Raw genomic sequence first — 72,089 nt, 5'->3', positions numbered from 1 at the left:
AAGATTAAGAATGGTAAGGGTAGCTACGAAAGAACTAGACAAGATCCTAAAATGCAAAGACATACAACTGAGCACAAAAGTTAGAATCATCTTGGAAAGGTGGAGGGAAGCAGAAAGAGATGGATTCTATTCAGTAGCTCCCAGGTATGAGTTCGCAGGAACTAAACAGTGCAGTGGAGGGTAGGGAGTTTTGGAGGTGTCTCATGCACAGGGCTGTCAAGGATCAAGACCTGAGGACAGTTAACAACACACACACACACACACACACACGAGAAAAGGAAGATGTCAAGATACATAGACATATATGAGGAGAAAGAGGAAGGTGCGTGCTTGTGTGTGTGTAAAATAGAGGACCAGTGTGGCAATTGAGTGTTCAACTATGACTCTGGAGACCAGGGTTCGAATGCCATCTCAGCCATGAAGTCACTCTGAAGCTCAGAGAATGGCAAGCAATGACATACCTCTTCTGAAGAAACCTGCCAAGAAAACCCCATGATAGGCCTTAGGCTAGCCATAAGTCAGAAACGACTTGAAGGCACACAACAACACGAGGAGGAAGAGAAAGATGTCTTGAGAGAGATATATATATATATATATATGAGAGAGAAGAAAGAGGAAGATGATAAACTCATACACAAGTTAATCCAGTTAATTATACAAATAGGCAAAATGAGTCTATTATTATCTATACAATAAATCTATCCCAATATTTTATTACTAATCCTCCTATTGGCATCTTCCTCCTTATCCTCACAATGCCCTGTGGAGAGGGAACCTTTTGTGTCTTCTGTTTTGTTTTGAGGATAGAGTCTATGTGGATGGTAATGGCAAACCCTTTCTGTACAAACTTGCCAAGAAAATGAACTTGAAGGTACACAACAAAAACCCAGTACTGTATAGTATATTTGTTGTGGTTGTTTCTGACTTAGGGCAGCCCGAAGGTGATGAATCTCTCATATGGTTTTCTTGGCAAGTTTCTTCAGAGGGGTTGCCATTGCCATTTGCTGGGGCTGAAGCACAGGGTGCCTTTCCCAAGGCTGCCCAGTCGGGGTTCAAACCTCGGTGGCTCGGTGTCCTAGCACAACATCCAAAGCCATGGCACCATGCTGGCCCCAAATATGACAAAACCAACCCCAACCCTTGACGAAACCTGCCAAGAAAAGCCCTGGCCGCCTTAGAGAGAGGGAGGGAGGGAGGGAGGGACGGGGGGCATAAACAACCACAACCTCCGCAAAGTCTCTCTCTACCCCCCGAGCTCCCTCCCTTGCTGCTACTCACTGTTGCAGCCGGCCCTCATCCTCTTCCTTCCCTGGAGCCAGTCTGGGTCAGTCTCTCTGGACAAGGAAGAAGAAGGAGAAACTTCTCGGACTCAGGCTTCCCGGTTCCGCCTGAGGAGGAGGCCCTCCCTCCCTCCTCCACCTGCCCTGGGCCTTGTCGTCCCGCCCTCCGGCTTCGCCTCACAGCAGCCCCAGGCCGCCCTTCCTGCTGCGGGGGACTGCAGCTGAGTCCCAGCCCTCCTCCCCAGCGGCCTTGCTGCCTGAGGACCATGGGTCTTGCCCTTCAGCTGCACCCCCCGGGCCCCTACCTTGGCCACAGGCGCCCTGCTTTACCAAAACAGGCCCTCCGTCTTAGCCTTGAGGAATGGCAAAACGCCCTCCATTTTGGGTTTACACACACTGCAGCCACAGACCCCCAAAGATGGACGTGTATGCAGGGTGACCAGAGGTCCTCTTTTCCCAGGACGTGTCCTCTGTTTCAGCCTTCTGACAAGAAGGAATTGCAAAACGTCCTTCATTTTGAGCAGGACTAATAAAGTGTGTGTGTGTGTGTAACTTATTCTGCAGTCACAGACCCAACAGGATTTACATGTGTATGCAGGGTGACAAGACGTCCTCCTTTTCTAGGACATGCCCTCCTTTTAGCCATCTATCCGGGAGGAATGTCAAAATGTCCTCCATTTTGAGCAGGACTAATAAATCGTGTGTGTGTGTGTGTGTGTGTGTATATATATATATATATATATATATATATAAAATTTAGTCACAGACCCAACAAGATTTACATTTATATGCAGAGTGACCAGAGGCCCTCCTTTTCCAGGACGTGTCCTCCATTTTAGCCTTCTGTCCAGGAAGACTGTCAAAACGTCTTGCATTTTGAGCAAAAGTAAAGAGCATGAATTGACATTTCTGTGAGTGCTTTTAGCTTTTATAGAGTCATGTCCTCCCTTTTTCTGGACTGTCCTCCAATTTGTGCCTTGCCCTCCTTTGGGCCATTTGGTCACCCTGGTACGGTGTAGAACAGATCAGTCTGAGTAGCCAGGGTGACCGGGCGTCCTCCTTTTCCAGGACCTGTCGTCCACTTCAACCTTCTGTCCAGGAGGAATCCTAAAACGTCCTCCATTTTGAGCATGACTCAACAGCATGAATCTTGGTGTTGTTGGCACTTCCTCAGGCTGAACAGGAGGTGTCTCCCTTTTTGACTTTAAATGCAGAACATTTTGTTTTCAGAATCATCTTAGAGCCTTAAGATTGGCTGCTGGGAGATGGTTTTGGTTGATGTTCCCATCTTTTTATGTGATGATGATGATGATGATGATGCTACTTACAGGGTGACCAGGCACTGCAAGAAAAATGGAGGACATGATAAAATGAAAGGTGAAAACACATCGATATAAATGCATGCTTCTTAGTCATGTTCAGAATGGAGGGAATGTTTAAATCCCTCCTGGACAGAAGGTTAAAATGTCTTGCACCTGTCCTAGAAAAGGAGGACATTGGTCCCCTGCCATACACCCTGTATAGCAGTTTGATTAAGTGTCATGTTTCCATCCTATGGAATTTTGGGATATGTAGTTCAGCAAAGTACATAAGACCTTTTAGCTTGAGGCTCTAGTCCACTCCTGCCACCACTTGTGTGTGTGTGAATGTGCCTTCAGTTTGCCTTTTGACTTATGGCGACCTCATTAATTTCATAGGGTTTTATTAGGCAAGGAATATTCAGAGGTGGTTTACCAATCCCTTCTTCAGAAATACCAGCACCTGGTATTTGTTGGTGGCCTCTCATCTAAGTATTCGCATTCGCATCATCGACTCCATCTTTATTTGAATGCTTTCGCATGTGACCAGCCAAACTTGTAGAGATGCACATTGATGCAGTTACATAGTGTGAACAACAAATCCAGAATACGTGAGATGGTTTGCATCATCACACTAAAAAAACAACAACGTCTGAATGACCCCTTAGAGTTCATAACCAGTGTTGATCCACAGAGCACTACTTTGAGTAACACAGATCTAGATAACTCTCCTTAAAAGTGTTTGTTGCACAAGCAAGGACATTTGTGGTGCCTCCACCGTCCTTTGAATTGTTGATAGGAAGTTTGCTTTATACTGACAGCTTGAGGATTGAGAACAAAATTATTTATTAGAGTCTTTGAGTAGCAATAGCATGTACGAAGTTGTTTACAAAGTGTAAGCTAATTGCCCCCAACAAGCCAGGTACTCATTTTAGCGACCTACGGAAAGATACCAAGCTGAGTCAACCCAGAGCCCCTGGCTGGTATTGAACTCACAACCTTGTGGTTTGTGAGTGAGTGGCTACAGTGCAGGCATTTAACCACTGCACCACCACAGCTCCATATTGTGGAGTACCAATTGCCAGACTACAGTACACAGATCAGAGAGGGGTCCACATTACCTTGTCCAGGTAGAGCACCAGTTACGTGGGAGCCACTGTGAGTCTGTTGTTGTTGTTAGCTGCCCTGAAGTCGGCCGACTCATGACAACCCTGTGGATGAGACACCTCAAAGACTCCCTATCTCCTCCACTGCTCTGCTCAGTCCCTGCAAACCATGCCTGTGACCTCCCTGATTGAGTCCATCCATCCATCTTGCTTGCGAGCTTTCCTTCCTTCTTCTACCCTCTACCTTTCCTAGCATTAATGTTTTCCCTAGTGATCCATGCTTTCTCATTATGTGGCCAAAGTACGACAGCCTCAATTTGATCACCATGGCTTCCAAGGAGAGTTCGGGTTTGATCTGTTCTAGGACCCATTTGTTTGGTTTTTTTGCCAGTCCATGTTATCCTAAGCACTCTTCTCCAGCATCACATCTTGAATATGTTGATTTTTGTTCTGTTTGCTTCCTTCACTGTCCAACTCTCACATCCATACATGGTAATGGGGAATACTATTGTTTGGACGATTCTGACTTTAGTGCTCTGTTGTAATTCACATAGCTGATGAATTGCCCAGATAGATATAATTGAGAACATGGGGTACAGTGCTCTGGTAGTGCTTGCATGGAAGCAGCAGTTGCAAGTCATGTAAGCAGCTATACCTCCTTGCATATATTAGGAAACAGTGTGTGGTTTTCCCCACCATCACTCGGTATTGAGTTCTTTAATATTATACAAAGGGACTTTTTTGGTCCCTTTTTAACTAACTGAAAGAATGAAGCTGGTAGTATGAGCTTTCATAGACTTGAGTCTCAGGAGAAAACAAAGCAGTGGCAGAACCTTGCAGGGTGAACATTTGCCCTTCCTTCTCTTCCACATCCACATCTTCCTCTCCTCAGGAGGAGGCCGAGCAGCAGAGGAGTCTTGAAGTCGTTCCACAGGCTGCCTGAGATCTTTTGACGGGCTGGATGCGGCCCCCGGATCATATGTTGTGCAGGCTTGTTCTAAATACTGCAGTGGAGGTTATTCCTCACTCTGTAGACCTCATCACAGATTTCTGGCAAGGTCCTTTCAGACCCCATTCCCAGAGAGACCAAATCTAGAGCTGATATGTAAAAGCCTTGTATGTTATTCTTGTAGCCATGTAGAGTTTTACTCTACAAAGTTTGGCAGTATGTCTTTTTATGTTATTATAAAAGTCAAGGAAAAACAGAGAAAAAACTTATTATTATCACAGTATACATGCTAGTTTGCATTCATATTCAAAGCATCCATTGCCATATATACTTGTGTATAAGTCGACCTCATGTATTAGTTGAGGGCAGGTTTGGGGGCCAAAACCATGGATTTGATATCACCCATGGATAAATTGAGGGTAAAACTTAGGGGGAATATAACAAAGGATGTAAAGACAAAACAAAGGAAGACTATGCCAAAGAAGTGATTTCTCTAACTTTATCACCTCTCTCTCTCTCTCTCTCTCTCTCTCTCTTTCTCTCTCTCCATCCTCCCTTCCCCACCAGGTTTTTTGGGTATTGCAGTCTCAGTATCTGAGCAGTATTACCGCATTGACTTGTATATAAGTCAACTCAGGATTTTGGAGTGCATTTTGGGCATTTTTTTAAAACTTATAGACTACTTTATGCTTATGCCAAAATAACTATTTTAGATCTTAGTTTTAAATTAAATCCATAACTGAATTCATGTAATCTGTTTCCAAAACAAAAGCAAAAGAGTAGCTCTTATCTTTGATTATTTTAACCAAGGCAAATAATGTAACAGTTACATCAGTATTATTGGTTTCCAATAATATATACAGTTGAATCTCTATATTTGCAGCTTTGACATTTGCGGATTTGATTATTCATGGATTTGATTAATACAGTCGGCCCTTTCCTTATGCGGGGGATCCGTTCCGGATCGCTCCACATAAGGCGAATTCCGCCTATGCTCAAGCCCCATTGGAAACAATGGGGCTCGTGCACGGTGGTGCGGCGGCACGGTGGCGCACAGGTGCCACGGGCGCGCGCGCCCATTCAATTGAATGGGATTCACCACCCCTTCTGCCCCTGCGCTCCCCGTGGCTTGAGCGCGTAAGCTCAAGTCCGCGTAAAGCATGCCCGTGTATGACGCGGGCGCGCTGTACGTTCTCTCTAGGAATTTCTAGGTCCTCCTGCCTGACTCTTTGGTTAACTTCTGCCAAAAGTCATGCTGGAAGACCAATGCTTCTCTAGGTATTTGTAGGTTCTCCAGCACAATTCTATGGTCAACTTTCAACAGATGTTGACTATAGAGTTGTACAGGAGAACCTAGAGATTCCTAGAGAAGTGATCTCTCAGGTAAAAAAATGTGTTTTTTATTTGTGGTTTTTCCACTTTCATGGGGGACCTTTGACCCTAACCCCAGTGAATGTGGGGGGTCCACTGTAAAACTTGGCCAGTATTTCTTTAAGCATTCATTTGTACTGCTATCCTACACATAGTATTTTCTACATTTATGTCACATGCCATATATTTCCTTTCAATTCCTCTGTTGGTAATTTTTGAGCTACAAACCTGGTTGAACCCACAATCAGAATTTGTAATTTTTTGACTAATACACATGTCCTTTCCTCATTCCCTATATGTCTTTGAGAATTCTGAACATACCATGTTTTGGGGGGGAAACTTGAAATACAGGTAAAGCTGTGTTAAAAAGAATGTTCTCCTCTGGAAGATTGTCCATTACTGCCACCTTGTGTATATTACAATGAATTCCATTTTTTGGCCTTTTAGAATAAATCCCTAGAAATGTATTTTAAACATTGCCAAGTATCACAGATTTCAAGTGAAGCTGGGATTTCATCAAGTGTTTTAACCTATTTCATTCTGTATCTGAAACTGTATTTTAAACTGATAATCTATTCAGAAATAAATGCAGCTATAAATATTAAAAAATATAATAATATGATAAATTATTATACATAAATGCAGAAATAAATGGAAAATGCTGTCCAACAGACTGAAAACACTCAAGATACATCCCCATCCACAAAAAAAGGAGCCACAAAGGGCTGCAGGAACTTTAGGCACATAGCATTTATCAACCACACAAGCAAAGTTAATGCTTCAAATTCTGCAGCGTGGACTCCGATCACATATGGAGATGCATGAAAATGTACATGTTAAACGGCTTATCTATCTTCCAAGAGATGGCTAGATGATGGTGGTTGCTACAGCTCCAGATGTCAAGCAAGAGTTTCTATTATTTTATTTATTTATATCCCATCCTCCTCCTGATATCAGGACACGGGATGGCTAACAAAAAATTTAAAAGTACAAGTTAAAAACAGTAGAAAAGCATTAAAAATGTAGGTACAAAGTTTTTAAAAATAATTGAACAATTTTAAAAAGTTAAAAATATTACACATGAAAATATAAAATATATTGAAAACTCTATACAAACTTCATTCTCAAACCTGTCAGTTTGAGAAAGGCCTCATCATTCACTCTTGACATGCTAACCTGGTATGTGTGTGAAACAAGTGTGAACAGATGTAACCAGGGGTGGGAAAGTTCTGCTAAAGTGGAATTTTTCTTGCAACCTAATATGAACAGCAATATGTAGTGATACATTCCTCAGCCAATGTAAGAAGCACATTTTAAAGTAAATCTTGCTCAGAGAGGTCAGAACCCTTTGCTTACTTTTGCTTTTCTATAACAATGTTAGGCATTTTCTGAAGAAAGAAGGGGACAGAGATTTGCTGATGAGCAACAGTCATTCTCCCACACCTGGGTAGTATAACTGGGCAGTATAATGGTTGAACTGTTCTTGCAAATTGTTCTTGTTGATTGTTTCTAAAAAATATGTACCGTGTAGCTAAAAGTTCAGTCTTTTATCGTCGGACATATTTATTTATGAGATGGAGTGATTCTGGTTGCAGTTTGTCGATAAACATTTTTGTTACTTGCATTCTGCTCTTATTCCTTTTCAGTGGGTGCATGGATGAGAAATGGGGCTTTTTGAAATTTATGTAATTTTTTCCTTCTTTTAGGCTCAAAACATGGATAAGGTGTATGTGTTGTAGTGGAGAATTAAATAAAATCATTGTCAAGGTTTCCACCTGCATTCCAGTTAGGTTTTTTACTGTAGTAATGTTATGAAAATTTAAACACCAAAATATGACAGATACTTAAAATAAAATATATTTAATAATAATAATAATAATAATAATAATAAATTTTATTTTTACCCCGCCTTTCCAAAATATGATCAAGGCTGCTTTATTAAAGTATGATAAACACTTTCTTTTCAATGTTAGTGCAATTAATACATATTTTAAAACTTTTAAGAGTAATCACAGCAGAGACATTTTTCACAAACTTTGTTAGCTCTGCTCACACTCATGCCTTTGTCATTAAGCATAGCTCCCAAGGCTAGTCTGTTTAGCACCTCGAGCGAAAAATTGTACAAGCGCTTCTTCCTGTCCCTTCAAGTAAAAAGATGATATAAAAAGCAGTGCAATCTGCACCTCCAAAGTTCACAGAATCATAGAGTTGGAAGAGACTACATCCTGTCCAACTCCCCTGCCATACAGGAACTCACAACCAAAGGACCCGATGGCCACCCAGCCTCTGTTTAAAGACCCCCAAAGAAAGAAATTCCACCACTCTCCAAGGGAGTGTGTTCCACTGTTGAACAGCTCTTACTGTTAGGAAGTTCTTCCTAATGTTTAGGTAGAATCTCTTTTCCTGTATCTTGCATCCATTGTTCTGGGTCTTATTCTCTACAGCAGCAACAAACAAACCTGCTCCATCCTCAATATGACAGTTCTCTGCCTATTGCTGGGCCCAGCCCTATAAATTTGTCTCGTTTCTCATTCTGGCCTGTGACACTTCAATTTTTGCCATGCTCATTCAACTAAAGAGTTTCTACTCCAAGTTAGGGCACTGCCCATTGTCCCTTGTTGCTGCCAGTGTATAATACAACCTTCTTAACTATTTACAAGGGCTCACTTCTTTGTCTTCAAATCAGTTTTCAAACCTTGATCTTTCTGCAGGTTCTTTGCTTGCTATCGGCCATCATCTCCAGCTGCAATCAAGCTTTAAATACATGTGTTTTTATTGAGTGTGAAATGGTTTCTCTCTCCCCATTTACTCATTATTTTAGACTGCTGACTTTTATGAGTCAGCTTTGTGGAATAGGTTGAGTGCTGGACTAGGACTCTGAGAGACCAGGTTCAAACCTGCTCAGCTATGGAAGCCTACTTAATGACCTTGGGCAAATCATACTCTTTCTTAGAGAAAGGCAGTGGCAAACCTCCTCTGAATAAATCTTGCCAAGAAAACCCTACAACAGGGTTGACATAAGTTGGAGTTGATCTAAAGACACATAATGAAGGTTTGGGTGATGGGGTCTATAGATGATAGACAGATAACAACAGCAGCAGCAACAACAGCAAAGCTCTTTTGGAGCAGGCATCTGCCTATGTAATTGTATAAGCTGCTATGTATAGTCATAGGTAGGGAACTTGTGACTCTCATACTTGTCTACTGCTACCAACCCTAACAATTGGCTATTCTGGTTGGGACCGACAAGATTTGCAGTCCAGTAACATCTGGAGGATTACAAGTTCCCTATCAGTGGTATGAATAATATAAAAAGGATTAAGGACACGTATATGCACACACAGATTGAAAATGTTAGATTTATTTATTAATTTCAGTAAGTGGGAGGAAAATAATTTTTTACATAGTGCACATATGAAAAGAGAGGTTAAAAGTACAAGAAGTGTATCAACAGTTTAAAAATCTAGTAATGACTGACAGGTTTCCTAGTATTTAACATCATATAAAACATAGTAACCCAAAATTTTGGCCTCATTATATTGTATTAATTATCAGTTATAAAATTACATAAGTTTTCTGTGCACTTACAGGTAGTGAATGTAAGTCAGTTCCTGCCTGCAGGCTCACAGTCTAGTATACAGTGAAAAACGAAACCAGCACGGCAGGATGAAGAGGAGGAGAGGAAAGCAATCAAATTCAAGTATCAATAATTGAGGTTACACAATTTCAGTAGGCTCATCTGATCTAGAGATAGGAACCCCTCTTTTACATACATGCACACACATGATGTCAATAGTTTTCTGGCCAATGGCAAAGACCAGAGTCTGCTTCCTTTCAGCTCTGCAGTTCCAGATCAGATGTTAGTTATGTGCCAAGATGAAGATCTTTATGAACTTAAACCACTGTGCCAGCTTCTCAACAAATACTCATGTCCATTTCACACAATACTCTTGTTACATGGAAACCACTCTGAAACTGGTTTGGTGCCTGAGCTGCCACCAGACATTGCTGGCTACAGTTTTGCAGAGGCAAAACAAGCTGTATATGTCATATGGGCAGCTTAGCACATGCGGTCTCATTCACCACATGGCATCATCATCACTGGGAGGCAGTAACCACACAGAGTGCCATATCAATGAGTCTTCAAGGAAATTTGACCTTTTGAGCAGCAAAGCTTATTTTCTAATTCTCAAATTCCATTGCTGTGTGTGTGTGTGTGTGTGTGACATACTGTTGGCTAACTTCTCCCAATATTTTATGGGTAATGAGTTCCTTGGTGTTGAGGAGGAAATATCAGCATGGGCTTTTAACCTATATTTTATGTATGGTCTTTTCCTCCACTATAGTAAAGGAAGGTAATTCTTCCAAAGCCCATGGTTCAATCCTTCATGAATAACATGGTGCAATTCACACCACTGATAGTCTTACAGAAATTGACACATTGGTTCCAATCACAGAAATTTACAGAGTGATCAGATCACCCTTTACCCTGACTTAATCTCTTTGGGTTGTTCCAGTTCAATATAGTCCACGTGATTCTTTGCATTACCTTTTATTAAGGAAAGGTTGCATGGAATAAGCAGACTGTGGCAGGTTACAGACCACCGCCGCCGCTTGCTCCGTGCGAGAGCCGCAGCAGCCACACCGCGCGGCTCCCGCACGGACCGAAAAAGGAGCTCCTTTAAGCGGCGCCTCTATGACGTCGCGAGGCGCCAGGGGCGGACTCGTGACGTCATAGACGCCGCGACACGTGCGGACGCACAGCGTCCCATACGTAAATATGGCAGCCGCCGTGTGGAATGGCCGCCGCCATATTGTATGTACAGAATACGTACTAGGGTTAGGGGGGTGCGGAAGCACCGCCCCTTCCTAACCCTAGTACGTATTCACTACGTACTAAATGGCGGTGTGTAACCCGCCTGTGGCACTATAGAGGCCAAAATTATCATTCTTCCATATGAGACACATGATGGACTCATACCTGTTGAACACTTCCTTATGTAATGGTGCAAAATTTTCCTGTCCAGTTGAAACTCTCATATCAGGCAGTAGTTTACATTAAGAAGTCCTATTCTGAGATTATGCTGCTGTGTTTAGAGTCTTATATACTATATGGAAGATCCCATTCATTCACCCCCTTCCTATGCAATTTATTTGGTAACAAATAACACACAATAACATTATTTCAGGTCACAAGTGAAGGACGGTTTGTACATAGGCTTCTATGGAACAGACAGGGATAAAATATAGGAGGTTGGGAACAGTTACAGATTGCTTAAAAGATTGTTCTTCTTTGCTGTTTATTCTAATTGATTCCATCCCTTTTACCTTTATAAACATAACATTTACAATTCTAAACTTTAAAGGATGCTTTCGAAGTTCTAAAAATTAAAAATGGGTTACTAGTATTGTCAGTGTAGATTGTAACTGGACAAGCCCTTGACTATGGTGTCAGCACCAAGTATGTAAGCAATAAATAAGCAATACAAATATCACTTTACAATCCACACAGATAACAATATAGTTTTATAGGAAATGCCACCTTCAGATATACTTCAGCTGAGATGGATGAACTGCAGTTGTTCAAATTAGCATTTTATAGGGGTAAACATTACAAAGGACTAAGAATATTTTGGCAGATAGTGGTTTAGTGTCCATAAACCCGAGAAACCCTCCCAAAAAAGAATACATTTCCCTCATTATATTACTTGTCTAGTGTAGAAAAATGCTAGTACAGAATGGTTTTGCACTGAGGTTCAGTTCACTGCACACTATACAGTATGAAACACATACTTACATGTATTGCATTTTATGTGTTATCTATATCAACCCATTTTAGGGATGTTCCAAAAAAGTCAACAAGATTTCTGTTAAAAGGAGAAACCTTCTCAGCAGTCTTACAAGATCTAGCTGATGCGAGGCAGTGAAACTGTGAGTGTAAAAACCAGACATTAGACCATTTTCTGCATGAAAATGAACATGCACATACATACAAAACTAGAATATTTGGGAAAGGAATTTAGTTCTCCTGATATGCTATTATGACTATGCTGTACATAAAATGATGATGAGAGTTTGATATTTTTGCTAATCCAAAATGGCATGGCACAGTAGAACTATAGGTGCTTCATATGGGATGGCTGAGCATGAATTTTGTCTCTAAAAACAGATTTACTTTGGTCTGAATATCACTGGTATTATTTTTACATAAAGTGCAAGCAACAAAACCAAATTTCACTATAAATTAACAGTAAATAATATTAGGAGACTGAAGATGAAGTATAGTGTCCATAATTCAGAGAGGCAGTTAGAAATGCATAATGTAACGTTGCACACTCATAACTCATTCATATTCATAATTCTTATACAAACATTGCTTTATGGCAGTGATTCCCAAACTCTGCTCTGCCAGGTGTTTTGGAATACATCTCCCTGAAATCTCAGCCATCTTGACCAATGGTCTGTCTTTCTAACAGCCAAAGTTCAAAACACCTGGAAGGCCGTCGTTTGGGAATCACTGCTTTAGGGAATACATAGGGACTATGAAAGTCTCCCAATCTGCACTTATTGGGTAGCAGTTGCTGCTAGCAACAGTTCTGTGTTCCTGTTGATCAAGAAGCAGCTTGCTGATGTTTTCATCTCACTTCCCACAAGCAATCTTCTGATGCAAGAAGGAATGGGGACAGGGACCCTGGTTCTGCCTGTTGCAACGGAGATCGCTCATGGGAAGTAGTGGGAATGTCTGTCAGCTGCTTCCTAATTAAGAGGGAAACAGACAGCTAAGTAGCTGACAGAGAATTCCAGCCAGCATTTGTTGAACAAAAGCAGCATCTAACCAACTGGTCAACCATTTAACTGAAATATTTCATACAAGAGCCACTTCTAATTTAGCTACAAAGTTCTTCAAAGCACTTTTAGTATTTAAAATGTTTGAATAGACAAAAGTCTAAGACTGAACGGTGCTGCATCTTTCTCAGTGCATTTTCTTAATGATTTGCAGGTTAAGAATGGAATCCTGCCAGTGTTTTTATTGCCGCTCCTGTTGTTTGAACAAAAAAGCAATAAACAACCTATCTGCTACTGTACTTTTCAATTGAGAAGGATGGAAGAAAATTGTACTACAAGGAAATATCAGATAGCTTTGTCTTCATCAGTCGTATTTTGTAGCAAGGGATTCTACCAAAGCAGAAACAACAACATAAAAACCCCAGCACTGCAATTTCTGATATACTAGATTATTATTATTATATTTTATGTATTTGTATTTACAGTGTCCTAACTCCAATATTTGATATAAAGCAGTGAATTAATTGACAGTGGTGAAAAATACTATGGAAGGAAAAGGTTTAGGTAAATTTAAATTTCATTTCAACTAACAATCAAACAATCTTTCAACACAATTTTGTTGTCAGTATTAGCAAAGTTTGTATACACATTTCAGTGCTATCAGTTCTTTTTAGGGTTATAGCTTATTGCTTACCCTATGATATAAAGATTCTGTGTTATAAAATATATATGTTTAAGAATTCCAAGAGCAATGGCTTACTGAAGAAATATGTTAACTAAGCTAATCCAGAGGTATGAAAGAAAGAAAAAAATATAGTTCACCTACTTTGCAGGACATACCATAAGTGCAAAGCTTTGAGGAATCCATCCAAATATTATGCATGCATTCAGAAAACAGAATGCCAATATGGGTGGTAAAATCAAATGTCATTAAGTGGAGAGGGGAGCTCAAAAGGACAGCTGAAAGGAGTTAAGCACTGCTGCTATATTTCTGTGAAAAGTGATCTTTCTCTTTGTCAAGATCATTCTATCTGCATCATACTTGTGAATGGCACCTTTGTTAATCCAGAGGTAGTGTTGTTTTATATTAAGGCTACACAATACATTTTTGGTTTCAATGTTTTCCTCTAAGTCTTTTCTTATGAGAGTCAAAAAGAAGGATCCATTGAAAGTAACAGATAATCATTTCCATCAGAAAGAAAAGAAATCCCTACTATTTGAGCCTGTTTTGCATCCCCCTTCTACAGAAAGGACTACTGTCTCTTTCCACCAGCCATTGATGTAGATGTGGTTCATAAGCCAGATTTTTTTTTTGTAGTGACTAATACAAATAAAAATTAATAAAGCTTTTGCTTCATAATTCCAATTTGACATTCAAACGACTTTGCAAAGCCATGACTTTTTAATGTTTTTGTTATTGGAAGGAGGGCAGCAATTGAATGAACTTTTAGCATTTTTAAAAAAATAGATGTTATACTAATTGGCTCGGTTGTATGAATATTAACTAGAAATAGCAGGGTAGCACTTGCAGTGGTTATATATGTACATGGTTCAAAACTGGTCTTAAAAAATAAAGCTTAAAATTGTATTGCAGTGGAACTGAAAGCCATTTGGTGGTGGAATGTGGTGCTAATATGGATAAGGAGCAATGCCTGGACTTCCAGCTTTTGTTGAAAAGAATTCCCCCTGAATTCTGCTACATAGAGTACAGTGATTCTGTATGTTTTGATTGAATTCTTCATTTCCATCGATGTCTTACTAACGATGATTCATCATTTACAAGGTCATTGTCAGTATAATGATGACGACACCGAGCTGGTAGGAGCAGTAAGATAACTAGCACAAGAAGAACAAGTCCACAGAAACTCATAAGTGTGTAGGACACAATCCATAGCAATGGTTCATGGAGGGATATTGTGGAGACGCAGGTGCTTGCTACATCTGCAGTTGTGAAAGGGCCTTTGATCTCAGACACTGGAGAACCATCCATTTCTTTTTTAAAAATCAGCACAAAGAAAACAAAAAGGAAAAAAAATGTAATGTTTAAAATCCTAGCAGACTTCAATGAGTATATTAATGAACACACTTAAATTTTATTTTTTCCTTACTTGCTTAAATTCAAACGTGGAACAACATGCAAGTTTAGAAGAGGCATGTTTAAAAACAGAGCCAAACTATATCTTTATCAGGGTTTCCCTTCCAGTTTATTTCTTATTTGGTCATGCTACTCTCACATGAAAGGCATATTATACTGAATGGAGGAAAATGAACTTCGTTTTAACTAAAAGCAAAGAGAACATTCTATTCTCCTAGCAAAATGAATGATTTCAAGACTGTTGGATCCCTTGTTCCTCAAAACAAAAACAAAAAATAAGTCCACCCATCTATTCATTTCCTCCCTACCCAACCTCTCCCTTGCCTAGTAGGTTACAAGAAATGGAAAGATATTATAGACAGTTGAAGTCTATCAAATAATTTAATGCCGTAATAAAACTACATTTAAGTTACTCGCATGTTCATTATGGCTTTTCGTTTCAGAAAGCTTCTGCTTATTTCAGAAGGGTAATCTCATGGATTCAAATTTGGTTTTTTGAAGTGGTTTCTGAAATTTAACAACAAAATGATTTCTTATGCCCTCTCAAAATTATTCCTTTCTAGAATAATCATGAAATTTGCATATAAGGCTATGCTTGTAGCTCTAGCTCTGACAAAGTGATCAAAGCTGGAATCCAAGGAACTACCTTTGATCTTTTTTCCTTCTAAACAATAAATCCACATCTTTTATGGAGCTTTGTTTGTTTTAAAACATCTTTTAATTTTTTTTATGTGTGTGTGTGTGTGTGTGTGTGTACACACACATATACAGTGTGCCTGCGCCATAAGTGGGTGCAGTATACATGGCTTCCATCTTACGTGGAAGCCGCACAATTAAGGAAATGGCGCATGCAGTGCTCTGAGCTACAAGCCCGGCCTCATTGTTTATACACAGCCTAAAGTAGTTTTATACAATATTTTTAATAATTTTGTGCATGAAACAAAGTTTGTCTACACTGAACCAGCCACCCATGAAAAAAGTTTTGGTTTTTGGAATATTTTGGTTTTTGGAATTCCAGATAAGGGAGACTCAACATGATCCAGTGGGTTCTAGCCCTGCTTAGTTCTGAAGCTCCCTCATAAATTTTACCAAGCTGTCAACTTTTTGCCTGGCTTACTCAGCAAGATTGCTGTGAAGAGCAAAAAGTGCTAAAAATATTAATTTTCAGATTTGCAAATGCTATTAGATATATATTTAAATCAAGATGCTACCCCCCCCCCAAAAAAAAAAACCCGACCACACCAAGTCTCTTACCAGCACAGGTACTTAAGGCAAAGCCTACTCTCTTCTGAGCTCTGTCAAAGATGACATAGAATCCTTCCATCACTGTAGCACCAATGACCAAGGCATTGTTAGAAGAGGAGATGCCAAACCGATAACAGGCTAAATTCTCACCATATTCTAGAACAGGCTGAATATAAAGCTGTTTATTTGTAGAAAAAGATAACTATTAAACAGCAGCAATATACAGAAGTTACAAATGCACTAATAAGAGTTGCAATGGACTAATTCTACTGACCATAAAAATGCTACAAATATGAGTAATTTCCAGTGAAAGGGCTCAGTTCCCATTTATCTTTCACACAGAAGTGTATATACCTCTTAGGGACCTTCACCACATGCCCAATTGTCTGGATCCTTCTCTCTTTCATCTCTCGGTTCAAAATGAGAACTAATAATTCCTAAGTTTTGGTAGTCTGTTTTTATTATGGGTACCTTGTATTATACAAATATATCAGCTGCAGCTTCACAACAGGAAGGAAAAAACTGCAATTTTGTGTAAGAGGTACTTTGAGTTTCTCCAATTATAAATTGAACCATTAACTTGAGTATCAGCATATATGACTTTCCCTAAAAAGTTGCAGTAAGATTCTTCAGTAAATAATGTTACACTGCAGATTGAACAACACTATCAGAGAAAGAACAGACCCCTATTTTACTTGGCTGCTTATTAAAAAGAGTAAGCCTGACATTATAACTGGAGGCCATTTCGAAATTCGCTTGATTAAACTGCTTCGAAGTAGAGGCAAGGAAACAAAATTGCAGACATATTTCAAGACCCTCAGATTTACACAAATAATTCTGGGACTCTTTGGAATCAAAATCACAGCCTCCAAATTGTCAGATGATAAAGATCATTAATAGCTTTATAAAACTTCACTTTGTTATTGCTCTTCAGGGAGAAACACCCCCCTCCATTCCTGGTAGAAACTGATTTGCAGCCAGACTAAATTAGTAGCCAGACTAAAAGCAGCTTTTCTCATAAATGTGTCCAGTTTGGTTGTACTCCACACATTATGACAGCCCCTATGCAGTCACATCAGGAATAGGTGGGTTTACTGGCAAGAATTCTGACAAGAGTGCAGAAGTAACCCTCATGGGATATGCTGTTACCCAGAGAAATGACATTATTGCATTTCTCTATTTCTGATTTAACATTTTTATCATATAACACCAATGCTTATGTAATCATTGTAACAGGAACTGTAATTTGTAGCCTATGATAGTTTTGAATTTACTTTAAAGCCACAACATGTACACATATGCGATGCTACCAAGTATATTAAGCTCCATTCAATGCTTTATGTATGACAAAGATGAAACCTCAGGAAGGCAGCATGAGAAAATGTTCTGAAAACAGATAAATAGTCTAAATTAGGAAAGAACATGTAAACAGCCTACATTTTAAATCTTTTTTGGGACTGATTACTGCATGAGTAAGGGGTATGTATGTATAGTGGATATTGGGCCTTGATGGAGGTAATGGCCTTGGAGGGGGAAAAAAAGGATACCAATCACAGTAAAAGAGGACTAGCAATGAAGCCCTTGGCACGAATTCTAGCCCAGAAGCTTATCTCCAAGGGCCCCATCTCCAAAACATTACTGTTAAAAGTGAACTGTAAAAACAGTTTAAAATTCATTAAAATATAATGCTGCTTTTTAATATGTTTTCACTGTATTTTACTTCTTTTAATTTGTAAGCCACCTTGTGCTCTGGTTTTGGGGAAAAGGAGGGGTATAAATTTAGATGATGACGGTGATCATTCCTCGCCCTTGTTGGCAAAGCCTGCTCTAAGCTCCAAATATTCCCACTTCAAAAGAGCCTCCTCTGCTTTCTACATACCTCTTCCTGTATAGGTCTACATGCTTATCATTAAGGGGCTGAGGGTAAGTACATGTCTGTACTTCCATTTAAGAGGATTACCATGTGAAAGAAAATCTCTTTCCAGAGGTTGGAAAAGTTATTTTTTAAACTACATCTCCCAGGATACAGCTAGCATGATCATGCACAGTTGGCCTTTTCAATGTAGACAGGGATGTAGCCAGGATTTTGGGAAGGGGGGGGGGGCTTGGGTACTGTGGCGCATGCACACCATGAGTGTGCACACCATTCATTGTATATATAACATAAATTAATGGAAGGGTGTGTCTGGACCCCACAGCCCCCTTGGCTACATCACTGATGTAGACCCAGAACTGACTGCATTTGCAATTAGAGGGTGGAGCCTACTGTCATAAACTATCATAATCAATTAATAGTAATTATATCTTGGGATAGGATTTATGCTGAACAGCTCTCTACAGCCTTGTAAGCAAGCACTGAACTATTCACACTTCCTTAAAATCCAGCTTGAATCTCTAGTTACATCCTGTTTTTTAAAGACAATAGCAATAGCATGCACATTTCTATACCACTTATCAGTGAATTCAGCACTCTTTAAGAAGCTTACAATTTGTAAGCTAATTGCTTGCAACAAGCTGGGCATTCATTTTACCAACCTATGAAAGGATGGAAGGCTAAGTCAGCCTGGAATCTTCTGGGATCCAACTCACAACCTTGCGGCTGCAGTACTGGCACCACCACGCAGGAAGACTCTGAGGACTACAATAAAGTACTCCTGAAGTTCTTCCAAAAAGTGCTTGTTTTACCATATGACCCAATGCAGCTATTACCTCTCTGTATGTTCAATACAATACAAAAGAAGAGAGCTAGCTCACACCTGTGGAAGGATTGTGATCCTAAATGATCTGCTGACATTTTCATCTCTTAGATAAATAGAGATCTCAGGAAAAAAGGTCCACGGTTTTTCAGTTTTAACCCAGCAGGCAAGCTGTGTACCACTCCAAAAGCCAGGTGGGAATTCCTGGATCTATAAGGGAGGAAAAAAGAAAATATCCCAAACAAGATATATTTACTATTCAGCAGTTCTAATACTTCCCTCCCTGAATTAATTTCCTCCTCTTCCTGGTTTGTTTTGGCTTATGAAGGTGGATCCAATTAGCACAAGAGTGTGCTAATTCCGAAAAACATCTTACTAATTATTTGTGAGACAAAATATACTTCTACATTAAGCCACCAACAAATACCAAGTACTGTAGGCTATATTTCAGAGGAAGGAACTGGCAAAACCACCTCTCAATATTCTTTGCCTAAGAAAACCGGATTAAATTCATGAGGTCACCATTAGTCGACAGGTGACCTGAAGGCACATATACACACATACAAGTAAGACTGACCTGATCATACATAATCCAACCATACATCATTAAAAAAAAGAAATCCCTAACCCATGCTCTCCCTGGGCCAGGCCAAGCTTTCCCTCTGACATCTACACTTTGAGGAACACAGTAATCCAGCACAAATGCAGACAAAAAAAAGATGTTTCCTTATCCTGAGCTCTCTGTAGCACGTATACCCTTTATGAAACAGCCATTGCTTTTAAAAACTTTTTATTGGGAAAGTTTATCCTAAAAAGAAAACAGTAAGTAAGTAAGAAAGTAAGTAAGAAAACAGTGAGCAAGAAAAGGTTATCTCCATGGTTCTATTGTTTGGTATGCATATTTGTTCTGAGTGCATCATGTTTACACACTGAAAAATTTCACTGCTAAAAATATACCATCCCATGGCCCTTCTCCTACAAAGGATGACTGTCCAAACTGCTCCTCCCACAATTATCCCTTGCTGAAGGCACTGGTATCTGCTCTGTACTGCATGTATGTACCAAAGAATGTCCTGAACAATTTTCAAAGGGAGGGTGCTGCCTTTTCCTCTGTATCTCTTGCCAAACACACCCACACCCAATGAATACCCTGCAAGCTGTTATTCAAAATGTCTTTGGGCTATAACTCCTAGAAGTCCTCTGGGAGTTGCAGACCAAAATATAACTTTCCCAAGCTCCAAATCAATGGAAAAATAGCCCTTGCTGTGTGTAGAATTTCAGGCTGTACAGTATCTATGTAGTCCCTTACTGTTCATATGTATGGATTCTATAGATGAGATACTTCCATGACTTACCACCATCACTCAAGACATTTTACTTCTAGAAACCACAGAGGGGGAGGGAGAAAAAGCTGTAGAATAACAATGACAACTTGTACCCTAAACAAACAAACATAAAAGAAAACTAGAAAAACCAGGGTCTCCCTTGGCATGTTGGATCAGAAGGAAAACATGTATTCATAAAAGAAAAGAGGGAGTGTGTGTGTGTGTGTGAGAGAGAGAGGGGGGTGGATGGATGGAGAAGCAGGACATTACCTCTAGAAAATCACTCAATGCATATGACTAACTTTACGAAAGCTTCTTTCTTCTTATTTTGCTCAGTCTCAAAGGTGCTACAAGATCCCTTTGCATACTGTTATTTCAGACTAACATGGGTATGTCTCTGAATTCTACCTTAAAGAAAATCATATTGGAGAATTCACAAAGAACGAATAATCAGAACTCAACACCTCACAGTCTTCTAGTTCTCAGGCTCTTGGGGTTTTCTTGGCATGATTTGTTCAGAGGAGGTTTGCCATTGCTTTCTCTTAAGGCTGAGAGCATGTGACTTGCCCAAAGTCACCCAGTGAGTTTCATGGTTGGGCTGGGAATTGAATCTTGAGCCCTTATCAGATGAGTGTGGAACTGGGGGTCTTCTGCACTGGGCGATTCGAAATTCGCGTTTATTTCGCAAAGTACTGTCATACCTGGGGTCCTTCCGCATTGGCAGGATTCAAATTGGCCAATCTGCATTCGCGCGAGTGCATTCAGTGCAGAATGTTTGTCACACCGTGCTCACATGAGGATTGGCCGATTCGTATCGGCCGCCTCGCACATGCTCAGTGGTGCCCTGCATGGGTTGCGACCTTAAACGCTTCTGGGTGAAAGGGGAGGTCCGTCATGAACAGCCCGGTAAACAGCTGGAGAGCCAGCTCATGCACATTAACAATTGCGATACACGTGCCATTACTGTTTCCTCTCTACATTCCTGCTTGGTTTAATGTTACCATGACCTTCCCTTGCAACAAATTAGCAATGCCCGGTTTCTACGTGTGTGTGTGTGTGTGTGTGTGTGTGTGTGGTGTGTGAGTATTATTCTGGGGGGGGGGAGGAGCAGTTCCCCGCGGCTGTCAAAGAGGCTGGATGGCCATCTAAGTAAATGGGGATGCCTTGATTAAGAGTTCCTCCTCCTCCTCCGGCTTGGGATCCAGCCTGGGCTGCATCCCAGGCAGGGACAGGCGCGGGGCCGTAGATCGCGGCGATCGCCGCCGTTCCAACGGCCTCCTCCTCCTCCTCCTGGCTTGAGAGGCAGCCTAGGCTGGCCCAAGCCGGGAGGAGGAGGAGCGGGCTGCTGAACGCGATTCCCGTTGCCCCCCGCGCCTCTTCCCTGCCTGGGATGCAGCCAGGGATGCCTCTCAGCCGGGAGGAGGAGGAGGAGGCAGCTGGAACCACGATTCCAGCAGCCCCGCGCCTCTTCCCTGCCTGGGATGCAGCCAGGGATGCCTCTCAAGCCGGAGGAGGAGGAGGAGGCCGCTGGAAACCACGATTCCAGCAGCCCCCGGCCTCTTCCCTGCCTGGGAGTGCAGCCAGGATGCCTCCCAAGCCGGGAGGAGGAGGAGGAGGGCGCTGGAACCGCCCCCCCCGCTTCCCTGGAACCGGCAAGAGGAAAGACCACCGGAAGTAAAAATTGGAATCTGGGGGTCTTGTGAGGAATTCAGGACTGGGTAGTCACACCAGACCCATTCGCACTGAGATCAAACAGAGCCCCATCCAGGATATCGCCAATCCCCTTATCAGCGCACTGGCCAACACGCTCAAAAAGAGGAGCCAGTACGCATTCAGTCGGCAGCTCGTGCATTCACGTGAGTGTGGATTGGGCCATTCGAATGCTGGTATGATGGTATTGTGCGAAAATAACGCGAATTCGAATCGCCCAGTGCAGGAAGACCCCCAGTTCCACACTCATCTGATAAGGGCTTCGTCTCCAGACTTGCAGTCCAACATTCAACACAGCAAGTCCCCAGGCTTCTTCCATTTAGAAGCCCAAATGACTAGGAGTGTCCCACAGCTGGCCAGATCATTCCCACCCATTTCAACAACTTCCAAGGTGAAAGAAGTCTGGCTGCAGCCATGTTCATCATGAAGTCACCTTGTTTTGGCAAACTGATTTTTAAAAAAAGGTCTGATGGGTTCACCACTTATGGTATCTGTAGTTCAGCTTTTTTTGCTTCATGTTTTTTCTGTGGACCAAAAAGGAGACAAGGAAGTATGATTTCCTGTTCCTCCTATACTTGTTCTTGGAAACCTGCCATGTAATTCCTTCATAACATATTGCAGACACATATGTTGGCTTAACTTGGTTTTTCTGCATTCTTCCTAGTTTGTGGCCTACTGGAATCTTGTGATTGTGTGTGCTCTGGCGTAATCTGGTTTTATGTCAAACACTTTATAATCACAATGTTTGGCTTCTGCCATTTTGATACTAACACACACACACTTAATTTCATCAGTATGATTTACACTCTACACCCTGAGCCACACATGATAATCAGTTAGAGCAAATTAGACTACACTATAAAAAGACACTGTACGTATTTACTGAGAAGGAACAACAACCAGTACTCCAAAGCAAAAGGCACTTATTTTGTGAATGGCTGCCAACAAAGCAATTAAGTTTTAGACCAAAGTCTTCCATGGTTAAGACAGAGCAACTGGCTTATGGTTTTAAACATTTGGGAGCAAAAGAGAACAATACCACTGTAGTGGCAATTAAGCTTTTATTTACACTTTTCTCAGCTATGAAGCCTCCACCCAGAATGGAAAAGGGATGGAACATTTAGTTGTATGAAATGAACAGATTTTATCCTAAACATCTATTAAGAATGGTTTCTTTAAGGAACAAGCTTCCAAAAAAGGCAGTTTTTGTGAAATTTAGCTTACCAAGGAGGTTTGTATAATTGCTTCCACAACAGCACTGAAGACTTTTTCTGGAAGGCGCAGGAGAGTGGTGCCACTGTCGACAATTGCTTTATCTGAATTATACTAAACAGGGAAATACGAACAGAAATATCAAATACTGCAGCATCCAATCGCACAGGCAAGTCATTCCACCCACTCATACCGTCTTGCGTTGGAGGTGAAATGGGGATACAGGGGCGGAGCAGACTGCATATAGTGATAGATGCTTCCTACTCTTATCCCAGTTGTAGGGCTACTGATGTTTCTAAAGCACCTTAAATTCAAAGGGTATTTGGGATTTTGCATCCAGCATAGCAGTTCAAACTCAAGCTTGAATGCAACTAGCTTTCTGGCATTAATGATTATGTCTGGTTCAACAACAGTAAGGCAGCATATTAAAGAATTCTGACTTCTCAGGTATAAAGCAGCATTCTGGTGCCCACTGCTCAGTTAGTCCTGTTGCAAGGAGGAGGAGCTGAACAAACCACAGGTATTGAATTTGTAGTTTGTTTATTGCTATGACTCACCCCAGCACTCTGGCTTGTCTTTTCCCAAACAAGACAGTTATAAATCATGGTTCATTCTTGGATTATGACCGGCAAAGGGGGGTGGGGGGTGGAAATGAGCCAGAACAGAGCTTGGAAAATTTATTTTTAAACTGCAGCTCCCATCCAGCAATCATGTCAGCTGGGAATTATAGTCCAAAAATGTAACCATAGTTTTAAAAGTTCTCTTTCCAAGTTCTGAACCAGAGCAATCAGCAAAAATGTTCTAAAACTGGTATGAATATGTTCTTCTGATACCCTGGTCAGTATTCTGGCAGCTGCATTCTAAGCAAATTGAAAAGTGCTCAAAAACTACACAGGAAACCTCAGATAAAGCTCAAATTAGGATGTTACAAAGGTATGAATTACAAGGCCCCTTGAAACTATTAATATGACACCCATTCAGTTAATCAGCAGGAACAGGAACACATCAACTACCTCCTTGTACACAGTGCCAGCCTCTACACAGGAAGGAATCTTGCAGATGATTATATTATTCACATACTCTTGTTCATGGGATAGTTTCCAGCCACATGGAAGCTTTATGCACAGAAGGTTCACATCTGAACATGACAACACTTGTACGACCCCAGAGGCAGCACTAAATACTTCCTACCACCTTTCAAATGTAAAGGCATGTTGTTTGACAAATTGGTATTCGTAAGCCGATTTGGGTACAGTCTGATGTGAAAAGTGGCATATAAATAAAATAAAAAGCAAACTATTTGACACTCCATCAAATACAGGGCTAGTCAGCGCAACTCTGCCTACCCTGAACACAGTGGGCAAAGGCGTGATGTATTCTTCAATACAGGCCTACACTGTCCTAATTGTTACTAACCAAGAAAGGGTATATAACTGGTAAAAAGAAATCATTCAAGAGCAGTGCAAGAACTAAGCTGCCTCAAGCTGTGAACCCAACTCTACAGGAAGATTACAATGCCACTGAATATAGTCTGTAAACATAGGAAATCTAATATACAATATTTTAATCTCACTTGAGTTAAGGTTTGGTACTATAGAGTAAGATGGAGCCTGGTAGTAGGAAAACTTGAAATCATTGAATCAGGAGCCTGCCATAACTGACAATGACTGACAAAATTACTATGATGAAAATAGCCTGTGTTTTATCTACTATTAATGTTGCATTTCCTCTCAATTGTTGAGTGGTATTTGCTTTTCAGCAATTAGTTTTCATGCTTGTGCAGGTCAGATTTCCACCATGTGATGCCCATTATTGCTAAATATGATTGGAGTTTAGAGACACTGGACTTTTTAACACCAGGCTATTTTCCCACTAAAATCATGTTCCTTTCAAAAGCACTATGAACTGAGACTACTCTCTTCTTGACTGCAGCTTTGTCATCTTTCTGGCATTACAGCCTTCGTTCACTCTAATACCTTATCACATGTAGCATTTTGTACTGCTCACCCAGTACTGGCCAGTGTGTGGCTAGTTTGCCCCCCCCCCCCCAAGAATTATAAAGGAAATCATATCTTTAAAAAGGACTTTTTTGAAGGGGTGTGGGAGTCTTCCCGATTCAGGATAGACTAATTTTTGGAAAATGAAAGTGATTAATCTACAAGGAATTAATCACATCTATTCAAGTCAGGAAGTCCTTCATCCCTGATGACTGGCAAGCAATGGGTAAGAAAGACCTAAACCTCACCTACTGATCACTCAAAATCAGGATTAAGCAGAATTGATTTATTGCACTGCAAATGCTAGCACCACAGAAGCAAGAATGGAGGTTATTCACAAAGATTTTCCAAAATGAGAAAAAACACTGAAAAACCATGTCTACACCTGCCTTGAATCCCATTGTGGGAGAAAGGCGGGCTATAAATCCTGAAATAATAATAAAACTGTCTCCCAGCAAGGTAACAACAAAAAGTACAGAGTACAGACATTCAGAACACAGTGAATAGGATTAATGAATGTCAGTAGTCTCTGTTCACCATAGTGGTATTTATATCCTTTGTTCTAAATGTCTGTACTATGAAGTGAATATATTTAATTTCAGTAGCTGTTTGATGTATGTTTAGAGTGGTACAATGCTTCCATTTGCCACTGATTTCCTGATGAACATTTTACACCGTATTTCTGGAATGTTTGCTTCTGGATCACCATACCTCTTTACAGTCCAAATTAAGATTCTGACCTCCAACTTCCAATTTGAGTATTTCAACTTGATAATACCATTCTCTTTGAATAGGTGTGTACCAGATTTCTCCCTTGTATAAACTTGGTTCAATTCCACCGAGGATCTGAAAAGAAACGTACATCATGATCCCTTTCTATACCACATAATCAAAATTCAGAAGTTAAATTCTGCATCATTCATGCACCCTGCTCAGGGCATTAAGTGGTAATTAAATACAGTACTGTTTAACTCTGCAGAGTGCACCCTTGCTATCTGCCTGCAGATAGTAAAAAATGAGGGACCTTAAGTCCCATTGTTCTCAATGGGCGTGCGCTCATGCCTGTGCTGCCGTGTGTCATGCCAATTCAGAAAGCTGGGGCTTGCCCTACGCAGAAACTTAAACTATGGATGGGAAGCCTGAGCTTGGTGCAGGCACACTATATGTTTATAGAATCAATTGCATTCATGTATAAATTGATTCAATCAGTTTTTATTTTTTAACAGTCACTCAATCAGGTATGAACAGTCTTCTGATAGGACCCATTTTAACTCAAGAAGGTGGCATTCCTTGAGCAAGAAAAATGGACCACAGGAAAAGAAAATGGAAGCACATAATTTCAACCTTGAATAGTGTATGCAACAGATGTGGGCAAAGTGCAGTCCATGGGCTACATGTGATCCCCAGGGTGATTTTTTGATACCCAGGCTCCAAAATGACCTCTAGAGTATGTGGAGGGCATTTCAGCCACATTTGGGGCACACTTGGGGCAAATTATGCTAGGTCAGACATTTTTTGAAACAGGAAATGACTTTTACTCACTTGGTGTTAAAAAATGACCTCTTTGGGCCCAAAATGATCCAGAACGGCTCCAAAGCATGGTTAAATTCTTCAGATGTCTACACATTTCCTAGATAGTGTTTGGGAGGGGGATATTTTTTTTAAGGACTCAGTATGGTGGTGGGAGGTGGCCCTCCAAAATCTCCTGGGGGCTAACGTGAGCCCCTAGCCTTCCATAGTTGCCTATCTCTAGTGTACAATATCAATTATGCTCAACATGTTTACACATGTTTAATTTTTTAAAGTCACCTGTTTTAAATTATGGCTGAACACTGCTGTCTTGGAAAGCCAAGTATAGAATTATCTATGTCAGGAAATGTCAAGGAAATCAGAGTATTGCTCAAGTCTAAAATGTTACTAAACAACAGATGGTTTCTTTGCTTCTAACCAGTGAGTAGGAGAAACTGGCATCTCCATTCATTTATTAAAGCTATTAAAATATGATTGCAGTTATGTGATCAGGTAAACATTCAGACTGTTAATCAACTCTACAAGTGAACCAATGGTCCCTGGAAAGATGTCAGGGGCCACAGGGTCCCTCCCCCCTTTTTTGGTTTTGTTGTTTGTTATCTCCCTGTCTCTATGAGCACAGAGAAAAGTTCCCTTGGAAGTCTCCTCTTAGTGGCAGTGACAATGGAAATTATCATACAGGGAGGGGCAGGGGCCAGGAGCAAAGCAGATCACTCTCCCATCCTTATTGCAATCGCACAAAAGCATTGTGCTTATCCTGTCACTGTCCCATCACTGATGTGGAATTGTATTAATGCAAATTCTGGTTAATACAAAATGACAGGACAATTCCACTTCAGTGATGGGACAATGACAGGATAAGTGTGACATCATGTGAAAGTCTTTCATGCTATCATGGTCAACTGAGGTTCAATGACGGGACAATTACAGGATAAGTGCAATGTTGTCCGAAAATCTTTTCACAAATGCATGATAAGGATGGGAAAAGGACAGGACAAGGACCTTCTTTTCCCTATGTGATACTCTCCAAAGTCTGCAGCTGTTTCTCCTCTAACAGCAGAGTTAATAGAAAGGAGCATTCCAAGGGGATTCTGTGTGGCTTCACCCACAGACATTTTTTATGGTGTCCAAAACACTTCCTTAAAATCACAAGTGTGTCCACAGGTCCAAAATGGCTGGAGCCACTAGTTGGATATAGAAACACAGTGCAGAGTTATGGCAAATATACAGTACAACCCCTGTATTCATGAGGGACAGGTTCCCAGACTTTCTGCAGATAGTAGTGAACACTACAGTACAGTATTTTTTCATATGAGAAAATAATAAGGGAGTGTGACAGGCCTGATTAGTCTGAGCATAGCATACAAGTGACTTTCCCCTAAAATTATCTGTCCCACTGACTTAAACATCCAAACAATATCAAATCATCAATATACTAGACATTTTTGGTTCATTACTTGAACATTAATTTTCCTTTGGAAAATCAGTGCCAAAAATCACTCAAAGAAGAAGGGAAATGGGGTACTGATTCCTGCAATTGTTTGTTGAAACTATCAATATGCTGTTCATGAAAATCATGACTAGTTAATATGTAAGAAGTTCTAAATCTTCTCCATCCAATATTAATGGCTTTGAGTAAGATGTTATTGCAGTGAATTCCTAAGCATGCATAGATCCCACAGAACACGCATAAAGAACTCAATGGGATTCACATCAGCATATAATACTATCCTTAAAAACAATTTCTACATGAAATTTTGAATGTGAAATGACTACAAAAATATGATAAAGTATGCACAAAAGAAGATAGATGAACAAAAATGTCTTAATTCATCATTTGTTAAAAGCATGGATATCTCAGAAACACATAATATATGCATTTCAATTATGCTTCAATCTCTTTCCACTTATATGGAAGTTATATTGAAACTGACAGCACTGCAATCTTAGGCTTTCAGGAGTATCTAGTGTTGCATTGGCAAGTTTGTTAAAATCAGATACTGGAAGACTGTAATTCAGTTACTGAAATTAAATAGCAACTATTCCAGATCTTGAATGCTTTGACTTTTCATACCATATTAGTTTTAGCAATAAAATAAATAAAATAAAATCTTTGAATTCTTATCTCCAATAGACTAGCTATTTCATTCTCTATTGGAATAATCACTAAAAGAAACTTTGGCGGGATACAGACCACCCAAAAAGGGCGGTCTGCTGGCACCTTGCTTTGCTCCACGAGGAAGACACAGTGGAAAAACTGTGCGGCTCCCTCGCAGAGCAAAAAGAACCCGCAAAAAGAGGGTTCTTTTCCTGGCGCACTTGTGACACTCGAGTGCGCCAATGGCGTGCAGACACTAGGCATCCATCGCGTCAAAATGATGGCGCCCATGTGTACAGGGCGGCGCCATTTTGATGCCCTTGTCACGTGCTAGGGGTGAGGCACGTATGGGCGGTGCGCCCTCACCCAAACCCTAGCACGTGACGAGAGCGCACTTTAGGCAGGCCTGGATCGGGCCTTTAATATGTACAAGTATGAAAAGTTCATACATTTCTCTGATTTAACAGAGAAAAATAAGGAAACTATGGAAAATTTTGTAAGCAACTGTAGTCTCTCACCCACTAATTTATACAGTAATGCATTAGCCTAATACAATAAAAAGAAATCTTACAAATTTAAATTCATCAAATGGTATTAAGAAAAAAAAGCTTTTACTATTTTGTTTTTTCAGGCTGACAGATACCCACAAGGCTACCTCCATTAGTACCAGTTCCAGAAATAGGCAGACCAGCTCCACACATCTGCAAGGAAAAAACGTCAGGGATATTTGCTTGATTCACAAGGGAATCAAAAAACGTCTCCACTGAACTTGAAGGCTGCAATAAAGAAGAAGAACAACAAAAACCAAGTTGTAAACACACTGGTATATGACAATTTTAATTGCTTACTTGTTTCAATAGTGAAGCCATGCAGATCATTTTTCTATATGACAAAAGACATTAACACACCTAAATGAGGAATTTAAGTGTAAATGAATTATTGAGTTATTATAACAAGGTACAGCTAAGAAGGGTCAGCTCCTCCTCCCAACCCACAGACGGCACAAGTTGGTCTTGGTGGAGTTTCCCTTGTGCCAAGTCCTTTCCATTTTTGCCAGTGGAGCCACGCTAGGCAAAACGCCACAATCCTGAGAGGTAAGTGGTGGATGGGAGACCGCCAATGAATACTTGGGTGCTATAGGCTGTATTTCAGAGGAAGGAACTGGAAAAACCATCTCTGAATACTCCTTGGCTAAAAACAACCCTATGAAATTTATGGGGTTGGCATAACTGAACAGGTGTTTTGAAAGTGTATACAAACAATTTAAATCCAGGGGTGAGCAAAGTGCAGCTGGGGGCTTCATACAGCCTTCCACCAAAGCCATTTTGTGTCTCCTATGACCCCCAAGCGCCCTACAAAAAGGCTAGAAAAGGGGAACTGATGCTTCATGAAGCTGAGATTCATTACTGTATATAGGTCAAACCCAAATTTAACACCCAATTAGCCTAGTCGTTTCTTTGCACTAATAGCAATACCAAAAATATGTTTGTTTGTTTTAAAAATCTATTTGGATTTCCAGCCACTTCTGATTTCATTTTTGCAGTTCTGCTTGTGGTCTGGGTGGGAATTTGAAAGTCTGGGGGAGCAATAATTGGTTCCTGGACCCATTGAAATTGCCTATTCCCACTTGAATCAAATTGTTATCAAAGTCTGTTCTACACATAGGTGATACTAACAAATCTGGGTTTTGTAGAAAATGATATCACTAACAGATCTCTATGGTTTGGACACAGTTTGGTGTCCATGTTATCTTCTAGTGACACCATAATAATAATAATAATAATAATAATAACAACAACAACAACAACAATATGTATTTATATCCCGCCTCTTCCGATTGAGAATCCAGGCGGGTAACAACAAAGAAAACCCAATATGCAACAATAAAAACAACATTGTTATGAGAACTATGATAAATGATAACGGGTTTGGAATACACATAATATTACCTTTTCTTTAAAAATATACTACAGTGGATCCTTGTTATACGCTGGGGTTTGGTTCCAAGATCCCCCGTGTATAACAAAATCCGTGTATGCTCAAGTCCCATTAAATGTAATGACATAGCAAAATGGTGTCCCTAATAAAAAATGGAACATCAAGGTAAATGTATACTTTTTTGGAACATTTTCAAACCGTGTATGCTTGAATCCATGTATAAAAAATCCGTGTATAAGAAGGACCGACTGTATAATGTTATGTAAGCACAGACTAACCCTATCCCTCCTCCCCAATTCTCAATTACACAGAAAGCTCAAGTACATATAACTGTTGCACAAAGAAAAGCAAAGGCTGAACACAAGAAAACAGACTATAGTTTGCCCGCTACATTCATAGATTTTTACTTTTACAGATATGATTATTCACGGATTTGATCAATATTTTTCTCTAAGTCCTCCAACTCTTGCTGGATGTTGACCATAGATTCATGCTGGAGGATCTAGAGCTTTCTAGAAAAAAAAAACCTTCTCTAGCATTTACAGGTCTTCCAGTGTGATTCTATGGTCAATGTCTGGCAAATGTCGATTACAGAGTTGTGTAATTGAGAACTGAGAGATTCCTATAGAGGTGTTCTCACAAGTTAAAAAATAGCATTTTTTTCACTTTCACAGGGATCCTGTACCCTTAATCCCAGCAAATGTGTAAGGCCCACCATAGTTTTAGATCTGCAGTATGTTCCCCCCCCCCCCAAGAAGAATTCTTAGGACATTTTAGTGCACAGAGTGACTCTCTGAAATAAGGTTCCAGGATCTTCACCTGCCTTCCATCATCCTGCTTTAATTTTTCAACATATATATAGATGTTATCAGATAAGAAATCAAATTACCTTGGCCAAGGCATCATAAGCAAGACCAAGGATCCCTTGCCATTTAATGCCTTTTAAAAAGAAATTCTCAGACTGAGAGATGGTTGCAATGTTGATAGTGTAAGTGCCATTGATTCCTTTTGGCATAGTAATAATGTCAGTTCCAAGAGTTCCAGTCCAGCTCCCTTGGGTGTATTTAACAGAGACCTCAACGCCCAGGGGAATATACGTGCTGGATCTAACAGACAGGGGGGAAAGGCAGTAAGTATTTATAAACAAGGTTACATGTACTCCATGATAACAATCTAATTTTACACACAGTTAAGAAAACCTGAATTCTGTGACCTGCATATAAAGAAACATTTCCCTCTTTGCTTCATGAATAAAATACCACAATTTATCAACCAGCCTGATTTTTCCTAGCATGGTCTAGTGGTTTGAGTGTTGAACTATAATTCTGGAGGCCTGCTTGAGCATGTAAATCCACTGGGGAAACTTGGCTAAGTCACACACTCTCAGCCTCAGAGGATGGCAACAGGAAACCCCCTCTGAAAAAACTTACTAAGGAAACCCCATAATAGGGTCTCTTGGGGTCACCATAAGTTGGAAAAAATGACTTGGAAGCACACAACAGCACACACACATCTGCCACACAGCAGTTTTTCATTTAAATGTAGCATGTACTTTGCCATAGTTCACAGATAAAAGGACTCATGTGTTTAGGTTTTCAATCATGGCCTCTTGGCAAAAACTGAACAAATGCTTATTCAGAAGGGACCGTGTGCTCTCTCCTAAAATCTCTCTCCATGGGAAAAATGTAATGTATGATGCACTTTTCCTACATACAGTTCAGAGTCAGATATAGTTTCACAATTGAGTTTGTACAACCACTACATAGTTTGTAATTTCTATTAGAATGTAAAATGGTTGATGGCAGGGTAACAATGACAGTTTCCTGTCTACTTCTCATGAATTTTCTTGATGCCCTAACTGCTTCAGATTTAAGTGTGATGAAAGAAACTACAGTACTTAATTTCCAGTCTGGCGAAGTAAGAGCCAGCTACTAGTCCTGTCAGCTTTGCTTTCAACTCACAACAAAATTTCTTGGGGTACTACTTCACCTGACTCTTCATCTGTAAATTAATTTCCCTTAATTAATAAAAAAAATCATGGTACTGCTACTGTTTTACATTGCAAATGTAAATGTACTTTATTAATGACATTTTGTTTTAATGTAATTCAATATTTTCAATTTCAATTATACCACCAGTGTCTCCTCTGAGCTTTGAAAATCACTGACAAAATGACTGGAAATGGTCAACATTCAACCTTCTGTAAAGTGCTGAAATAGACAGGTAGTTGTAGTGGATAAACTGGCAAATTTTTGCCCTTATGGCAGGCTGCACTACAACATTTTCAGCTGAAAATAAAAACTGAAATTAACTTCCAGTTACAATATCTGGAGTCTCTGGTTAGTTTTCAGATATGGGGGAAGAGGGAATGAGGGAAATGCAACTTAATCTGATGCTCCTGGCTCTCAAGGAATGATGATTGATAATTTGGGGGTGAAAATGTCTAACTATTTTTAAAAAATAGAGGTCCAGGGCTATTTTGGGGCACTGAGGAAAGTTAGGGAACCCATAAAATTCCTGTGGCTCATAAGCCACACAATCTCTAGCCGCACACTAAAATGTTCATTCATGATTTTATTATCTGCCTATATCTTTGTTGTCATTTCTGACTTATGGTAATCCTAACACAAATTTATCATAGGTTTTTATTGGTAAAATTTGTTCAGAGGGTTTGCTTTTGCCTTCCTCTGAGGTTGAGAGAGTGTGACTTGCCCAAGGTCACCCAGTGGGTTTCCCTGGATGAGTGGGAATTCAAACTTTGGTCCCCCAGTATCTTGGTCCAACGCTCAAACCATGCTGGCTCTTATCAGTGTCTACACTTGCTCATTACATACAAGGACCTACCTAATGTTATGTTTTGACTACAGAGCTATTGTAACATAATAATACTTGTAATATTGTCCATTTTTTAAAATATAACACAGGTCTTGTAATCATGCTACATGAACACAGTTTGCTCAATGGATATCTGACTGCCTTTAAGCAGTATTGTTATTGTACTGAAAACTACTGGGACTGAATTTTAAGACAAAATTCTACAATATGATTTATATGCAGTGATGTGTTATGCTACTCCAGCAATATTTAGATGCAGGAACAACATGTTCTGGGCCAAGGAAGAGAATCTGGCAATCTTATTTGTATGGATTATGACTATCAGAATCTCAGCTGGCATGACTAGGGGCCAGTGTGCCCCCGGAATGGTGGTCAGGCATTCTGAAGTTGTAGTTCAACAAGGTAACTTTTCCAAGCTTGCCCAAAGCTCTAATACCTTCCCATGCACCTGTTATCAGAAGACAGATCACTTTGGAGCAAGAGATATTAATGGCACAACTCAGTAGCCCTGTTCAGACATTATTCATGGAAGTTGGGGAGCATGCAGTGCTGACTCCTCTCTGTTGACACTTTTCCTCACATGAAAAGCAATGCATCTGAAGAGAACAAAGTCCTGTTCGTGCCAAGTAAGATGCTTGATTTTAACATGCCTCTATGCAAAGAGGACAGGCAGGGCCATGTTCACCCACCCACATTCCTGTATTCAAGGACAAATGTCTGAACAAGGCTACTCATGTGGATCTGAAACAGCTACACCATTGGTATATAGAATGTCACAAGTATATAGCTTTCAAACTAGGGAGAATCAACCCTCCACAAAGGGCTGGAGCAGATGGGCAAGAAAAAGTGGTCTGATACTGTATTTTCCTGAAGCAGGTTGAAACTACACTGTCCACTCCAAATGCAAGCCAAATACCAATGGGAAGACTGCGTGGCACTGCATAAAGCTGCATAGTGGGTTATTTTTGTCACCTCCCCACCATGCATGCACACCACTGCATGAACATACCACTTGCAACCTCTAAGTACATCCCATGTCCCACCCAGATGCCATCCCATTGCATGGCTGCACCTTTGATCAGTCACATAGTTGCACATGCAATACCCTGCCACTACAAAGCACTGGAGCATCTATGTGCCAAGTAATACATCTGCATGGGGCTCCTCATACATGCCCCCTTACTGAATATGGGCAGGAACCACACAGTCTTACTTTTCACTGTCAAAATAGGTTGTCAGCTCTTCATTTGGTGCACCTGCAACTGCAAAGTTGCTGCTTCCAGTGTCAACCAGAATATTTAGCTGTAAGGGGAAAAATGAAATTTATCAAATAATGTATAGGGAAAATGACATTATTTTAGGTACATACCTGAGCAAATGTATCCATTTTTCAATAGTTTTGTTTCCCTAACATAAATGTTCTGAAAGTAAAGCATTTGAGTTTTTTTTCCAAAAAAAATTTGGTATGAATTTCCTCATAGTTATAAACAGAAGACAAAGACTCATCAAACCCTTTCTCTTTTTTTCCTTACTGTTTTGCCATTTGCAAAAAAGAATCTGATGTTGAAAAATATGCAAGCATAGTTATTCAGAAGAAATCTCCATTTAGTTCAATTTCGCTTATTCTCAAGTCAGCATGTAGACTAGAGTATTTATTTCAAAGGTCCAAAACACACTGCAGAAATAATCCAGTTTGACACTGCTTTAACTGCTCTGGCTCAATGCTAGGGAATTCTGGGAAATATTTTGTGAGATGTTTAAACTTTTCTGTCAGAGCGCTCTGGTACCACAATAAACTACAATTCCCAGGATTCTCTAGCACTGAGCCAGAGCAGCTAAAGTGGTGTCAGATTGGTTTAAAAATACACTGCAAAAATAATCCAAAGTCTATTTCCTTAGGGATGGGATGGATCCCCACCCCTTCTCTTCTTATACCTTCTTTTTTCCTTTTTGGCCACAACAAACCACCAAGCCCAGAATTTCATGCATGGAGCCCTGGCTGCCGGTAAAAGCAGAGTCTCAACATATCACAACAAACTACAATTCCCAGGATTCCCTGGTTGAACAAGGGAATTGCCTCCACGCTTCCAGATCACAGGCCTAGAGAATGAGTCTACAGGATATCAGTGTTGCCAGTTTAAGACCACTTCTTCAGCTGCATTTGGATTTAATAATGATAATAATAATAATGATAATAATAATAATGGTGATGATGATAGAGAGATCTTGTAGCACCTTTGAGTCTCATTGAAAGAAAAGTTGGCAGCATGAGCTTTCCTAGACTTAAGCGTACTTACTCAGATGCATGGGTACCGTAGTTCATTGTGGCACCAGAGCTCTTTCTCACAAAACTACAATTCCCAGGGTTCCCTAGCACTCAGCCAGGGCAGTTAAAGCAGTCTCAAACTGGATTATTTCTGCAGTATGAATTGGACCTTGAGCATTTTTAATAACGAAGGTCCAAAACACTGCAGAAATAATCCAGTTTGTGACCGCTTTAAATCTCCTGGCTCAGTGCTAGGGAATTGTAGTTCATTGTGGCACCAGAGCTCTTTCTCACAAAACTACACTTCCCAGGGTTCCCTAGCACTGAGCCAGGGCAGCTAAAGCAGTCTCAAACTGGATTATTTCTGCAGTGTGTCTTGGACTCAACTCAGGCTGCATCTTCACTCCAGACTCCAGAGACAATTCCCAGGATTCCATAGCACTGAGCCAGGGCACCTAAAGTGGTCTTGAACTGGTTTATTTCTGCAGTGTGTCTTGGACCTAACTCAGGCTGCATCTTCACTCCAGAGACAATCCAGTTTCATACTGTTTTTACTGCCATGGCCCCTATGAAATCCTGGGAATTGTAGTTTGTTGTCACACCAGAGTTTGCTGAGAGAGAAGGTTAAATGTCTCCGAAAACTAGAATTCCCAGGATTCCATAGCACTGAGCCAGGGCAATTAAAAGGGTTTCAAACTGGATTTATTTCTGCAGTGCGGTTGCAGCCTAACGCATTTCTATTTGGCACAAAGCTTCCTGAACCCCCTTCATGTCAAAATAAATATCTTTAAAGGACTGAAAGATTCTTTGTTTGGTTCAATGGTGATTTTGAGAGCTGAAATAAGTTACGATTATTTTTATTCAATTATATTTACGTTTATTTGCAAAATATCTGCCATTTTAACATTATGGGAATTTTCTGGGAATTGTGACTGAATATTCCGTGTGATCTGGGGGGATTCAACGGGTTTTGGACAAACATTTCTGGGAATTATCTTCGAGGCTTGTTGGCAACACTGAAAATATCTGACAAAATTTAGATACACATTTATGAGAATCCTAACAAGGCACTGGTGTTCTATGAACTCTAGTCGTTTTTCTTTCTTTCAAGTATTCATTCTACTTCAAGTACTCAGCATGTGCTTTATAGACTATAGCAAAGCCTTTGACTGCATAGATCATGAAAAGCCTTGTTCCCACTATGGTTTAAACCGGATTGTGATTTCATATGATCCAGTTTAAACCACTGTGGTTCCCACTACATTCGAATCGCTGTCACGATTTGGAAAGGGAGCCGTGGATTTTACCCATTTAACCCGCATCAAAAAGATGTTGGGTTAAAGGGGTGTTTTTTGGGCTGAATTGATTTATTTGGAAATAAATTGATTCAGCCCAAGTGGGAACCAGGCAGATTTGAATCCCCCCCCCCCGGTGCAAGTGGGAACCAGAGAGGTGGATTTGAATCCACCTAGCTGTGACAGGAGAGGGCAGCAGCAAAGGCCCCAGGTATCTCCCCTGTCACCAGCCTCCCTGCCTCCCTTGCCTCTTCTTACCTGGGCCACCAGCTTTTCCTCGGCCTTCTGCTTCCCTACAGCCGGGGAAACCGGTAAGGAGGTTGCAGGAAGGTCTCCGGGCTTCCCTGGCTTCCCTGTGACCTTCCTATGACCTCCTTACCGACTTCCCTGGCCGCGGGGAAGCTGGAAACAGAGGAAGAAGGTCGCAGAGCGTGGAAACCTGGGAAAGAGGTTGCTGAATGGAAAAAGCCCACAGGGAAGTTTAAGGAGGCCGCGGAAGGCTGAGGAGAAGGCCGGTGGACCAGGTAAGGAGAGGCAAGGGAGGCAGGCAGGCCGGTGACAGGGGAGATGGCCGGGCATCTCCTCTTATTCCAGTGCAAAGGTAGTGGGAACCACGCTTATTGCTGAACTGATTTCTGGATTCAGTCACAGAAACTGGTTCAGCAATAAGCGGGAATGACCCCAAAAACTATGAAATGCCCTTAAAGACATGGGAGTGCCAACACATTTGATAGTCCTGATGAGGAATCTATACTCAGGACAAGTGAGTATTTTTCCAGAATCTCTGGGAAAAAAACATTATTGCCCACCAGCAATAAGGTGGAAGGAAGTAGAAAGAGAGGAAGGCTGCATGCTAGATGGATGGACTCTAATAAAGAGATCACGAATATGAGTTGTAGATGCTGGGCAGAGCAGTGGGGGACAAGGATTTTTGGACATGTCTCATCAGCGGGGTAGCCATGGGTTGAGATTAACGCAAAGACAGTTAACAACAAAAAAGCCTCATTCTATAAACTAGGAAGCAGATTAAAATTGCCCACCAGCCACGTGCAGCTTCAGGGGTGTGGCTAAGACCCTCAAGTCCCCATAATGTGGGAGGGAATAGACAGCAAATCACACCAAAGTAGGTAAAAATCACCCTCAAATCATTCCAGAACAAACAGAAATGACACCCCCAAACATTCATTTGTCATTCCTCAACCACTCCAGAAGTTACAGTTTGTATTTCTAACAGTCTAATCCCTTTGTGACCCCCTCGCCCAAGTCTAAAGAAGTCTTTTGGTCAATTTTCAGGTGCTATAGCCCACAGCGGGCACTAGAGAGTAACAATGCCCTGCCTCACCCATAATTGCACACACCCACTTTAAACTATTCGACTACAGCAAAGCCTTTGACGCATATATCATGAAATGCTATGGAATGCCCTTAAAGACATGGGAGCGCCAACATATCTGATAGTCCTGATGAGGAATCTGTATTCAGGACAAGTACAAAATACTAATGAAATTTTATCTTATTTCGATTTAGCAGGCATCCTGAACATCCTCAAAATTTGTGCATGCAAGTGTCTGAAAGACACACTACATACTACCATCCCTTGTTGAAATTTCAGTTGTACAAACATTGCTAGCCAGGAAGCAAATGATCCGGGGCTGGCATCTTGTTGGTGAATTTCAGTGCTGTTAAGCAAAATTTATGCCATCATAGATCATTTTTTTGGATTCTGCAAAGGTCAGAATTCACTATCAACTGCACAATGATTCAAATTGCTTTTCAATCCCTCTTTTCTCACCTGCTGTCCCCCTCACATCAGCCATTTTCTGGATGGTGGAGCTAGCAGACTAGGTTAAACCAATTAAAAACATTTCTATTCAGTATAATTCTTCTCACTCATTATTAAACAATAAAAGCCCCTCACTCACACTTGATTAATTATTACATTTATAGATAAATGACTCCTAAAGGTACTTCAGATGATTTTAATTAATAATGATATTGTATATCAATATTGAAGTAAAAGGAACTTCATTGACTATGACAGTGTATTTAGTTCCTGATGGCAAAGCATTTAGAGATCAGTCATCAAATTTCAGCATCAAACCAGTGGCATTTCATTAAAAATAAGAAAACGAACATGCTTGGCAACCCCTCGTACCACCAGATAATTTGGGACTAATAATTCACTGCCAGCATCCAAACTCCTAACAAAAGGCACAGAGAGAAAACTCATTCATTTATGTGGATATGGGCCTTTTCAAGACCAAATAAAATTTACAGTAATCCTCATTTCTTATTTCTAAACAGATCTGCAAACAAAGTCTGGCATTTGTAACTTAGCACTCCCACACATTTGTTGTGTGGGACTGCTATGTGGTATCTCTGCAATACACCACTGCAGAACTTCTAATTGCAGCAGTGTTTCAATTAAAAGGAAAGAAACTACGAAGGATTTCATTGAGCTACAACACTACAGAAAACAAAGATATGCCTTTTAAAGGGAAGTTGACTGCCCATCTTAATGGTCGCAATATATTTACCATGTCAAATTCTCCAAAGCAAAAAGGTTCTCCATAAAACACAATGTATAATATCAAAGCTGCCACGCACATTACCATGACCCAAATTCACATAACTAATTGCTATTCAGACTAACATTCCATATCTATATGAATCTGGATCACTAGGCATAGGCAGCTGAGGCAAACACTGATCCATTGTAGTCCACACAATTGCACTAGTTAAATACATGGAGAGGACTCAAAAACTACTAGCTCATTTTTTTTAAAAAAAAGATGTAAATGTTTTCTTCATACTAGAATACTCCTCATAAAGGAAATCATGAAGTACAACAGTCACTTCTGCTACAGCTTTGTGTGTGCCTATTCCATTTATTTTTGTTAAAACAAAAGCAACACATAAAAAGTTGGCCTACACCACACCAGACCATTAGTCCACCTTGTTGTTGTGTACTTTCACGTTGTTTCTGACTTATGGGACCCTAAGGCAAACCTATCATGGGATTTTCTTGGCCACATTTGCTCGGAGGCTTGCCCTCCCCTGAGGCTGAGAGCATATGACTTGCCCAGGTCATCCAGCGAGTTTCATGGCTGAGCTGGGAATCAAACCCTGGTCTCCTGAGACATAGTCCAGTGTTCAAACCATGTTAGCTCTCTTTGGTCCATCTAGCTTAGTATCGTTCATAGCAGCTTTCAACCAACTGTTTCTACCAGTTTCATAAACATCCTGAAAATAAGAGTTTCAATTTTTCATAGTTGATTTATAGAACATGTCTTTTAACAAACTTATTTTTAACAATAAAAAACAGGTCTAGAACTCACGAGCTGAAATCACCTTTAGATAAAACCCAGAAAAGCAGAAGTCACCACAGCAGTTAAGAATAGTTGAAGAATAAATGTTCCCCTTGTTTAACACATATGTATTGTTTTTTCATTTCAAAACACTTATGGATTAATGTTTCACTTAACACAATATACAACTTCCCATATGCCCATGCTAATCATTAGAAGACCTGCCAATTTGTCCTGAACTATTTTATGAATCCACCAGACTTCTGAAAACAAACAACAGAAATAGCATCATCATCATTTTACATTGTCTTTTCTCTATCAAAATGTTAAGCAACTTCTGTGAAAACATTGAGACAAAGGCTCTTCTCAGTGATTACCAGGTGTGCTCAGAGAGGGAAGAAAAACTATTTAAACCTTTGAAGCATCGGTCTACCTCACCCACAAACCTATGACCAGGTATCCAAAAAAAAAAAAAAAAGAAGAAGAAGAAGAAGAAGTTTAAAAACAGTATATGTATCTCTGCAAGCAATAGTGGCTTTGTCCCTCTGTCTCTGTTGATTGTCATTGGCAAAATGTAAATCCTCAATTTGGAAGTTTAATTTAATCAATAGTAGATGTGTGACTAAGCAGCAACCAAGTAAAATTTGACTAGTGTCATGCCCTGCTTCCAGAACATGGACATGGACTCTGACTTGGAGACTGAAGCCATGGGCCTGCTGGGATCTGCTGATGAACCAGAGCAGGAGGTACTAGAGCCACATTTCTCAGAGACAGACCAGAGTGTTGTTCCAGCTTTGGCAGAGAGTCCCACCCATTCAGATATAAAAGACTCCTAACTACCTTTGCTGAGCGGAGACAAAAAAGTGAGGAAATGAGGAGGACTCAAGAGGATTTATAAAAAGCAGTAATTAATTAAGCAATAGCTGCACTGAACTGCTGATCTATAAATTCACAGCCCTGCCCTCCAAGAGTTGTCAAAGATTATCTGATCTACCTGGCTCCATGTTGTCTTCCTGAACTCTGTGCTTGACCTGGACTGTGGTTGTTGGCTCTGGATGTCATTTACCTGACTTGGACATTGTCCGGGACTTAAGGCTTGTATTTACTGAAGTAAAATAAGTGCTGAACTATAAGCTGCGACTTGGGTTGATCATTAGTAGTGTAGCAGTCTGCCTTTGGCTGGTTGCCCAGACTGTGTTTGGGACAACTATAGTGAAGGTGTAACAAAAGGCTGAATGGCTGTTAATATACTTACCCTTCATGCATTTTCAGAGTTTACTTTTAAAGCAAAGATGGGCAACAGGGAAGGGGACAGGGACATCCCCCCAGCATGCCCTCCCTCCACTATACTGCGCCATCACTTCTAGTGCAACGAGGAGTGCCATCCCTTTGCTTCTAGTTCCAGGATTTAGATGAAATATGGCTTTTTTTCTGGCTATCCCTGAATATGTTTAGAGAATTAGAGTTCAATTTTATGTGAAACTAAATATAAGGAACTATGAGAATCTTGTTTTAGGGCTGAGAGCCTCTTTTAAAAATAATAATCTTCTGATATTTCTGGATAAAAAGAAAAAAACATGTGAAGAAAGCATTTGTTGATAGAATTTATATTCCATCATTCCTAGAAAAAGCAATCCAGAAATGTAAAATAAAATAAAATCTGGTCCAATTCTCATGTTAACTGTGGATCAATCTACATCATACATTAAGTACTTTCTTTTAAAACTCTCCAGTAGGCAAGCACAGTGCCAACCCAAGCACTGGAGTGCCATCTTTTTGCTTCTAGTTCCAGGATTTACATGACATGTGGCTTTTGGGGGTTCTTTTTCAAGGTTTGGGTGGTTGTGAAGGGGGCAAAGGGAGCCACACTTTTTGTGGCAGCTTGGGTTATTTTTATTTATTTATTTATTTATTGCTGAACCCTTTGACTCCATTTAAAATTTGGACATGCAACCCATGGGCCACACTTCCCTACTCATGTTAAAATCATCTCAACCACTGCCTATCACTCCCTCTTGTGGAAGTGATAAAAGAACTGGGTGACTGTGGCCCTCCAGTCTGCAACTCCCACCATCACTTCCACCATCCAGCCATAAATTAAGCATTGTATAACATAGGGGAATGTCAGCCAGTCTGACACACCATGGGTGTCCTGAATGCTTATTTTCTAGTGGTTGGCACAGAAGCTCTTAACTTTTCTGTAGTTAATGATCAACCACCAGAAGTCATTCTAATTCAATGATTTTTGAAAAAAGGAAGGGGGAAAAAGCTGGTTAATAGGTGAGAAAATTAGAAGCCAATTTAAATACTGCCTCATTTAACACAGCAATCTCTAATTACATCATCAACCCATCTGGAAAAAACTGCTTGCAACCATAACAAATGACAGATAAAGCACTCTGACTGCTATAATGTGGAACCTTCCCTCAGTTACTACATTTTATTACTGACATCAAGTTTGTAAGTGTACATATTGGCTTTTGGGGAAACAAAGAATTAGAGAAATACTACAAAATCCACAAAATAGAGATCCTTTTATTGGCCAGCCAAAACTCACAAAATACAGCATACAAGCTTTTGAAGCTTCACTGGCTTCTTCATCAAGTAATGAGGTTAAGAATAATACAAGAGAAGAAAAGTGACAACGTTAGAGTCATAGACCTACACATTGTCTCAGATGTTATGTCTGCTGTCAGTTAAGGTGGTCTGGAGGCATCTCAGTGCAGACAGAAGCCAGTTCTCTCCTTGGCCATGTGTGGACTAAGGGCAAAGGGTAATAAAAGGCAGATAATAAAATTTGAACTCCATTAGCAACAGAAAGATAACTTCCCTTGAGATTCAGGCTGTCCTTGTCCTTTGCAAAACTAACAGGTAGAAAACACTGAATTTCTCAAGAAGTATCTGTACTTTTACATCTGGAAAAACTGTTATAAGTAACATCTGAGGCAAAATGTAACCTGGAGAAAGAAGTAATGCAGACGTTGTTCTGTCACTCTCCCATTAAAACTTCTGAAGTGCAATGTTGGGAGATGCAGGACAGCTATTCTTTTTCTTTTGACTTATTGTTGAGGCTAAATACAATCAGTGTGTTGCTCCTTATCTGTCAGTTCTGAGAACTTTTCTGTCCACTTTCTTTACTCAAAACAGAAAGTAGTAACTTAACTTGGGCTTTTACAGCTAGCTACATGAGAATGAGTGGTACAGCCAGAATATCTAATAAACTACCATAGTTGATGTTTCATTTTACACAATTTACAATGTGTACCTATGTTTCCTTAATAACAAGCCTCATCAATTTAAATTTGATGGACCTCTACCTCTAGAGTTCTTTCACTGTAATGCAGAATATCTATCCTAGAGAGAAAAATACATTTGTGCCCCTGATCTGAGAAAACAGAGTAAAGAAACCTACATACAAAGGAAATCAGGTAATGTTTTGAGTGGAAAAGATTGGGCACATTACAATTTTATCTCTGATTTTCTTATCCCCTCTGTCTAATGCACCCAGGGATATTTCCAAATACAAAAAATTGTTCAGTTAACCTTGACAAAGACATCATGGGCACTTTTAGCCATTAGATATTCCTCTCAGACCCGCAGTACACTGATAGGTGTGGGGGGAACATAACAACCTGATTGTTTTTCTACTTAAGAGTACCAGTCGAGACCCTGTCTGCAGAGCAAGGCTTGCTCAGGCCCTGGTAAGATTTCTTATCCTGTACAATTTCTACACATATTTACCTACAAGAAATATTTACTTTCATTTAACAGATATATGTAACACACTCATCTGATTTTAAGAGGATGGCTTTAATGACAGATTATTTCCTCATTGTAATAATAATAATAATAATAATAATAAATTTTATATGTCGCCTCTCCCACAGGATTGAGGCAGCTTACAACATCAATTAAACACAATATAATATACAGCATACAGTTAAAATACTTCCCATTAATTCCCTCCCCACCTCAACCATACTGCTGTACCATAAAATAACAATGAAACAATCACTAGAATTAAACAAATTAAACAAATTAAAAATAAGTAAACAGTCAGGCCAGTCAGAGGGATGGGCAGTTAGGGTGTTCTCTGTGATGGGCTGTGTCCATGGGCGATGAGGTGAATTATTCAGGCATTTACAGCATGTTTACCCAAATGCAACCACCACTGATTACAATAAGATTTATTTCCATGAAAGTATGCTTTGGATTGGAGCTGCAGAGTCTGTAAGACGAATGAGTGAGTTCTGACTTAAACCCAGAGCTGAAGAACCGAAGAACCAAGGGATTGTGCTTTAAACATAGCTAAAGGACCAAACAAGATGGTTCCGCGCAGAGCATTGATGTGACGAAAGTATTTGGCAACCGAGGCGAGGAAAGTCTGAAAACTTGGAAGCTGAAGCGGGGTGCCGTCCAGGTGTGACGAACCATGACCGGGAAGGACCTTAACTCCTGAGTCGCCATGATGAGGAACTGACAGGACAATGGAGAACTTTGAACAGAACGAGTTGCTTTGAACACGGACTGATCTGAACAACCTGTCTGTCCTCCCAAAAGAAGAAGTTGAGTAATGGGCTGCAATATTGCAAGACTTCAGCAGCCAAATGCCAGAGAGAAGAAAAAGTATAAAGACCCTGGACTTTCATCTCCATTTTGTTGGCATCTACCGCGGCAACGGTGTCATCCCCAGCCTTCGAGAACAACTGATCAATGTTCGGCGGAAGGAAAGTGTGTGTGAGTATTGTATGAATGTGTGAGTGAAAGAGCTCTTGATAATCAATGTTTGTGTTACTTGTGTGATTCAATAAATGTTACATGCATGGTTTTTAAAACCAAATTTGGTGTCTCAATGTCTTTCTCAGCCTTGCTGTGAATAGGTCCACGGAGGGAGAGGTTCTCATCACACGCTCTCAGGATAAACAGGTTGCCCTTACAATCTTGGGCATAACAAGTCGACATCCAAAAGATGTGGACAATCTGAAAGGGAATCTTCATAACTGAGCAGCTGATCACAGCAGTGATGTGCATGGGGTCCCTGTAGTTCCTTCATGTCCCTTGCTCTAAATGCCTCCTCCAAAGCTGCAATCAGCAGAAAAGACATTGGTTTTGGTGATGGAGTTTTCAGAAGCATGGGAGGGATTTAGAGCTGGGGAATGGCAGAGGAGAGGGTTGAGGCCCGAATCCTATTGTTAGTTCCAATTAGAGTAGATCCATTGAATTACTGGGATTTGTAAGCTATATTTAGAAAAAGGAAATGATAAATCACTTCTTAGTTTTCCTTGCTTAAGAAAACCCTAAATACTCTAAAAGCACCAGATCTCATCTGATCTTGGAAGCTAAGCAGGGTCAGTCAGGATTGGGGGTTGTTTGGAACCCCAGATATTTTTGATTAGCATAACCCCTTACACCTGCCCATGCTGGCTACAGTTTCTGAGAGCTGAAGTTCAAGATTTCTGGAGAACCAAAGGCTTTCTATCCTCAATTTAGGAGGAAATTGAGACAGTGGGAAAAGGAGTCTGCAGTGCTGCTGTTTGACTAGCTGTGGTAGCCAAGCCAAAACCTGCTGATATCAGTATCTCACCCCGGCCCCCCGTATATGAATCCCGAACATCAAAATGCATCTGATGACAAAAATCTCTTCTAATATTCCCTGACTTCAAGCTTGGCGATTTTGCCTTGTGTAAAAAAGTTCAACCAACCTCCCCAGCTCTGAAGTTGGAAAGAGTGGTGAGGCTTATCAGTGTGGCCCTGCACCATGTCACCATGGTGTGACTCATTAAGGAGTAACATTGTTTGCTAGCTGTGGGTATGGGTCTTATTTGCAATTTAAGTGTGTGCTGGAATATATATTTTTATCATCCCCTTTTGGTCTTAAGATTTCTAGGGAAGAAAATGTTTTAACTTTAGCAACAATGGGGCTGTACAAAAACAGCCTCAAAGGGGTGGCCTCTAGCCACACCTTCTTCAGCCAGATCAGAGTCATGGCAACCACACAATGCTGCCCCAATCTGGCCTTTCTAGAGTGCGAAAAGGAGCCACAAATAGCAGCTTCTTTTTGAGCCGGGAAAGGGCACGATAGCCACACTTCTTTGGCACTGTGTTGTGCATATGTAGTGCCAGAGGAGCACTGTATAGCCATGTGGAGCAGCGCCTGGCATCACGGTGCCCGGGGGGCAGAGTCAGGGTGTGCATCATGTGGATGTGATGCCCTGACTCCACTTTAATGCTTTAATGGCTGGTCTGAAAAGCCCTTATGGTAACTGTGTTGCTTGCAATACATGGTGCTTAAATTACGTCTTTCAGAATATTTTTATGAAGACATTTAGTCAAAAAAAATCAGCACATTCTGTAATAAGTTATTTATGGTATTATTTGCTTGTGGGCTGAGAGTGCAGGAATTGTCACTGCTTATGGAAACAAGGAAGTACCATCTCCACAGCATTGAAGGAACTCGATACAGTGGGCCCTTGGTATCTGCTGGGTTTTGGTTCAAGGAGCCCCCTGTGGATACTAAAATCTGTGTATGTTCAAGTCCCATTAAATACATGATGTCCCTTATATAAAATGGCAAAATCAATGTTTGCTTTTTGGAATGTAAATTTTTTTTAATATTTTGAAGCTGTGGATGCTTGAATCTGTGGATAAAAAAATCTTGTCAGTTTCAATGCCACATAGAGGGCTGGTATGGCCCCTGTAAGAATGACCTCCCCCAAGTTTATCCACTCTGATCTCAAGTGCCACTAACAAATTTTTAATTATATAAATAGTCCCCAGACATTTTGAACATCTGTTCTGATGACTGTTCAAAGGGAACCATGCTGCTCAGCTAAAACCAGTTTCAAGAGTAACACATTTCTGTTCCTACTTTCCCAACCCTCTCCATATCATGAGAAGCAGAAACTGAAAACACCTATTTGGTAAGAAACATGTGTCATATTGTTCTTTATGCACTCAAATTTCACTGTGACTAAAAGCTGCAAATACTAGTTTTGTATGTCAGACTAGAAGTTCAAGTTAGAAATACGTTCGTGCTTTCTACATTTCTCAAACTTTCCAAACCACCTGTAAAAGTGTTTTTGAAAATGATGTTATATAATATACAAATGTTGTTAAAATGTTTTATACAAAGCAAGTATTTCAAAATAATATGAAAGTTTTCTTTCATTTACCTTTCAGATGTGGGAGAAAATGACCTAATTTTAGGTAGTGATTCTCTGCATATGTAACTGGAAGCAACATCCTCAGAACTCAGCAGTACTTTCTTTTGAGTAAACATGTATAGAATCAGTCCCAGTGTACTTTACCTTTACTTATTTTATATGCCACTTTCAATCCACATGGGACCTAAAATGGCTTACAAAATGCTAAAACAAGGCACTTTAAGCTAAAAAACTGATAATAGAAAAGTTAGAACACAATTAAACAAGCGATAACTTTAAAAGATCATTATGTTTTTAATAGTGTGAAATTATAGTATTAAAGGTATGTGGACTGAACATCAGGCTGTAACTGCAAACCTACTGGTATAATACATGGCTATGGAGTTGGAAGAAATTTTGGATGGAGTCAGAGTTGGTAGAAATGTACTGACTCTAACTTCAAAATATAACATTATTTCAAGTGCTTGGTTTGTTGTCTATTTATACACATAGGAATTTAGGAAAGTTTTCTTATTCAGAAATTTTAAATATGTTATGTTCTATCAATCTAAGTAGCCTGAGATTGATGATGAAATCCCTTGTGCTACCATTTTACTATGAGCCAGTATGATGTAATAATAATAATAATAATAATAATAATAATAATAATAAGGTTTATTTGTATACCGCCCTTCTAAAACAAATTAATCAAGGCGGTTTACAACAATTTGCATAACAATAACATAACACTGCATATTCAAATACATCATAATATCAATAGCAATACATCTCAATACAAAGGCAACAATACAGTTATCAATATAATATCAATGCATATCACAAAACAGCCAATATTACATAACAACAATAGCAATATCCAAACAGCATTAACCCTCCAACCCCCAGAGTTACCACAAATACAAAAACCCCCAAAAAACTGCCCAGATGGTATCAGGGCACAAACCACAGTTCTTTCAGCCGCGCTTACAGCAGTGGCAGTGGGGGCAAGTCCTCCGGCTGCCTCCCCGGTGGCATGGGGGGCGTGGCGGCGTCCTCCTTCGGGTGCCGGCGAGCCGGCTTAAGTAGGCTGCTCTCACTGGCCTCCTCCCCTCCGCAGGTGCGCCGCCAGAGCGGCTTTGGGGCAAGTCCTCCGGCCGCCTCCCCGGTGGCATGGGGGGCGTGGCGGCGTCCTCCTTTGGGTGCCGGCGAGCTGGCTTAAGTAGGCTGCTCTCACCGGCCTCCTCCCCTCCGCAGGTGCGCCGCCAGAGCGGCTTTGGGGCAAGTCCTGATGTAGTGGTGTAGTGGTTTGAGCACTGGATTATGAATCTGGAGACCAGAGTTTGAATCCTTGCCCAGCCACGAAAACCCACTGGTGATCTTGGGCAGCTCACACTATCTCAATCTCATAAGATGGCAATGGCAAACCCTCTATGACGGAATCTTGCCAAGAAAACCCCATGATAGGGCCCATTATGGCCTTGGGGTCACCACAGGTTGGAAACTACTTGAAGGCACACAACAACAAACCATTTTACTACAATAAATTTTCTATTACTAATTAATATACATTTGTCATTTATGAAGGAGACAGAAAGTAGAAAAATAGAGATGGAGTTGATGCTTTAGTGTATTGACTCCACAGCCCTAGTATGATCACACAAAAAGGATTACAGTAGTTTTTTATTTTATAGTTTTTCCTCCCACTGCTCTCCTTTCCAATGAAACTAGCATAATTATACCTATATCTTTGCTTCATTGTTTGACAGCAGAAGTCAGATAAACCAACCAGAAAACAGGGATGCAAGAGGGTCAAGATGCAATAATGGGCAACTCCGACAGAGCAGATGTTTCCAAGTGGATAAAAATCACCCACACATAAGTGTTGAACATTTTTCCAAAATCCACCTCAAAACCTCTTTTAAAAGATAATTTAACTATGGCAAGAAATGGAAAATATTTTTTACATGTATCAACAGTTTGCTGAAGCACTGGAAAGAGATGGACAAAATATACCTTTCCAGTTGGCCACAACAGAAAGGGGCTTAATGTGAGCCTCTTGGATCTGAATTGACATTGACTGCATACTTTTAAACCACATATTAGTTACTGACTATGGGAAAGTACAGTAAACCAGGTACATTTTTGTAATACTGCTCAGAACAGCACCGACACCAAGTTTAATAGACAAGAACAAAGTAATCCATGTTTGGAAAAAAGCATTCCAAGTATACTTGTAGAATGTTGGGTCTTTAATGCTTTCTGTTACCTGTCAAAGATCACTTGAATCACTGAAGATGAAACAATTCCTTGTAGGTATCAGAAAAGTAAAGCAAATGTCAAGGATGGCTAACATAGCAATAATGGCAAAAATAAATTTTAATTTAATTACAAAAGTTGTTGAACTTCACAATCAAACCCCATATGAATGCTAGAATCATATTCAACATCAAAATATATCTGCTCTGACTAGTAAATGAATTAATTAAATATAAAGAGAACATTTGCCCTGAACATTTTCAGAGGATAACTTTGGCTATAAATTTTAGCTCTAAAATAAATAAACCAAGCTATCCTCGAAGCAGTAGCACCATTACTATGATGCTTTTGGGAGCCCCCTGCTCAATATAGAATTGGAATATGTATGCAAAGAAACTTTTTCTTGTTTGTGGAAGAAACAGATGTTAAGTTTGCCTTTGATATAGCCTTTGTTAAATTCAAGATAACAAGAATAGGATTGGTGAGAGACAATCCAGTTTGTGAATGAGTCCTGTGATATCTGAAGATTAATTAGATTCTTCGTAGTGTAAACTCTGACAGATTATTGATTGTAACTATAAATAAACTACAAATGTGTGGGGAAGAGGTGCAATAGTTTACTTTCCGTGAAGTACTTGCTAAAGTTAATATTCCAGCCTGTTGAAGGATTTGTTGTTCCTACAGAATCTAAACTGACCTCTCCACAGAAGGTTTTATTGCACAGTGGCATCTTGGCCTTCTTGCATCATACATCAGATCAGTTTCTCTCTCTATTCAGCTTATGCTTCAAACAATCTTCTGTCAGCAACCAGGACCCACAGTTTTTGACCTTTAGAAACTATTTCCAAAGGATGTACTGAAGGTAAAATAAAGAACAGTACTCTAAAGGCACTAGATTTCATCTGATTTTGAAAGCTAAGCAGAGCTGGCTGTGGTTAGTATCTGGTTGATAGACCACAAATGAAACTAAGTGCTGTAGGCTCTATTTCAGAGGAAGGAACTGGAAAAACCACCTCTGATATTCTATGCCTTAAAAAGCCATATGAAATTCACAGGGTTGTCATAAGTCAATAGGTGACCTGAAGGTGTGTGTGTGTGTGTACATGTGTGTATGCGTGTGAATGCGCGTGCACCCGTGCACACGCACAAAAACAGCTGTAGAGCACCTTTCTCTCCATACATTTTTATAGATCACAATGCATTCTTTTAGAAGCACTGGCCCTTATCCCTTTGAGTGAAGAAAAGGATAGTGGATCTGATCCACAGGTTCTATGGAAAAACAGTCAGAAGAATGAGAGTACACACATACATCTTGAACCATTGTTAAAAATCATAAATCAATGAAATAATCAACTGTTCCAGTATAAAATATGAACAACCCAAACTAATAAATACAGTGGACCCTTTCCTTATGCGGGGGATCTATTCCGAACCCCCCCGCCCGCATTAAGTCGAATAACACATTGAATATAATGGGGCTTGGGTTCAGTGGCGCACACGCCATTCACTGTATTGTAGCATGGTTTCAGTGTAAACCAAAAGCTGCGTATAGTGCGCCCGCATATGGTGCAGGTGCACAGTAGTAGTAAAACGAACATCCATGAAGCATAAATCTGTAGCTAAAGGAAGACAGATGGCCAAAGGTCTTGACACATCTTCAATAAAGCAGAGGCCAGACCTATTTTGACCAATGGTCCCCCTCAATGCATTATTCCACTTTGTTCCTTCAGGCTAAAGCTAGAATATAAAATGAGTACTAAATCCTCAGAGAGTAGAAATAAACATGCCTCAATTCCTTTATCACTTAGGTGAGGAAGACCACTGGTTCAAATGTGCCTGGCTTCTGCTTTTTTCAACTTTGAATATCTTCCTTCCTTCAGCTACTGATTTATGCTTCATGGACTTTCACTCTTACTGCTATTAATTAGTTTAGACTGTATATATTTTATGTAAGAACAATTGATTAGTAGACTTATTTTTAATATTCATTCTGTGTGTGCATGCGTGCGCACACACACATTTTCTTATTTATCTCTACAGAGGACCAAGGTATTGCATGCCCACTAAGTGACTACACAGTTAAATGGCAATCTGAACTCAAATGTCAATTCTAAGATCTGATCCACTCAACAGTGACAGATCTCAAGCAAATGTGACAAGATCATGGTGTGTATCTGCACTACAGTTCTAATAATCTGACATCACTTTAATTGCCAAGGTCTCATACTGGGATTTGTAATTTGGTGAAGTATTTAGAATTCCCTTTAGTGCTGTAGTTCAAGGGACTAGAGCTCTCCTGCAGAAAATTCTGCCTACCTCCCCCAGATTCTGTAGGTTGTACCCATGACAGTTAAAGTGATGTCAAATGCTATAACGCTGCTATAACTCTGGGTTAGAAGGCATTTGGGTTAGACAGCCTTGTTTTTAAAATTGTTTTTGAAACTATAGTTAAGGACTGGTTTTCATGACCTGCTCCAGCATGGCAGCTGGTGGGCAAGTTGAGTTCCAGAACCAAGTGTCATGCAACACTTAAGACTGATTGCATGCACACAACTTGATCCTTGCCCCATAAATGTGGTCTAAAAATTGCTGATTACATCCTGAAACGCCTTTCAAAGATGATTGGCCATTTAGTACATGATTTGCAGAAAGGTCTGGTTATTGCTTTTGGCATGGGGTATGGAGGTCAAGGGGTGCATTACAGCAAAAATGACCATCCAAATTTCCCCACCCTGACTTAAAATGTTGCTGTCAGCCTACACAGCACTGTCTCTGCATATATCACTTTGGGCTGGAGGTCAGCACATGTGACAGTTACCATATGGAGAATAAGTTGCAAAAAAGTTATTTTCAATCATTCTCTGAAGATGCCAGTCACAGTGCTGGCAAAACGTCAGGAATAAACTCTTATAGAACATGGCCACATGGCCCGAAAAACCCACAAAAAACTATGGATGCTGGCCATGAAAGCCTTCGACTTCATATTTTCAATCAATTCAAGATGATAGTCTAAGAAATGAATGTGAATAATGCAAGATTTCCATCCTGAAATTTGGTTCTGAATTGAGATAAATGGTGTTTGATTTGAATGTTTAAATTTTCAAATTAAGACTGAAATGGTGTTTTCTAGATTGAGATTTTGTGAAGGTTCATTGCAACTACCACCACCACGAAGAAGAATAACTGGGGGGAGGAAACAAAGATGACAAAACAAAGGCCAACAACATAACTTTGAAACTCTATTGGAAAGATAGCCATGATTTTGCCATACTACTAGGCAGAAGGTTATACTTATCTTTAGTACATTTTCAAGGAAACTGAGTGTGGTAACATGTGCTGTTGCACACATACATACTTAGCATTTCAGAAAGACAATTCAATTGAGAAATTGTATTGCATTCAGTTTATTCTCCATATCTACAGCTTCTTTAAACAAGTTACATTAGGAGTAAAAATTCAGCTGGTATCATGGGATTATTTGTTTTTGTTCAAAAACCCAAGTAATTTCACCCAGTCAGTTTAACAAATTAACTTCTGAGATAAATGCTGCTCAGACTAGAATTTCAGCATTTAACAGCAATCAATCAAGTTTTGTTCCCTCTTTCCCCCTTATCAAAAATACTTAATAGTATTCAATTTCTTTCAATAGCACTTTCAACAAGCATCTAATAGAGATCCGTGTAGACCCAGAAAGATTTTAAGATGTTTTTTTTTTTTTAATGGAAAAGTTTATTGTACTGCCATTGCATAATAAGGGCTTTTTTATATAGTGACCTCTCTTAAACAGAGAAGAGACAGGGCTGCCCTTTTCGTTCCTTTGGTAAAGGAAAGAACAATTCTCCTACTGTTAGATCAAAAATCAATTTTCTATCCATAAGTAAACAGAGTGGCAAGTGATCCCAAACTGTGTACACAAACAGATGGTTTAAATTAGTAGCAAGGCATAAGCATGAAGACATCAATACCAGGAAATGTGCTAGAAAAAAAAATTGAACAGTCAGACAACGAACACTTTAAAAAGAAGGCTGTGATTAATAAGAGCCAGCATGAATTTCTTAAAACCAAGTCATACCAGACTAATCTTATCTCTCTTGTTCTCTCTGTGTGTGTCTTTTAAATAGAATTGCAGCCTTGTTAAATCTGAGCAATGCCATAGAGATAGCCTATCTGGATTTCAGCAAGGCTTTAGACAAGGTTCTCCATGACATTCTTGCACACGGGGGTAAAATGTTGGCTAGAAATGCTACTGTTAAGTGGAATGTATGTTGAAGGACCACACCCAAAGAGTGTTCACAAATAGTACCTCAGCATCCTGGAGAGAAGTTCCAAATGGAGTACTACAGGGTTCTGCCCTTGGCCTAGTTTTATTCAATATCTTTATAAAAGACTTGCGTGAAGGAAAGGAGAGGATGCTCTTCCAATTTAAAGATCACATCAACCCAGAAGGGTTAGCTAATACCACTGAGGCTTTTAAATTGGAGAACTAGATCAAAACTAAAAAAAAATCAACAAGAATAAATGGAAGGGTCTCCATTTGTGCAGGAAAAATCACACAAGCAGATGACACCTAGCTTGACAGCAGTACAATATTAAAAGGATCTAGGAGTTTTAGAAGACCACTGGTTAAACCTAAGTTAATAGCATGACACAGTGGAAGAAAAGCTAATGTAGTTCTAGGCTGCATTAACCAAATTGTGGTGTCCAGATCAGGAATTGCATCACTGCACCTGTGTTCCATTTTGATCAGCCCTCAGTTGGAGTACTATATCCATTTCTGGACACCACAGTTTAAGGAGGATGCCAGCAAGGTATAACATGTCCAGACAAGAACAACTAAGATACATTCTGCCTGCCCCAATCATGGGCTTGCCACCTGCCTCATTGTCCCTAATGGTGGTATGTGCACACAGCTGCAGCAATGTGGGCAAATTCATGGTGCACTAGCATTAAAAACCATGGGATTTGAGGTCCTGTGGTTTTTGACATCGGGAGAGGAGGGAGGGTATCTGGAATAGAACCCCAGATATGAAGGGATGGATGTAATACAGAGCCCGGAAAAACCACTTTGGAACTATATCAGCAAAGACACTTACAAATTTACATCTTAATTGCAAAAGATGATCAGAGGAAGGTTAGGAAAGGATATAAAATGTGGGTTAGTTTTTTTATATAGATGAAAATTAACAAAATCTTAATTGTTACTACTATTGACAAGCAGATTCAACTAGATAATAAGTTTTGATGTTAAGCTTATGTCTGTAAACTATACGTTGTTAAATGTTATCTGTTTGTTGTTTATATCAATGTACTTGTAATAAAGATTTTTTTTTGGGGGGGGTAAGAAAGATTCTGGAAATCAAGCAATATGAGGAACAATTGAGGAAGCTGGTATGTTTAGCCTGGAGGGCATAAGACTTGCTATCATAGCCATCTTCAAATATATGAAGGGCTGTCACATAGGTTGGATCCACATGCAGTCAACACATAAATAATCCAGTGTGACACCACTTTAACTGCCATGGCTCATTGCTATGGAATTCTGGCAATTGTAGCTTTGTGAGATATTTAGTCTTCTCTGTCAGAGAGCTCTAGAACCACAACAAATTACACTTTCCAGACTTCCATAGCATTGAGCTATGAATGGTGTCAGACGGAATTATTTCTGCAGTGCGGATGCAGCCATGGAACAATTTTAACTTCTGCTGCTCAACAGGTAGGACATGGAGCAAAAGGTTCAAATTATAAGAAAGAAGATTAAAATTAAACATTAGGAAGAACATCTTAACAGTAAGACCTGTGTGACAAGAGAATGGATTAGCTTGGAAGACTCTACTTCATTTAAAGGTTCTATAAAGAGAATGAAAGGTTTATAAACAGGATGTGGATTCATCCAGGGCTATGGACTAAATAATCCTTGGGGTACCTTCTAATTTGAAAATTCTATGATTATACAATGAGGCTAAATTAGAAAACTCAGAATTCACACAAGGTTGAATTCTAGCTTGTGCAAAGTTGCATTTGAACATTTAACATACACAGGATATGATTACCTCATTGAAAGTCACATGCTAATAAAAAAAGACACATACCAGCCTTGTTAAAATTAATATTTCTACCAAATATTGGGCTATTAGTATTGATTACAAGTAACTACACCTACGACTCAGCATGACAGTAGCATGTATACTAAAGAAATTATAGCACCACATGCTCAAAGATACACTTTCTATGAAAATTAGGAAGGGAGTTTTAAAAAAGTCCTTTTAAGAAAAAAAGAAGAAAAACAGAAAAAAGAAGAAATCTATGATAAACATAAGCCTTCAAGTGGCTTCATGGGGTGTAAAATTGGAATTTCTACTTCAAAATACATACACTGATTTTACAAGTATTACAGTAATTGATATTAATACTGGGCAGAACTTTATCATATGTAATCATGTCTATGAACAGGAGGCATATATTTTTTATTAGGGGGATGAACTAAATGTAAGAATAACAGACACCATCACCATGAAAAAGGGGTAGGGTTGTATTTCACACTAATTTCATTTGATAGGGTGTTTTTTTTTAGTTTCTTAGTAACTGGAATATCACCCATCTCACCAATTTTTCCCAGGAATGGCATCACTGCAACTTATAATATACTTGTCATGGTTACAGTTAATTCAAGCATCAAATTATAACATATTTTTTTCCATTATAGCTGGGATTCAGAGGAAGAAAGTGATTCAGAAAGCAGATGATACAAAATATAAAGGAAAGAATACTAAGAAGGAGGACTCAGAAGGAAGGCTAATTCTTTTTACGTTATTTCCCAAAACTTTAAAACATACATAACAAATATTCAAGTTATGCTCATGTGTAAAGTCCATGAATGACTGGAGAAAATGATAAAAATCTGTTGTAGGCCTAACAAATGAAAAGAAAGCTCTAGAATTGTAACAGACATTACAACTAATTTTAGCTACAAGGGTAAATAATGATGTAACACTGTGGCTAGAAAACCCTGGATATATGAGCCAGAAGCCTTTCTTTTTTCCCAGGCTAATATAACAATTTACACTTAACTCGAAACAACATTGATGAGCATCTGAATGGTACAAAAGACATCTTTTAAAACCTGTTATCCTAATAGGTATTATTTATTTATGTATTTCTATCCTGCCCTATAACAAGATCTCAAGGTGGCATACAAGTAAAATCAATACATATAGGTTAGAACAAACTTAAATAATTTAAATAGACTAAAATATATTAAACATGTTGACAAGTTAAAATAAGTGCAAAGTGTTAGAAGAGTTTAAAACCACGGGCAAAGGATTTTGAAGCAAATCAGTTATGCATGAAGGCTTTCAATATGCTTTCACTGTTTTTAATTGTTTTAAATCATGTTTGTTAATTAAACAAACAAATAAAATTAATTTAATAAAGAGACATGTTTCTACTTGGTGCTCAGACGAAGCCATCGCAGTTGGATACCAAGCTTCCAAGGGAAGGCATTCCACAACGGGGGTGTCACAGCTGAGAAGGCCCTCTCTCACATATTCTGACAATATAGTGACCTCATTGGTGGAACACTGAGCCTCCTCCCAGACAACCCCATATTTGGATAGGCAAATATAAGAAGAGGCACTTCCAAGTACACAGGACCCAAGCTGCTTTAAATGTCACCTAAAACTGAGATTGGAAGCATTCTGGCAGTCAGTGCATTCTTTATGATATCTATATAGTATGAGCAGCAATTGAGACACTGCATTTTGCACTAGCTGCAGCTTCTGAGTCATCTTTCAGGACAGCCCCATATAGGGCCCATTACAGTAGTCTAATTGGGAGGTAACTACTATGGGCAAATTCTATAACATTCAAACAATGATACCTTTATTGGACCAACCAAAAGGCACAAAATACATGTTGCAAGCATTCAAAGCTCCACTAGTTTCTTAATCAGGCAAGATGTTAAAAACCATATAGGACATTTTTTTGAAGATGTTAGTCATAGGCCTGCATTTTGCTGTCTTTGTTCTCAGATGATATGGAGGGGTATTTCTTGCAGGCTGGAACCTCCTCCTTCTGGCCATGTGGTTACTGGGAGATTCTCAAAGTTCAGGAAATTTAACATCCATTTGCAACACAAAAAAAGGTATATATTTTGAAACCCAATATGTCTCCATCTTTTGTGAGGCCACAGGCCACTTTGTAGCCAGAGGACAGTGAATTTCTCAAGAAGGCTTCATGTTTTGCGTGGTGTTGAGGTAAAACATGCAAATCCAGTCCCAATATTAGGGCCCGAACAGACAGGCCAAAATAAGGCTGCTTCGGGTCTCTTTGGAGGTATGCTATTTAAATGACACACACATCTTAAGAGTCCAGAAGCTGCGCTAAAGCCATTCTCCAGTCCTTAGGACTGGAGTGCGGATTTGACATGGCTTCCGGCATCTTAGGACACATGCATCATTTAAACAGTATACCTCCAAAGAGTCCCGAAGCAGCCTTATTTTGGCCTGTCTGTTTGGGCTCTTAGTAGACCACAAGTTGAACATAGTCAATAGTGAGATGCAGGCCAATGTGATTTTAGGCTGCATCAATAGAAGCATAGTGTCTAGATCAAGGGAAGTAATAGTGCCACTCTATTCTGCTTTTGTCAGACCCCACCTGGAATACTGTGTCCAGTTCTGGGCACCACAATTCAGAAAGGATGTTGACAAATTGGAGCGTGTCCAGAGGAGGATAACCAAACTGGTGAAGGATCTGGAAACCATGCCTTATGAAGAAAGACTTAGGGAGCTTGGTATGTTTAGCCTGGATAAGAGGCAGTTAAGGGGTAATATGATAGCCCTGTTTAAGTGTTTGAAGGTGTGTCACACTGAAGATGGAGCAATCTTGTTTTCTGCTGCTCCAGGGACTAGAGCACAGAATAATGGATGTAAGCTACAGGAAAAGAGATTCCAGCTCTACATTAGGAGGAACTTCCTGACAGTAAGAGCTGTTTGACAGTGGAAGACACTCTCTCGGATACTGATGGAAATTTCCTTTTTTGAGGTCTTTAAACAGAGGCTGGATGGCCATCTGCCGAGGATGCTTTGATTGTGAGTTCCTGCATGACAGAGGTTGGACTGGATGGCTCTTGTGGCCTTTTCCAATTCTATGATTCTAATATTAGAACAAAATTGTCATACCTTTGTTGGAGGTAGAAATCTCAGACAGTAAGGTCCAAGTCCACTGGTTCTCTCTTTAGGATTCCCCTGTTGTGGCTATAATGAAGTATCTTGAAATCCAAAAAAAAAAAAAAAAAAAAAACCATCTGGGGTAGTTGTGTTGACCATATAGCAATCCAATAACATCCAAACAATTATACCTTTATTTGGCCAGCCAAAACTGTATATTGTGAATTGGATTTTTATATGGTTAACATGGCTACCCCTTAATGTACTATGGGCAAGTTATCCCTGTTCAGGGAAAGGTGTAACTGGTACACCAAATGAAACTGGCACCAAGCATTCCAGGCCACAGAAACTACCTGGGGTTCCCATAACAAAGATGGATTCCGGAGTATTTCTAAGCCATGCACTTGCACTTGTGGAAGAATGCAACCATACTCTAGAAAGGGAGTTTACCCATTCCCCAGACTCAAAAACCACCAATTCATGTTGCTTCCACTCTAGCTGTTGTCCAGCCCGTTTCACTGTTTTGTTCAGATATGCATTAAAATCTGAACTACCTGAGAAAAACAAAGTGCGTATGAAGTGAACAAATCCAGACCAAATTCCAATACGATATAGGTTTGGGTGTTTGCTAGTGAAATAAACTTCTGCGTAATCCATTGCTGATGTTTGTAAATAGATTTCCACACCAAGCCTTTTGATTACATGGATTACATATACTCTCTCCAATGGAAACAAAAAAGTTAATGGAGACAATTGAAACAACACTAGTAAAAAACAGTGAAGTGTTAAAAGTTTGGAGTAAAGAGAAACAGTTTTCTTCTGCTCTTTAGTTCACAGTAAAACACTATAACAGCTGATTAGAGATTCTCTAACCTTTCCTGCCTCTCCCAGTTTCGACGTGGCCCTGTTAGAATTGTTTTGAAAAATAAGAGAGAAAACCCTAAAGGCTTTTAGGAAGTAAGCCCCCATTCCACAAAATGCTTATTTAGCACAAACTCCATTTTATACTGATGGACTTTAGGTTCCTGAAGCCCTTTGAGGATTATTCAATTAATCCTGATCATCTGACTTGTCATCTAGCCCAATAATGCACCACTTATTCACATGAGACCCTGTGACACAGTAGAAAAAACTAAACCTTCAGAACTTTCCCCAAGACTTAAAAGAACAGAAACACTCTTCTTAAGTGTGGAGATTTTCAAGTAAGCAGTGAGTTAGTTAGACTGTACGAGATATTTGGGTTTTGACCAAAAAGAAAAAGAAGAAAAGAAGTTCCTCATATGGAATCATGATTCATGAAGCAAGTTTACAAGGAAATCAGAGAATGGAAGGAAGTTCCTTTTGCCCCTACTGAAATAATGTTTTGAAATGTGCATGGAAAGGGACAGAGGATGTTTTGATATACCTAGTCCAATATTTTTAAAAAGACAGTGCAGTTAAGAGTGTGCACTTAGACATGTCTAAATTTAAACTGAATTCAGTGCGCCTTTCTCCCACTTAAGTGTGCAAAGCATGAGTGGGAAACCTCTCTCATCTTGATGACTGAATTCTATCTCACTTAAGTTCTCAGACGTCACATTCTGGGAACAGGCAAGACCACAGGAAAACAATGTGGGATTAAAAATAGCAGCCTGTTTTAGCTTTAAACTCTTAATGCCAGTAACTAAGGCTCAAGAGTAGCATTTTTTTTTAGAATTGGGAAACACCCGTATACTAACTGGGAAACCAGCTAAAAGTAAATAAAGAGCCATGCCCACCTGGTGTTGGTGCTCCCGGAAAGTTGGATTTTCATCTAAGGCTCGAGTCCCCTATCTCTGCTGTCCAGGATTGTACCTTAAGCCCATGTGAAGTGAAACAACCAGCTCTACAAGCATCATTTCCCCAAATAACATTGTTTTCACTCTTCCCTGCTGAAGATGTTCCTGTGAACCAAATGTAGGCCTGGGATACTACAGTTCAAGTGACTAGGAATCTGATCTGAGGTTCAAATTTCACCTCAGCTCAATTTAATTCTCAGAGTTTTCTGTCAGAGAAGGCTAAATGTCTTACAAAACTACAGTTCCCAGAATTCTCTGGCACTGAGCCATGGCAGCTAAAGCAGTCTCAAACTGGGTTAGTTCTGGACCCATATCCCTCAAACACTAGCTTTCTTTGTGTTAGAAATCATACTGCTTTCAAATTGTTTTTGGACTAGCCACCACAACTAAGGAAAAAGAAGGCTGGTAGTTACAGACCAGGATCATTTGGAGGGCTGCAAGATTTCCACTCCTAAAAGCCAGTGTGGTATAGAGTGGTTCAAGTATTTTAGTAGAGCTCCAAGTGGTCAGGGTTCAAATTCCTGCTCAGCTATGGCAAGCCACTTGTTGACCTTCCTCTCAGAGGAAGGCAGTGGCGAACATCCTCTAAATAAATCTTTCTTGCCAAGAAAATCCTATGACAGGATCACCATAAACTGGATTCAATTTGATGGCCCATAACAACAACAACCGATGTTTCCCATGGTCTTAGGAGCAGAGACGAAAATAATTTTATGGTTGGGGAGTCACTACAACATGAGGAACTGTATTAAAGGGTGGCAACATTAGGAAGGTTGAGAGCCAGTGGTCTAACTAGAGATTGAAAGGAATGTGCACCGTCTACGATTAATTCGTTTTTCCCTCCCACGATAAGATTTCCTCAGTGATATCGATCTCAGCCTCCATCCTCGCAAATTAAGGCTGAGTTTCCCTTCACAAGAGACCGATCACAACGCAAGATACGGAAGTGAGAGAGAGCAGGCACTATGGCAAACAGAGGTCTTTGACAACTTGGGAGGACTACGCCCTTTGAAAATGTTGTCCAGGGCGCCGTTCAGTTTTCTGGCCAGAGTCTGTGCCTAAAGGTGGCCCTGCTGCTCCAAAGGGAGGGAAGGCGGGAACCGAGGGCGCGCCCGGGAAAAGGAGGACGCCTCCTTGCCCCTCCCCTCCCCCGCCCCGCATCCCTTTACCTTCTGAGGCGGGGAGCCCAGGAGCATCTCCAGGTAGTAGCCACGTCCGGAGTCGCCCTCCAGGTTGGCCACCATGGCCACCAGCTCCGCCGATGAGAGGGAGGCACCACCTCGGGGCTCCGAAGCCAGGGCTAACCCCGGCTGGGGCTCCTGGGGCTGGGGCTCCCGGGGCGTCCTCCAGAGGGGCGTCGGGAGGGGAGCGGCGTCGGGGGGGCAGCGGGGCTGAGACTCTGAGAGGGAAGGCGAAGGCAGGAGGAGCTCCGCTGCGGACGGAAGGGGCAAGCAGCAGGAGCAGCAGCAGCAGCAGCAGCAGCCCCGAGGGAGCCTCCCCCATGATCCCACTTAGAGGGAGCCCCGGAGGAAGAGGAGGCTCGCCTGCATCGCCAAAGTTGCTCCCAGCCAGAGCAGCGCCTCCCCCTCCTCCGCCTTTGGCAAACACTCCCTGGACAAGGAGGGACTGGCCCCGGAGGAGGAGGAGGAGGAGGGCTGTGGGCAGGTCAGCCAAGCCCCCGCCCCGACCCAGGGCCCAGGCCTCGCCTCCCCACAAGGAAGGAAGGAGGACCTCTCCAGGAACAAAGGAGGACGGGGCCCCAAGGGAGCCAGGGCTCTTCTTAGTCGGGCTCAAAGGGGAGGACAGGCGCAAATCCAAGCTCCAAAGGCTGGTACCAAGAGGGCTGTGCCTGCTCCTTAGGCTTAAAATGGAGGGCAGGGGCAAAGGCAAGCTGAGAAGGAATCCAGGCCTCTTAGTCAAGCTCTAAATGGAGGAGAGGGCCAAAGGAAAGCTCAAATGACTCAGTAGGAATATCCAAGCTTCCTAGACTCAAAATGGAGGACAGGGCCAAAGAAAGCTCAGAAGGCTCATAGCAGTAGGAATGTGCATGCTCCTTACTAGACTCAAAATGGAGGACATGACCAAAGACAAGTTCAGAATCCAAGTTTCTTAGTCAAGCTCTGAATGGAGGACACAGGACCAAAGGAAAGCTCAAAAGACTCAGTAGAAATATGCAGGCTTTTTGGACTCAAAATGGAGGACAGGAGCAAATCAAAGCGCAGAAACACTCATAACAATGGGAATATGCATGCTCCTTAGACTCAAAATGGAGGACAGGAGCAAAGAAAAAAATACACTCATATCAAGAGGAATCCAGGCTTCTTAGACTCAAAATGGAGGACAGGATCAAAGACAAGTTCAGAAACATCTCAGCAGCAATCCGGGCTTCTTAGGCTCAAAATGAAGGATAGGACCAAACCAAACGTCAGAAACAGTCATATCGATTAGAAACCCATGCTTCTCAATCAGGCTAAAAATTGAGGACATGGGCAAAGAAAAGCTCAAAACACTCACATCAATAGAAATCCATGCTTAGTCATGCTCACAATGAAGGACATTTCAGAAAAATGGAGGACAGACCTAAAGAAAAGCTTTAAAAAGCCCACTCATATCAATAGAAATCCATGCTTCTTAGACATGCTCAAAATGGGGGACATTTGAGAATTCCTCCTGGACAGAAGGCTGAAATATAGGACATGTCCTTGAAAAGGAGGACGTCTGGTCACCCTGCTGGTGGTGAAGGCAGCAGCATGAAGAATTGTCCCAATGTTGTTTGCTTCTGAGTCATTTGACTTATGGCAGCCCTAAGGCAAACCGTCTAGAACCATGGCCTCATAGCCTGAAAAACCCACAAAATCTATGGATACCGGCCGTGAAAGCCTTTGACTTCACAGTTTTGTTCTTGTGTGCCTGCAAATCATTTTCAGCTTATGGTGACCTTAAAGGCAGCAGATCCTATCTTGAAAGCTAAGGAGGATCAGTCCTGGTTAATACTTTTATTGCCAGTGAATAGCCGGTGCAATATTTCAGAGGAAGAGACTGGCAGAATCACCTCCTGAGTATTCCTTGCCTAAGAAAACCCTCTCAAATTCATGAGGTCGCCATAAGTCAGCAAGCAACTTGAAGGCACACACACACAGCAAACCTATCCTCAGTTTTCTTGGCCAGATTTGTTCGGGGAGGTGCCTTTGCCTTCCTCTGCGGCTGAGAGAGTGTGACATGCCCAAGGTCACTCAGTGAGCTTCCATGGCTGAGCAAGGATTTGAACCCTGGCCTCTACAGTCATAGTCCAAGACTATGCTAGTTCTCTGGAAAAACAGTACATCATACAAAAGTTTAAGATACAATGAAACTTTCAATATAATTAAAAGCAAAAACATAAATCCGTTTTTTAAAATATGTCCCCCTACAATTTTTTTAAAAAGGAGAATGGGCCTAGGAACATACCACCCATTTGCCCCAGAGTTTATTTTGATGCAATGTTCCTGAGCTCCAGAGTTTGTGAAATAATGAGCAACAGATAACCTGTCCAAAGACTGAAATCACTTCCAACTCCCTGACCCAGCCACACATTCCCAGCCCAGGACATGAGCCAGAGCACTAGTTCTTCTAGGCCTGCACTGATTATCCACTCTGAATTGCAGCATTTCTACAAAGTTTCAGGCAGGATTTGTTCCTAGTCCTGAAAGATCTCTGGCGTTCTCTGGCTATTTGCCATGGAAATACTGACCAAGCACCTGACTAAGCTTATGAAATCAGACAAGCCAGAATTTGTTCTGTCTGCTACTGTGATAGGTGCTGAATAGGTTTTGAATGACTTTTCCATTTACGGGTTGCTTTAAAGCATTGTGAGTTCTAACAATATACAGTACATATTTGGGTTTTTGCCCACTCATTCAATTCTTTTGGGAGGGAGGTATTTGTGCCAGCTTTTTGGATCTGTAAAATTTAAAAAACAAAACAAAACGGGTGTGGTTTGTTGAAATGCTAACATGATCTGAAGGTCAATTCTCCTCTGAATTTTTATTTGTCTTAGGGTTATAGTACAAAGATGTGTATATCATTAAATAAATAAGGAGAAAGGAGGAGGAGAGGAAATACCCCTCCTTTTGTATTCTGATAATGTCTTGGAATGAAAAAGAAACCCACTTGAAGTTGGGAATAAAATATTAGAGCTGGAGTTAGGAGCTACCAGGACAACAGAAACAACAGAGATGTTTTGGGGATATTTTTTCAAAGCACAATAATTACAAAAACAAAAAAGGAACTTATCAGATGAACTTTAAAACCGGCTCAAGTATCCTGGGCTGGAACTGGGACACGGGATGGAGGCAGGGTTTATCACATTCTAAAGTGCTGCCTAATCACCGCCTGCCATCAACTCGGGTCCAAGCTGCACTCAGACAGCACTTTTTCAAAGCAGGAAAGCTTCTGACTTTGAAAAAGTGCTGTCTGAGTGCAGCTGGGACCTGGCTTGGACCCGGGGTGGTGGCAGCCGATGATCAGGCAACGATATAGCATGTGACAATCTCCATCCCACATCCCAGTTCCAGCCTGGGACACTTGAGCCGGTTTTAAAATTCATCTGATAAGCTCCAAATACTGCCACCTCCACTAACTTCCCAAATACATTTGCCCCACTTGGAAGAGGCAGCTAAAAAGAAGCGCCACCACACTTCTAGAGATTCATTAGAAGGGTTTCCAGACAGTCCTCCTTTATATAGGATTTACCTTGCCTCCTTCCAGCTCTTCTGAGATCAAGACCCTAAGAATGGGCTAAACCAAAATGTATTATGTGCTATATTTTGTTTGCTGACTCTATCTGCCCCCCTCCCCATCATCTCTGGGTGAAATATGTGAAGCATAAAATAAGGGAGAGCTAGGAGATCTTTCCTTCCACAGAGGTAGCTTAGTTCATGACTTTTAAGCAGTCTGGCAAAGATAAAATGCTTTACTTCATAAAAAGTGGAGCGCATGAGGAAGGCGGAAGAAGCCAGTTTCACTACTGCAAATGATTAAAGTTGTGTGCCTGCATATAATTTGCCATTTGTTTTCCCTTGCACAAGGGTCAAGCATGATAATAGCTTCTTCCAATTCCTCAATAAAATCTATCCCCGAATACTTGCTGTTTCCTACAGTGTTATCCTTACCCATCAGGCTGTCCCGACAACACTTCACTTAATGCAGTTTTATTAATAGCTAGCCATTTTGCTAATTACAAGGAGCAGATCACATAAAATAAAATTAGATACAGCGATGAGTTTTTTCTCTTTTTATATTTACTTAGGACATAAAAAAGGCAGAAGGAAAGGGAGGGGGAAAGACCTTTAAGACTAACTGGTTTTTATTTTTGCATGCGCTCTCATGAATATAAACCCAATTCTTCAGTGGCAGTACTGAGTGGCATTAAGGTCTCAAGTAAAAAGCAGGCATATATAGTTGTGGGAATGGTCAGTCAAGTCAGTGGCTCCCAACCTTTGGCCATCCAGATATTTTGGACTTCACCTCCCAGATGTCCTAGCCAGTATGATCAATGCTCAGGAATTATGGGAGCTGAAGCCAAAAACATCTGGAGGAACAAACTTTGATAACCATTGACATAGGATGTGGAACGTACCTAGAAGCCTAGTTGGCGACAGGTTGTCAGGTACAAAGCAATTCTTGCCAAATATTCCTAGTATGTGACTGTCATTTCCAAATATCATGAAATCATCCTCAATTATGACTGCTGCCATTTGTGAGCATACCCCACACACCCCACACTGGATATGAGGTCCATTTAGCATCAGAATGTTTGCAGAGGTCCCAATGATCTCTACAAACTAGGACATTTCACGTGGGAAAAACATGCTGGCCCAGGACATATGGGCCATCCTCACCTTGTCTCCTTTTGCCCTGAATAAAATTACCACAATAAAACCATGTATAAATACAAATCACAATAACAAATTAAAATCAGTTAACACATAGTGACAGTGGTGAGATTTAATCAGAGGATCAAACTTGTTCTACTTTGGGCAAAGGTCAGTCTAGGAAGGCCCGCCAGAAAAGAATTGTTTTTATCGCCTTTTTGAAAGCCTCAAGGGATGTTATTTGGCAAGTCTCTTCTGGCAGGTCATTCCAGATTTTTGGAGCAGCAACGGAAAAGGTCCTCTGGGAAGTCATCACCAGTCTGGTTTTCCTTGACTGCAGTAAGTTCTTCCTAGAGGACCTGAGTGTATGAAAAGGATTATATGGAAGGAGGCATTCCTTCAAGTAACCTGGACCCAAGCCATGTAGGGCTTTATAGCTAATAACCAAAAACCAGGCACTTTAAGCTAAAAAAACTGGATAATAGAAAACACGTTAGGAAACACAATTAAACAAGCTCTAACTTTAAAAGATCATATGTTTAATCGGTGAAAATAAGTATTAACGGCTGTGGATGGAACATCAGGCTGTAACTGCAAACTACTGTATCATACTGGCTATGGAGTTGAAGAATTTTGGATGGAGTCCAGAGTTGGTAGAAATGTACTGGACTTGACTTCAAATATATAACATTATTTCAAGTGCTTGGTTTTGTGTCTCTTTATACACATAGCCGAATTTAGCGAAAAGGTTTGTTAGTCAGAAATTTGTAAAGATGTCGAGTTATCAATCTAAGGAGCCTGAGTATGAGGATGAAATCCCTTGGTGCACCATTGTACGTGACGCCAGGAGAGGGATAAGATTTAAAGAAGAAGAGAAGATAGAATTAAGGGTGATGGGGAGGACCGCCCGGGCGAAAAACAAATAAGCAGGCGGGGGACACACAAGGTGCCAGACCAAGTAACCTATACACGGCAGATGCAAAGCAGGCCCAGAATAGCATCGCAATACATCCAAGACAAAGGCACTACAATACATTTATCAATATAATTCATGCATATCACAAAACAGCAATATACCTACAACAATCAGTCAATATCCAAACAGCATTAAACCCTCCAACCCCAGAGTTACCACCAATACAAAAAAACCCAAAAAAATGCCCAGATGGTATCAGGGCACAAAAAACAGTTCTTTCAGACGCGATTACAGCCAGTGGCAGTGGGGGCAAGTAATACGGCTGACTACTGGTGGCATGGGGGGCGTGGCGGCGTCCTCCTTCGGGTGCCGGCGAGCGTTAAGTATGCTGCTCTCACGGCCTCATCCCCTCCGCAGGTGTGCTGCCGAGCGCTTTGAGGTCAAGCCTCCAGCCGCCTCCACGGTGGCATGGGGGGCGTGGCCGGCGTACTCCTTCGGGTGCCGCGAGCGGCTTAAGTAGGCTGCTCTCACTTGCCTCCTCCCTCCGCAGGTGCGCGCCAGAGCGGCTTTGGGGAATTCCTACGGCCGCCTCCCCGGTGGCATGGGGGGCGTGGCGCGTCCTCCTTCGGGTGCCGGCGAGCTGGCTTAAGTAGGCTGCTCTCCACCGGCCCTCTCCCCTCGAGGTGCGCCGCCAGAGCGTGATTTGGGGGAAGTCTGATGTATTGGTGTAGTGGTTTTGAGCAATGGATTCTGAATCTGGCGACCAGAGTTTTGAATCCTTGCCAAGCCACGAAAAACCCACTGGTGGATCTTGGGCAGTCACACTATCTCAATCTCATAAGATGGCACCTGGCAAACCCTCTATAACGGAATCTTGCAAGAAAACCCCATGTAGGGCCCATTATGGCCTGGGGTCACCACATGTGGAAATACTGACGGCCCCCAACACCAAACCATTTACTACAATAAATTTTCTATTAACTAATTTAATTACATTTGTTCATTTATGAAGGCGGACAGAAAGTAGAAAATAGAGATTGAGTGTTGCTTAGTTTATTGACTCCACAGACCTAGTCTGATCACACAAAAAGGCTTACACGTAGTTTTTATTTTTCTAGTCTTTTCCTCCCACTGCTCTCCTTCCAATGACTGATAACTTATACCTATTCCTCTTCTTCAATTTGTTTGACAGCAGACGTCAGAAAACAACCAGAACACCGGGATGCAGCGGGTCAAGAGGCAATATGGGCAAACTCCGGACAGAGCAGAGTTTCCAAGTGGATAAAAAATCTACCCACCACTAAGGTTGGAACATTTTTCAAAACCCACCTCAAAAACCTCTTTTAAAAGATAATTTAACTATGGCAAGAAATGGAAAATATTTTTTACATGTATCAACAGTTGCTGAAGCACTGGAAAGAGATGGACACAAATATACCTTTCAGTTGGCACAACAGAAGGGGTAATGTGCGCCTTTGGATCTGAAATGACATGACTGCATCCTTTTAAACCACATATAGCAACTGGACTAGGGAAAGGTCAGTAAACAGGTACATTTTGTAATTACTGCTCCGAACAGCACCGACACCAAGTTTACTAGACAAGAAAAAGTACTCCATGTTTGGAAAAAAACGCATTCCAAGTATTACCTTGTTAGAATGTTGGGTCTTTAATGCTTTCTGTTACCTTTCAAAGATCATTGAATCACTGAAGATGAACAATCCTTGAGGTATAGCAATAGTAAAGCAAATGTCAAGGTGTCTAACATAGCAATAATGGCAAAAATTACATTTTAATTTACTTAAAAAACGTGTTGAACTTCACAATCAACCCCATATGCCTGCTAGAATCATATTTCAACATCAAAATTATTTTTTATCTGCTCGACTCGTAACTGAATTAATAAATATCAAGAGAACATTAGCCCTGAAACCTTTTCAGAGGATATAACTTTGGCTATAACTTTTAGCTCTCAAATAATAAACCAAAGCTATCCTCGAAGCAGTAGCACCATTACTATGAGCTTTTGGAGCCCCCTGCTAATATTAGAATTGGAACTATGTATGCAAAGAAACTTTTTTTTGTTTGTGCGAGAAACCAGATGTTAAAGTTTGCCTTGACATAGGGCCTTTTTAAATTCAAGATAACAAGATAGGATTGGTGAGAGACATCCAGTTTGTGAATTGAGTCCTGTGCTATATGAAGATTAATTAGATTCTTTGTAGTTTAAACTTGATAGTTATTGATTGTAACTATAAATAAACTACAATGTGTGGGGAAGATGTGCAATAGTTTTACTTTCGTGAATTACTTTGCTAAAGTTAATATTCCCGGCTGTTGAAGGATTGTTGTTCCTACAGATCTAACTTACTCTCCAACAAGGTTTTTTGCACCATGGCATCTTGGCCTTCTTGCATCATACATGCAGGATCAGTTCTCTCTCTATTCAGCCTTATGCTTCAAACAATCTTTGTCCGCAACCAGGACCCCAGTTTTTGACCTTTAGAAATATTTCCAAAGGATGTTACTGAAGGTAAAATAAAGAACAGTAATCTAAGGCAAAGATTTCATCTGATTTTGAAAGCTTAAGCAGAGCTGGCTGTGGTTGTATTGGTTGATAGACCACAAATGAAATACTTGCTGTAGGCTCATTTCAGAGAAGGAACGGAACAACACCTTGATATTCTATGCCTTAAAAAGCCCTAGAAATTCACAGGGTTTGCTCATAAGTCAATAGGTGCACCTGAAGGTGTGTGGTGTGTGTACCTGGGTTTGCGTGTGAATGCGCGGTGAACCCGTGCACACGCACCAAAAACCGCTGTAAAGCACCTTTCTCTCCATACATTTTTTAGATCAACAATGCCTTATTTTTGAAGCACTGGCCCTTATCCCTTGAGTGAAGCAAAGGATAGTGGATCTGATCCACAGGTTCTATGGAAAACCTCAGCAGAATGAGAGTACACACCCTACATCTTGACCCTTGTTTAAACCTCATAAATCAATGAACTAATAACTGTTCCCGTATAAAATATGAAACAATCCAAACTAAATAAATACAGTGGACCTTTCCTATGTGGGGGATCTATTCCGAACCCCCCGCCCGCATTAAGTCGAATAAACACAGTGAATATATGGGCTTGGGGTTCACGTGGCGCAAACACATTCACTGCTATTGTCAGCCTGGTTCAGTGTAAGCCAAAAGCTGCGTATGTGCGCCCGATATGGTGCAGGTGCACTGTAGTAGTAAAACGAAATCCATGAAGCATACAATCTGTAGCTAAAAGGAAGACAGATGGCCACAGGTTCTTGACACATTTCAATAAGCCATAGGCCAGACCTTATTTTGGACCACTGGTCCCCCCTCAATGAATTATTCCACTTTGTTCCTTCAGGCAAGCTAGAATATTAAAATGAGCTAATAATCCCTCCGAGAGTAGAAATAAACATGCCCAATCCATTTATCCATAGGTGGGACGAACACTGTTCAAATGTGCCTGGCTTCTGCTTTTTTCAACTTTGAATATCTTCTTCCTTCAGTACTGATTTATGCTTCATGGGGACCCTTCAATCTTACTGCTATTAATTAGTTTAGATGTATATATTTTATGTAAGAAACATGATAGTAGGAATTATTTTAATATTCATTTGTGTGTGGGATGCGTGCTCACACACCACATTTTCTTATTTATTCTACAGAGGACCAAGGTAATTGCATTGCCACTAAGTGATACACAGTTAAATTGCAATCTGAACTCAAATGTCAATTCTCCGGATCGATCCACTCCACATGACAGATCTCAAGAAATGTGACAAGATCATGGTGTGTATCTGCACTACAGTTCTAATAATCTGACCTCACTTTAATTGCCAAGGTTCCACTGGGATTTGTAATTTGGTGAAGTATTAGAATTCCCTTTAGTGCTGTAGTCAAGGGATAGAGCTTCCCAGAAAAATTCTCGCCTACCTTCCCCAGCTTCTGTAGGTTGTCCCCTGACAGTTAAAGTGATGTCAAAATGCTATAACGCTGCCTATACCTCTGGGTTAGAAGGCATTTGGGTTCGACAACCTTGTTTTTTAAATGTTTTGCAACTATAGTTAAGGACTGGCTTCATGACTGCTCCAGCATGGCAGCTGGTGGGCAGGTTGAGTTCCCGAACGAACAAGTTGTCCGCAACACTAAGACTGCTTGCTGCACACAACTGGCCTTGCCCCATAAATGTGGTCTAAAAAATGCTGATTACATCCCGAAACGCCCTTTCAAAGATGTTGGCCATTTAGTACATATTTGCAGTATAAGGTCTGGTATTGCTTTTGGCATGGGTATGGAGGTCAATGTGGTGCGTACAGCAAAAAATGACCATCAACATTTCAACAAACTGACTTAAAATGTTGCTGTCAGGATACACATGCAATGTATCTGCATATATCACTTTGGGCTGGAGGTCAGCACATTGCAGTACCATATGGAGCATAAGTTGCCAAAAAGTTATTTCAATCATTCTCTGAAGATGCAGTCCAGTGGCTGGCAAAACGTCAGGACATAACTCTTATAGAACATGCCACATGGCCCGAAAAACCCACAAAAAAAAAACTATGTATGTG

At 40.6% G+C, this 72,089-nt stretch overlaps 2 protein-coding genes across 2 annotated transcripts in view; both read right to left on the bottom strand.

The window, feature by feature from the left end:
- The window catches only part of FAM3B (FAM3 metabolism regulating signaling molecule B), a 14,748-nt gene extending 13,312 nt beyond the window's left edge, over window positions 1-1,436 (bottom strand). The window contains 1 exon segment of the mRNA XM_042460646.1: window positions 1,279-1,436. Coding sequence (XP_042316580.1) covers window positions 1,279-1,297 — 19 coding nt within the window. The 5' untranslated portion in view covers window positions 1,298-1,436.
- Window positions 1,437-13,148: 11,712 nt separating this feature from the next.
- BACE2 (beta-secretase 2) lies at window positions 13,149-62,317 on the bottom strand. Its single transcript, XM_042457031.1, has 9 exons — window positions 61,889-62,317; window positions 34,685-34,773; window positions 31,526-31,742; window positions 29,346-29,474; window positions 25,782-25,916; window positions 23,086-23,187; window positions 18,887-19,036; window positions 16,140-16,308; window positions 13,149-14,782 (listed from the first exon to the last, which is right to left on the bottom strand). Exons 1-9 carry the CDS (start codon window positions 61,961-61,963, stop codon window positions 14,529-14,531), a joined length of 1,320 nt encoding a protein of 439 aa, XP_042312965.1. The 5' UTR covers window positions 61,964-62,317; the 3' UTR covers window positions 13,149-14,528.
- Window positions 62,318-72,089: the final 9,772 nt, after the last annotated feature.

The sequence above is a fragment of the Sceloporus undulatus genome, chromosome 3, assembly GCF_019175285.1.
Source record: "Sceloporus undulatus isolate JIND9_A2432 ecotype Alabama chromosome 3, SceUnd_v1.1, whole genome shotgun sequence".
Taxonomy (NCBI): Eukaryota; Metazoa; Chordata; class Lepidosauria; order Squamata; family Phrynosomatidae; genus Sceloporus; species Sceloporus undulatus.
This window is presented reverse-complemented; position numbering and strand designations above follow the sequence as displayed.

Excerpts from the sequence above, each read along its gene's own strand:
- BACE2 (XM_042457031.1), bottom strand. The coding sequence starts at position 61,963 with ATGGTGGCCAACCTGGAGGGCGACTCCGGACGTGGCTACTACCTGGAG. Across the intron at positions 29,475-31,525 it reads CTTATGATGCCTTGGCCAAG|CCTTCAAGTTCAGTGGAGAC; the intron begins GTAATTTGATTT and ends TCTTTATTGCAG. Across the intron at positions 14,783-16,139 it reads TGCCTTAAGTACCTGTGCTG|AAATGGATGGTTCTCCAGTG; the intron begins GTAAGAGACTTG and ends TTTTTAAAAAAG.